The sequence below is a fragment of the Spermophilus citellus genome (genome assembly GCF_964194105.1).
Source record: "Spermophilus citellus genome assembly, chromosome: 6".
Lineage (NCBI taxonomy): Eukaryota > Metazoa > Chordata > Mammalia > Rodentia > Sciuridae > Spermophilus > Spermophilus citellus.
The window spans coordinates 161,699,986-161,772,074 of record NC_138187.1 but is presented as its reverse complement, the minus strand read 5'-3'; the positions used below and the strand labels follow the sequence as shown (position 1 = coordinate 161,772,074).

Below are 72,089 nucleotides of genomic sequence, written 5' to 3'. Positions count from 1 at the left end.
CTATGTGACAAGTTGTGGTCATTACTATAATCCCACAAGCTGCTGCAGAATTTTGGTAGAGGGAGTGTTGCCCCAGTTTGGATATTTAGAAGAATTTCCCGAGTACATGTAATCCTAAACTGGGTCTCACAGGATGGCCTAAACTTAGATGGAGACTGGGGAATGTGAAGGTAACAATAGCCCAAATAAAGATTCAGGGGAGGGGGATGCACCCAGTGAATTCAAGGAAAGCCAACTGTGCTGGTGCATCTAGAACTCAGGGTCGGGGATCAGAGGTTGATGGGTGATGTGCTGCAGATGTCTGGAACCTAATGCAGTGTTGGGGGGGAGCGGTCACAGTTAAGGCCTGCTGTGGTTTGGTCCCCAGAGCAATGCTGCTTAGAGCTGGGGGTTTGGGGAAATGATTGCACAATAAGATTTCTGATTAATCTTTTGAGAGACTCATAATTGGATGGCAGTAGATTGATCCACTGATGAACTCATAATTGGATGGCATTTGGGGGAGGTGGTAGAAACTGTAGGAGGTGGGACTTTGTTGGAGGAAAGTGGCTTCTGGGGGATGCCATGGAAGGGTCTACCAGGTCCCTGGCCCCTTCCTTGTGCTCACTCTCTCTCTGTGTCTCTGTCTCTCTCCTTCCCAGTCTCCATGAGGTGGGAGGCTTTGCTCTGCCTGATGCTCTGCCTTCTCTCAGGCCCAAGGCAATGGAACTGGATGCCCTTGGGCAGCAGCCTCTGAACCATGAGCCAAAATAACTCTTCCCCCTCTAAGTTGTTTCCCAAGTATTTTGTCACAGCTGACCAACACAGTGTGCTAGTCAGGCTTTCCAAGAAATGGAACTAAGATGAGTAGGCACTCGAGAACTGTGCAGGGAGAAATGCCTGTGCAGGGCAGAAGCCATGAAGCAGGAGCCACTCTCAGAATGGCGTGCCAGCATGACACCTGCCGTGGGAGGAGAGGGAGGCAAGGAGGGGCTTCGGAAGCCTGCAGACTGCTGTAGAGTCTGAGACAGTTTTGACCAGGCAGATGGGGAATCCTGGAGTTAAAGTTGTCCACTAGAGGAGTTCCTCACCCACAGGGAGCAGGGGGCTGCACTAGTATCGCAAGTGTCCCTGTCACTGGCCAGGAGCAGTCTGAGGGATGGGCAGCTTCCCCTGGAAAATGGTGGTGGACCCAGAGGCTAGCTCCTGGGGCTGTGGGTCACTCTGCTCCAGTGCAGGCGATCGGACTGGTGGGTTTTCCTGGTGCCATGGTGGGTCAGCCCACCGAGTCACTCCTGAGTGTAGAGATTCGAACAGACCCTGTTAAGGGTGATGTTTGCTTCAGTGTTTGGGAGGAACCCTTTCTTGGTTAAGGAAAATCCCTCTTCTGGATCGCTAAATGTTCCTTTTTAAAAACCATGAATTTTTTTTTCAATATTGAGGTAATTATGTTTTTTCTCTTCTAATCTGATAATACAGTTATTTATGGTCACAGACTTTTTCAATGGTAGTTCCACTGTTATATTTGAGAAACAAATCTAAGCTGAGCTTGGGTTATTTTACATTTAAGATTTTTATACATATATTAATAAGTAAGATTACACTATAATTTTTCTTTGTTGCTGAGTATCTAGTCTGAATCAAGAATATTTTTTGGCTCAGAATATTTGTAGAGTATCCTTTCTGTTTCTTTCTCTAGAAAATGTTAAATTTACCTGGAAGAATCTGTTTTGGTTTGAATACTGCACAATCATCTGAACCTATTGTTTTCTTTGTGGGAAGAGTTTGATCTCCAGATTCTAAATATTTAATGGTTATGAGATTCTTCAGGCTTTCTATTTCTTCAGGAGTAAATCCGATAAGTAAAATCTTTTTGGAAGATTTATTTATTTTAGCAATTTCCAAATATATTTTTTTATTAAATTGTTAATGTTATTTAATTAAAAATTACCTACTATGAGCTGGGATTGTACTCTGGTTGAGTGCCTGCCTTGCATGTGTGAGGCCCTGTGTTCTATCCTTAGCACCACATAAAAAAATAAATGAATAAAATAAAGATATTGTGTTCATCTATAGCTAAAAATACATTAAAAACTACCTACTATATCGTTGGATATATATTTTGTACCATAAATTTTGTATATTTACTCCTTTTTTTCTTATTCAGTCTGGCAGAGGTTTAGCTATGTTTTTATCTTTGTTGATCCTCTCTTGATTCTTGTTTGTATTTGTTAACTTTGCTCTTTATTCTTTTGACTTCTTTATGTTTATTCTATCATTTTTCTCTCTTAGAGTACTTAATTTTTAGCCTTTTTTGTTTTTCTAATAAAAGTTAAGACTTATAAAATTCTCTTTGTTCTTTTGCTACACACCAAATTTTTGATACCAACTATTTTTATGATTAATCAATTATAATACTTTCAATTTTTCTTTGTTATTTTAAAAGTGATTTATTTTATTTTAGAAAAATTATATGTGTTTCTCATTTATAACATGTTGTTTGGAAACACATGCACAGTGTGAAATGGTCAAATCACTCTAAATAATATATATTACTTTACATATCACTTTTGTAGTGATATCTTTGTGCTTTTAAAAATTGAGTCATTTAAATATTTTTAAATTATTAAGTATGGTGAGAATTTTTTTTTTAAAGAGAGAGTTTTAATACTTATTTTTTGTTGTTGTTGTTTGTTTTTGGCGGAAACAACATCTTTGTTTGTATGTGGTGCTGAGGATCGAACCCAGGCTGCACTCATGCCAGGCGAGCGCGTTATCGCTTGACCCACATCCCAAGCCCAGTATGGTGAGAATTTAAATAACTCTTCTTATTATTAACTTATAACAAATACAGAAATCTCTGATCTGTATGAACAGTAATGACGCTTGCTTTACAGTCTATTATATAATCAATTTGTTCGAGTTCCATGTGTAGTAGAATTGGTTAATAGTTGAGTCAAGCAGTCACTACTGTCTAAGTAATCCAGAGAAGAGGATAGGAATTTCTTGAACATATTGTCCTAATACTGTTTTACATATTGTTATATTTAATCCTCACCAAGATTGCATGAAGCAGCTATGATCCTTCACACCTTACAGATGAGGTACCTGAAAGTAAAAAATAAGCTTAAGTCTGGTATTTGCAAAGAATGGAGAAGTAATGTCTTCAACCTTGACAGCTATACCTTCATAATGACCTGGAGGAAGGGCTCCAATTTAGGAATCCCCAGTCCAAACAATAGCACAGGGTGAGCTGATTGCCAGGCTGCAGCCCACCCAGTTTTACTTCACCCAAGGGCCCTCTACATATATAAACACCCCAGTGTACCAGTGTAGAGGGCCAAGCTCTCTCCAGATCCTGAAATGGGCACTCAGGCCCGGAGGTGCATGCACTGGGGCACAGCCTGTCCACAGAAGACCAGAGAAGAGGCCAAGACAGACTCTGAGACAAACCTGGGACAGGTTAAACATCATGATCTACAAGGGAGAGCCCAGGCTATAGAAGACAGCTTTCCATGAACCTCCCACACTGTAGGAAAGGGCCCAGCCGGAGGACCAGAGCAGGGACTTGCAAAGCATGGGCTCCTGAGCAGGGACCACTCTTGCTCAAGTCAAAGGCAGTATTAGAGCAGTTGACTGATGCTCCTAAGACCACACTGCAGCTAGGAGCCAGAACCCAGATAGAATCAATTATCACAGTGATAATTATTATGGTTACAGTGGTACCTATCATACACTAAGTGCTTACTGTTTCCATTTACTCTTGTATATACTTTCTGTGTACAATTAATCCACGTAACTTCCATGTGAGGGATGTTGTAGCATTGCCACTGTTTTAGAGGAGGAAACTGGCATGAAGAGCTTAGGTAATTTGCCCAAGGCACACAGTACAGTGAAGGCACCATGTCACTTAATTTGCTCTTAAATCTCAAAGACATGAGGACACTTGAAGTCACAGTCATCAAGAATTACAGCTGGAAGGAAACAAATATAATCTAGTTCTCCTCTTCCCATGACAGTTCAGGAGACAGAGGTCCTGATTTGCTTGTGGGTGTTATTGCACATGAATCTCCAGTGCATATATCATCTGCTGAAGAATAGAAGCCTGATGTCTTCAAAACTGAGCTCTTAAGAGTACTGCAGAGTGTAGGAATGAGCCACTGCTCATTAGTGGTCTCTAATCTCTGGACCTTAAATTTTCTCACAATAAGGAATCTTTTTCTTTAAGCATAAACATTTATTATTGCTCTAAGCAAGACTAAATCTCTGGAAACAATTAGCCTATGAAGGCAGTATGGTCAGAAGCAGCACTCAGACATGCACACTTTGCTCTGCTCTGCTGTGGAGTCTTCCTGGCTCCCGGGGGCCACCTGCCACAAGACCTGTGCTATACAAAGGGTAGAAGAGTGAACACGGACGGCCAACAGCACAGCCACTCACCTAGTTCCTCTACTTTTCTCAGTAACTGGGTAATGACATCTTTCAACTTTAGTAAGTATTCCTCAGGGTAGATAAGCTAGGAGACCATCACTGTGGGTATGAGCTGTAGAAGGAAACACTGACTTCTCTACAATGTTCCCATAATGCTTTGGAAGTAATAAGCAAAACAGGTCATGTACATCATCTGCCATGCACTCTGCCTGTTTCCTCTAAATCCATGTAAAACCAGTTGTATCCAAAGGTTATGGATTTGCTCCTTGTGAGTACAAAGCCAAAGAGCATGAGCAGAAGACAAAAGCATGGAGAAGGACTTACTACCCCCATGAGTAGGAAGCACCAGAGTTCTCAGCAAAGCAGTGCCCTCCCTGGAGAACAGAAGCAGGGGTTCCATTCCGGGAGCCTGTAGAGACTCACTTTAGGGGCAGGTGTGTTCCTGAGCATGCTTGGTTTAAGGTATGCATTTCTGGAGAGGCTCATCTTGTTACTTGGCTCTACAAAAATTTGGGAAACAAAGGCTGTGAAGGAAAACAGCTTTATTCAAAACCAGCCTTGAGGAAGATAGAGGAGGCCATTCTTTCTCCAAGATCCATCTTGCAGCAGCTGAGGTGTACAGACAGTTTTCATCAGAGGACAGGTGGATGGTGGGACAAAGGGCCGGAAATGTACATGTGCAGATTCAGTTGGGCTGTGCTAATCAGAAACATGTCACAGTTCATTTCATTAGTACCTGGGGCTAGGCGGAGGCTTCCCGTGTCCACTCTCAGCAGGAGGAAACTCCACATGCCAAAAAGCAGTTATCAAGAAGTTCTGTTTAAAGTTGCTTTTAGTTTTAAAGGGGCTCTCTTTCAGTTTGCCCCTGTTTGGGTTATCCCTCCATCCTGCGGCCTTGTGGTGTCATGTCACCTGGCGACAGTTTATTGTTGTATTGGTGTGTAGATCCCATCATAGAACTCCACCGTGTAAGGATCCAGATACTTGTTCCTAAAGGAAACAAAGCCTGAAATATTTAAAAGCTCTGAAAGACAGAGAATAATAAGAACAAAGCAAATCCAGTCAGCATAGTAGATTTGAATTGATAATCTCTTTAATTCTAATATATTTATCTAATCAAAGAAAACCAACTTGTCTCTAGAAGTAGTCTGTCAGAGATTTGTATCAAAGACTGTCTGTTAGCTAGTGACCTGATACACACTAAGGTTAATTTCATTGTGTAGAAAACTACTCCTCACATTTTCATCTTTAGAATTTAGGTACATTACATGGAATTGTAAAAGAAAAAAAATTTAATACAGGCTATAAGAATCAATGTTTATTTACCAATTAAGAATACATACATATATGTATGCATGGGTATGTGTGTATATATTTAAATGTTCTTTGTAAGCCAAGTTGCAATGCAAACAGTATAACTGAGAAACCCCTTTTAAAATAACCAGTCTTGAACATGTTTTATACCCAAACTTTTAACCTTAAATTCTTCTTGAGATAGCAGATGAATAAAGATTGCCCCTTAACTAGAGACATGGCTCATGTTATCTAAAATGACAAGAATAATACAGAAGATTATTATTACATAGAGAGCTTAACAACCTACCAAAAAGATTTAGTTGCCTTGACAGTATGTCAAGATAGTAATCATGATTTACACCATTGTATCCAGACTATGGGGTTTTTAAAGTGTTAGATATTGTATCAATAAAACAGATCCCAGGGATCCAAGATTTCGGGCTAGAGGGAGGAGCCTTGGTCACTCCATGACCTGGGAATACTGCTTCTCTGGGAGTGATAGAGGGACCCCCACAGCTGCTCCCGAGCAGGGCTCCAGTTCTGAGCATTAGAGCAGGACCCCCAACTACTCGCCCACACAGGGCTCCGGGGTGCCTGAGCGGGACCACTGGAATCAGCACCCACACAGGACTCCTGGCCATCCTCCTGCACAGGAATCCCAAACGCTGATCCCATGCAGGACACTCGGCTGCTACCCACACACAGGAACTCTGGCTGCCACTCCTGTGTGGACCCCCATTTACCAACGTGGGACTCCCCAGATCACCTCCATCTTGGGATTCTGCGGCCACTGCCATAGTCCCCTACGTAGGGCAGCCTGCCTGCACTGGAGACATTGCACAGGAACTGAAGACAGCCGACAGCCACAACCCTGCACGCCACAGAGCTCATCTCTGAACACGTCACCCAGTGCCATTGCCTAGCCCCCACAACCCAACCCAACTCCCATTGCTGAAAGCAGCCGTCTCCATCTTGGGTCACCTTTGTTGTCATCTTTAGTTGGGGCAACTCCCAGTTCGGAACACGGGCTGGGCAGTACCTATGATCCCCAATCCCCCCTCTTCCCAGCAGCTGTTAACCCAGCATAGTGACTTCCCAGTACAAAATAGCTCGACAAGACAGGTGTGCAGCCCCCAGAGCACAACCCACAAGACCTCTGGAAACAAAGGTCCCTGTTAGGATGTAGAAAGGGAGAGGGTGAGTGAGATACAGTTTAGAGACCACGAATTGTGAGGCCTACAGGCGATATAAGGAGATAAGACACAAGACCTTTATTTTATTTTTTATGTGGTGCTGAGGATTGAACCCAGCACCAAGTGCTCTGCCACTAAGCTACAACCTCAGCCCCAAACCCAGGGACTCTTTACCACTGAACTGCAATCCCAGACCTTTTTATTTTTTGAGACAGGGTCTCACTAACATGCTAATGCTGGCCTTGAATTTGCAATCCTCCTGCCTCAAACCTCCTGAATCACTGAGATTATAGGTGTGCACCACCACACCTGGCTAATACTCATTATTTTTCAAGACTCCTGTCTATAAGAGAGACATACATCAATCCTTAAAAATCTTTTAATGTAAGATTTTAACAATAAACCCCCAAACTTAAGAGATTCAAGATGTTAGATTAGAGGAAGTTTGACTTTCCAGTCTCTGTGGCTCAGAATCCAAGCAGCAGGTGTACTAGTTCTCAGTGAGGTGGGTGAAAAAGGTAATGCATTGAAATTCAATATTGGACAGAGACTCTTAGAGACCCAGAAATTCAGACACATTGAATAAAGGACATGAAAGAGTACACTGGAGCCAAGCCAGCGGTGGCTGCCCTGCCAGTCACACCAGGGGGAGGGATACCATAAACAGAAAACAACAACAACAGAAATGGGCACAGAAAAACCTGTAGAACAGAAAAGCAGCCTGAACTTAGCTGGTCTGGAGGCTGCACTCCTATTTGAAAAGTGTTCTGTTTCTCAATTGGCAAGTGGAGAGGTGAGGTAGGAGCCATCTTGAGGCCACACTGCAGCTTGCTGCCGGGGAACCAGGAGATCCTAGCAAATACTGCCATGCTGTGCTGGCAGGTGCCAGCCGTGTGGCCAGGGAGTACCTAGCAGAAAGTGAGTGAAGCAGGCCCAGAGACTGGACCCAGGGGATTGAAGTCTGAGACTCGGAGGAGAGTATAACTCACTTTCCCTTTGAGTCCAGCTGCTGAAGAGGGTCTGAACTCATGGGTGTATGTAAACATGGGGACTGAGCCTGGGAAGGCCACACTTGTGGGTGTTGAAATGTGGGAGGCCTGTTGAGGGTTGACTCCCCTGCCCTACGAGTGCAGATCTCGGGAGGCCATTGAGACCCAGATGCCCAGTAGAGATTGGCATCTGCCTGCCTAGGGCTGTGCTGATCTATCTCCTCAGAGCAGAAAAGATAACACCAAAGTCCCAGAGGCCTGAATAAAGCTAAATTCCAGCCACAGGACCTTTCAATTAGAACTCTGCAGCCACCCCACCCTGGGAGTGCACCAATCTGGTCTGTCCAGACAACACTCCAAGTGACAGTACTTCCCATTATGTCCTACCTTATACCAGCCTCAGCTCCAGGCCTGTCCAGCTGGCAGCTTAGGAGTAACTCAAAAAGAGGAAGGGGTTAACAACCCCCACCCCTGGTTCTTAGGGGTACATAGCTCAAGAAAAAAACAGAAAAGACAATTCTGGCACCCATCCTTGCCACAGTCCTGACCACCTCAGTGGAGAAACCATTTCATGTTTGATCAAGATTGTGAGTGTGTGTTGTTGTTGTTGTTGCTGTGTTGACTTGCTTATGGAGTTATATAGCTATATAAGTTTCCTTTTTAATCATTTTTATTTGTTTTGCTGTTGTTGTTGTTGTTTGTTTCATTGTTTTGTCTTTTAGGGTTAGAGGTATTATTTATTTTTTCAGTTAATTGCTTTTCTTATCCCTCTACTGGCCAAATGTTCTTGTTCTTTCTTTTTCTCTCTTTCTACTTACTTTGTTCCTCCTATTTATTTTTTCTCCTCTGTCTTTATAGCCATCACTTGCTACATCTCTTCTGCTTTCTCTCGGTTCACAATTTTGAACATTCTGACCTTTTGTCCTGCCCTGCCATTCATGTTGTTGAGGATGGCATAGTAGACCCCTACTATTCACTCTAGTGCCAGATCTAGTTCAAAACTATTATTGTTTCTGCTGTCAATTTCTAGTCCCACCATTCCTGGTTTTGTTATAATTAGTGTTTAGCTATTATAGGAGGCACTAGGAATTTTATTAATATTGTAAGTTATTTGCTGCTATTATTTGTCCCTTCCCCTTCTATGAGGTGCTAGGAATCTCCTGGGACACTACAAGTTTCAAGGGTAGAGACTTTGCTGCTGAACTTCACCCAAAACCCGGCCAACAGATAGCACCTTATTCCCCACACAAATTAACCATACTCAAATTTCAAGGACACTTGAATACAAAGAATAGGTTAGACAAAACCCCCAAACCATTGACCAGGCCCCAAGTAAGAATGGCTCGGTAGGGCACTCAGGTCCCACTCATGGACATTATTCGTACAGCAAAAACAGAATTAGTATAGCCTATGGAAACCACACCTATGAACAGTCTCAATTCAGGCTGTTACCATTCCTTTGTAGAATGTACAGAGTTGTTAACTGAAGAAGAGCAATCATGACACATGTGCCTTGCATAGCCTGCTGTATACAACACAATTGCCAGATCAAAAAGAAAGATCCCACTCCTGTGAGACCAACCAGGACAGTGGTATCCTCAAGCTCTGACACAATACACACTATATCAAAATACACTAATCATTACCAAAAAAAAAAAAAAAAAACAAGCAAGGAAACTATACTATAAAATCCACTTGGAAATACATTGAAAATTTCACAACACACACACAAAATATACCTTAACACTTTGCCAAAAGAAAGCTGCATCCCAAAAAGGTCTACACCTAAGCATAGAATAGAAACACATTCCGACAAATGCACAAAACCCATCACAGGAATATAAGAAATATGAAAATACAAAGTAACATGAAACCTCCTAAAGTTCTTCATTCACCAGCAGCTGACTCCAAGGTATTTAAGTGGAGGAAATACCTGATAAAGAATTCAAAAGAATTATTATAAAAAATTATCAGTGAATTCCAACAGAACACATAAAAATAACTGATTCAATTAAGGATGCTAGTACAGGTTAAGAATGAGAAATGCAATGAGATAGAAACGTTGAAAAAGCAAACAAATCTTTGAAATGAAAGGTACAATAAGTCAAATAAAATGATCAGTTGAAAGTCTCTCTAATACAGCAGACCACACAGAAGACAAAGTGACTGATTTGGAACATTCAGACAGTATTAAAGAAAAGAAAATAAACAAACATGGCCATAATATATAAGAACACTGGGACAATATTAAGAGACTGAATTAAAGAATCACTGTAACCAAGAGGGTTGAAAATGTAGGCAAATGGAATGGGTTAATTCAGGGAAACAGTAACAGAAAGTTTCCCATACCTTGGGAATGAAATCAACATCCAAACACAGGAGGCATGCAAAACCCTAAATAGACAAGATCAAAAAGCACTCCAGCTGGGCATGATGGTGCATGCCTGTTATCCCATGGCTCTGGAGGCTGAGGCAGGAGGATCACATGTTCAAAGCCAACCTCAGCAACTTAGCAAGGCCTTAAGTAATTCAGTGAGACCCTATCTCAAAATAAAATATAAAAAAGGGGATAGGGATGTGGCTCAGTGGTTAAACTCTCCTGGAATCACTCCCCAGTAACGAAAAAATAAGGACTCATGACACAATATAATTTAAATTCCTAGCATACACAACAAAAACAGAACTTTAAGTCTCAGAAGAAAAATGTCAGGTCACATTTAGAATCTATCCAATCAAAATTACTGCTAATTTCTCAGTACAAGCTCTAAAGTCCAGGATGACTCAGAATGATGTACTCCAACCTCTGAAACAAAATAACTGTGTCAAGTTTGTTATATCCAGCAAACCTATCCTTTAGAATTAAAAAGGAAATAAAAAATCCTTCCAATATAAGCAAAAGTTTAAAGAATCCAGGAATACTACTAAGTCACTACTACAGAAAATACTTAAATAAATATTACACAATGAGAAAATCAAAAACAAACTCCAGATCTTGCAAAGGGACAAATATCATTTGAAGAGTAGTAAGCAAATGAAAACTAAAACCAAATTAAACATTAGAAATAAATCAAAATGGCAGGAATTAATAAACATCTCTATATAATAACCTGACTCTAAATGATCTAAATGCTCAAATTAAAAGACACAGGCTGGTAGAATGAACCAGAAAACAAGAACCAACCAACTTAAGTTGTTTGTAAGAGACTCACCTTAGGCAAAGGTTGAAAATGAAGGGATGGAAATTGATATATTGTGCAAACACAATTTAAAAAAAAAACAAGCAGTAGTGGCAACTCATAGATAGCTTGAACTCAAAGATGACTTCAAGCCAAAATTAATCAGAAGAGACATAGAAGGTCACTTTATAATGGTAAAGGGAACAATCCAACAAGAAGATATAACAATAGTACATATTCATTCTTCAAATGTTGGTGTGCCTAATTACATAAAACAGACACTACTTAACCTAAAGACTCAGATAGACCCAAGTACAATAATATTAGGTGATTTCAACATACCTTTCACCAATAGATAGTCATCCAAACATAAACTCAGTTAAGATTCTTTTCACCTAAAAAGTATTACAAATCAAATGGACTTAACAGACATCTACAGAATATTTCATCAAATAACAGCTGAATTAACTTTCTTCTCAGCTACTCCTGGAATAATCTCCAAAACAGATCATATTTTTAGCCATAAAGCAACTCTTACTAAATAAAAAAATCAAAATAATCCCTTGCATTTTATCAGATCATAATGGAATAAAATTAAAAATCAACAACAACAAAACTACAGAAAGTATATGAACATGTGAATTTGAACAATTCATTTTTTAAATTATGGATAGAGGAAATCAGGGGAAAAATTTTAAAACTCTTAGAATCAAACAGAATAGTGACACAACATAATAGATGTGCTCGGATACTATGAAGGTGATTCTAAGAATAAATTTACAACTATGAGTATTTACATTAAAAAATCAGGAAGATCCCAAATTTAAAAAATAAATTTAAAAAACCATCTACTGATGCATCACAAGTCCCTAGAAAAACAAGGGAAAAAAATCCAAAACCAGTAAAAAGGAAGGAAATACTTACAATTAGAGCTAAAATTAATAAGAGAAAGAATATAAAAATAATACAAAGAATCTATGAAATAAAAAAGGATTTTTTTAAAAGAAAAAAAAAACAAGATTGATAAAGCTTTAGCCAAACTAACCAAAAGAAAAAGAGAAAGACCCAAATTAATAAAATTAAAGATAAAAAAGGAAATATTACCACAGACATCACAGAAATTTTAGAGCATCATTAGGGACCATTTTGAGAAATTATACCCAACAAATAGAAGAAATGGATAAAATTCTAGACTCATATGATCTACCAAAATTGAATCAAGAGGACATAGAAAAATTAAACACGTTGATAACTAGCAATGAAATACACAGTAATAAAATAAAATTCCAAAAATAAGAACCCAGGACAGGATTTATTCTCAGCTGAATTCTACCAGACCTATAAAGAAGCACTAAGGCCAATGCTTCTCAAATTATTCCACAAAATGGAAAGGAATGGAATACTTCCAATTCATTCCATGAAGCTAGTGTCATACTCATACCCAAACTAGATAATAACATATCAAGGAAAGAAAACTACAAACCAATATCCCTGATTAATTTAGATGCAAAAATCCTTAATAAAATATTAGTAAATAATATTCAACAACATATTAAGATTTTACTTCATGTAAAAGTTGGTTTTACCCCAGAGATGTGAGGATGTTTTAATCTATGTAAATCAATAAATGTAATTTATCACATAAATAGAATTAAGGACCAAAAAATCTTAGTCATCTCAATATATGCAAAGAAAGCCTTTGACAAATTTCAGCATCCATTCACAGTAAAAATACTGAAGAAAAACTAGGAATAGATGAACCTAGCTCTGCATCATAAAAGCTATATATGAAAAACCCAAAACCAACATCATAGTAACTGGGAAAAAAACGAAAGCATTCCCTTTAAAATCTGGACCAAGACAAGGATGCCCACTATCACCACTCCAATTTATATATCACTAGAAATTCTAGCCAGAGCAGTTAGGCAAGAGAAGGAAATAAAAAGGATAAAAATAGGAAAGGAAAATGTCAAACATCACTGTTTGCAGATGATATGATCCTATACTTAGAAGGGTCCAAAAAGCTCCACCAAAATACTGCAAAATAAATAAATTCATCAAAATAGGTTACAAAATCAACATACAAAAATAAATAGCTTTCCTATATACCTATATGATATCTTCTGAGAAAGAAACCAGGAAAACAATCCCATTCACAATAGCCTCAAAACAATAAAATAAAATATCTACAAATAAGTCTAACCAAGGGGCTGAAAGACTTCTACAATGAAAACCATGGAACATTGAGGAAAGAAATTGAAGAAGACACAAGAAGTTGGAAAGACTTCGCATGTTTATGGATAGGCAGGATTAACATTGCTAAATGGACATATTACCAAAAGCAATATACAGATTCAATGCAATCCCCATCAACCTAGCAATAACAGTCTTCACAGAACTAGCAAACACCACCCTCAATTCATTTGGAAGAATAAAAGACCCAGAATAGCTAAATCAGTTCTAAGCAAACACACACATACACACACACACACACACACCACACACACACACACACACACACACACACACACACACACACACGAGCTTTATTCAGTCATTAAGAAAAATGAAATTATGTCATTTGCAGGAGAATGGGTAGAACTTAAGAACATTATGTTAAGCAAAATAATTCAACTCAGAAAGTCAAGGTTTGTAGGGTTTCTCTCACATGTGGAACTAGAGAGGAAAAAGGGAAAGAAGCTGGGGTGGGCTATAATGAAAACTGAAAGGAGTCCAGTAAAGTGGAAGAGAAGCCCCAGGGAAGAGAGGAGGAAAAGCTACAGGGCAGACCTGGGGATTCTACTGAACGATTTATATCGGTATATTGTGCACATTTACAAATATGTAACAAAGAGTCCCACCGTTATGTATAATTATAATGCACAAAAATAAAAACATTAAAAGACATTACTATCCTATGTTTTTAGGTAGAAAATAAAAGACATTCAAAAGTAATACAAATCCTGAAGAAGTAAACAGATATGAAATCAAATTAGAAACACAGAGCTACATTCACTGCCAAAAGACATAGTCCTTTTTTCTAGTGAAAAAGATTCTACAACATTTAACTGCAGCAAACTAGGCTCTGGATATCATCAGAGCACAAGAGACATTTAATCACTTTGAGGGGCATTTTATAAAAGAAAGAAGTGAAAAACTTCACTGATTAGAAAAGTAAAACACAGGTAGTTTGTACAGAAACCATAAATGGAAAGTTTCTGAGTTGTTCTACAAGCAACACCACATAAACTCATTTTCTACTCTACATTAAAAAAGGGACTAATGTTTGTTTCCAGAGAATTTTTTAGAAGGAACATTAAAATCAAATGAAAACAGGCTTGCAATTAGTTTTCATTGGAAGCTAATTAACATTCATTTCATTTTTAAAGCAATGACAAACAGAGTCTTTACATTAACATGAATCTTTTTTAATAAGGGCATTTTTGAAAGTAAAACAAAATAAGCAATTTAAGTACATAGAATCAAAAAGTGTATTAAGCAAAGTAAACAAAATAGGAGCTCATACTAAAGTTATCCTGGGTATCTCAGGGAGAGAGATTTCGAGGACCCTGGGCTGTTTGCTCTGGTATGTTTTAATTAAGTTTTGCTTTTTTTTTTTTTTTTTTTTGAGGCTTTTCTGATGAGTGAAGAAAGAGTCATGCTAATGAAATGTCAAAAGTGTTGGTCAGTTAAATATGCTGCTTTTAGGAAGTCCTTCCTAATGTTTCACTATGAGCTGGAGATTCCTTCTTTGCATCTAAGAAAGCCCTATACACCAAGGGGTATGTGTGCCAGCTCAAGGTACTGGGGAGACCAGGCCATAACTACTTGCTCCTCCTGGACAAGTGGCCAGAATGGGGAGTGGGGTATGTTCCTCTGAAGATTTATGCAGATAAGTCTGTTGCTGCAGCCATCACATTTTGGTCTTTTTCAAGTCAGTTGTCAAGTAACAAACAAAACAGCTGCCTGAATCAGAGTGTGCTCTTAGATGTACAGACATGCAGTGTTACAGTGGATACTAACTCCTTTTTAATCATGGAGAAAAACAAGAAATGAAACCAAAATCAAACCACATGGTTCTCCTCAAAAAGACAAAACAGCTGGGAATCTGGCTGTCAGCATTTTATACACACTCCCAGGTGTAGCCCCCAAATGGCTACCCAGTGGAGGGTGAAGGGCTTATTTCAGGCCCTAATAGTGCAGATCAAATTCTCAGGGGCACCCTACAGTGGCTCTCCAGGCTGGAACCCATCTGTTTTCTGAAACCTTCCTCTTTCACCAACAAAACTGTACAGGCCTTTGATGCTGCAGTGGTAAAGAAGGGAGTAACTGGGATGGAAGATGTCCAGGCAACTCCTGGGATTCCCCGGAAATTCCCACTGCACTTTCCTCTAGCCATGAGCAGTCCATCCCCTTCTTCCTAAGTGTCATTAGTCTCCTCTGGAGACTGCTGGGCCCAGGGGTGGGGACTCTTTCTCCCTGATGCTTAACAAAAACTATTACTGGGAGCAAAGTTTCCACCACTGGACTCCACTAAAATTCATCACAAATTTTGGTGAAGAAAAATAGGCATATTCAAAGTCGGCCTTGAGATAGGGAGGGTCTGTCTCCAACCTCAGTCTCTGGGGGGCTCAGGTGTGTGAGCATCTTGCATAAGAGAAGGGGAGTACAGGGGGACAGGAGGCAGGAAAGGGCCATACATAGATGCAGTGGGTCTGCCAATGAGAAACTTGACACAATGCATTTCCTGGGCACCTGCGGGGTTCCCTGGTGGCTTCTCAGTTTCCATTCTCAGCAGGAGGAAACTCCAGATGCAGAAAAGCAATTATCAGGAAGCTCCCTTTAATTTTAAAGTTACTTTGAATCATAAAGGGCTCTATTTCAAGCTCAAGGTCATAAAGCACATAGTAAAAGGTTAAAATGACAGACACATTAAGGTAGTGGATGCCAGTGTTTCTGGGCATGTGTATTCGACATGAACCAAGTTTACCCAGGATCCCAAATGGGAAGAGTTAGAGTGATCTCATGGTCGTGAGGATCATGGCTAGATCTTCAAATTTTTCCACAAAAGTTTAGGTGAAACAAAGGAAAAGACACTATGAAGGTGCATTAATGTATGAGCTTGCCCTGAAGATGCCCTGGCTTATAGCCAGCACAGTCACACAAGTGAGCCCAGCGGACAGCACTGGGCTCCTCAGCACTGACCCAGGACTGCCAATCTGCATGTGGGTGTTTTTTTAATATTTAAAAAAAATATTTAGTTGTCGATGGATCTTTATTTTATTCATTTATTTATATACAGTGCTGAGAATCGAACCGAGTGTCTTACATGTGTGAGGCAAGCACTCCACCACTGAGCCACGACCCCAGCCCAGCATGAGGGTTTGATCAAAGTAGCACTGACAAAACTAAACTGAGTTTGCTTTCTTTTGAGAGGTCAGAATTGATTCAAACCCACACTTGTAAAAGCATTTAGACCAGGAGCTTTTCCCACTCCAGTCTCTAACTTATCTTTGTGAGTTCATGGGCATTTTGATCATATCCTTGACTCATACTTTTGTTAAGAATAAAAGAGGGGAAGGAGTTGTTGCTCAGTGGTACAGCGCTTGCCTAGCATGTGGGAGGCATATAAATAAATAAAAATAAAGGTTCATGCACAACTAAAAAAAATTAACAATAAAAGAGGTAAGTTCACACTGAAGAAAAACAGCAAAGGAGGGGCTTTCCTAAAACATCTTCATGACCCACATTTAACCAGAGTCTGTTTTGTTTTTCATTTCTGAATGTCTGAGTCAACCCTTCAGTGCTTTTTACCTATGTCTACATTTCTTTCTTTCTCTCTTCTTTCCTTCTCAGGCCTCACAGAAGCTAAGTTTTCTGACACAGACAACTCACTTCCACACTTGTACTCCTTAGTTCCTCCCACACTGTGGGCTCTCACCTCTCCCTTGAAGGCTTCTCAGGAAAAGGCAGCTTTCTCCTGAAGCCTTTGGAGGCCGACTAAGACCAGTTTCAGAGAATCATGTTGTTAAATGACCACACTGTTATCATCACCTTGGTGACGACTACTGCTAATCCATCAGCACTGGACACACCACTAGCAGAACTGCACTGGGACAAGCTTCGTGCCCAGATGCAGAGGAAGCCCAGTCCAGCCACACTCTGTTCAGGGCCCCCAGGGAGGCTGCGTGTGTCAGGAGATGTTGGGAGCCCAGGAGATCAGCAGGACCACGGACAAAGGAGGTGGAGTTTCGCGACCACTCCTGTTTCCCTGTCCCTCCATGGGTTGTGGGCTGCTTGGTGATGGCAGATTTTCTTCCTGTCTGTTCCATGGCACTTGTGGACAATGGCCAAGTCAAGAGGGAGAAGAGAGGCAGCCAAGAGGCACGTCAGCTGTCAGAGAGCAGGAACTGGGGGAAACATGGAAGCCTGAGGATAACTTTCTAAACCACACACATCTTACTCCCCAAAGCAGTCTCCACTGGGGTCCTTGGCCCTGATGTCCCAGTGAACCGCACTCAGAGTGAGGGCTGCCAGCGCAGGCAGTGAGTCTGTGCAGGTCGTGCACTGCACAACTTCAGGGTGCCCCGGGAGCCACCTGAATGTGGAGGACACATCCTTGCAGCTGCGCAAGATGGAGAGCCTCTGGCACTAGCCTTTGCTGTAATGCAGAACCTGAAATGACTCTGGAAGGGAAAGTGCAATCCTTACCCAAAGCTGCTTCTCTTAAGAGGCACAAAGTCATAGGAAGGCTGGTCTGGCCATGGGGCAAGGAGGTATTTCTGACTAGGTTCTGATGGGGCCTGTTCTCTCCTGAGAATCCAGCCCTGATCAGGAGAAGTCTCATCGCATGCCATGGAGAGAGGTTGGCTGCAACTTGCCCTAATGGTGCACTTTCTGATGCTCTCTCTTTGGACACACATCTACTGAGGGTCAAGCAACCAACTGGACTTTCTGGAGATCTGGCACAATCTCTGCCTTTAAGGAGCATCCAATTTTATTGGAAAGAAATCAGAACATATTACGATTTAAAAAACAGACTGGGTTAGAAGTTTAGATTATACTTAAGTCCAAAATTGCCCGGTACAGACTGACCTTGTAGAGGGACACCAGGGAAGGGAGACTGCCTCTGGCTGGCCAAGGTGAGAGCTAGTGAAGAAGGAGGGCGAGGGCGGGTGCTGCCAGGAGTCTAAGGGCTGAAGCAGGAGGTGGTAGGAGACCTGGGGCAGGGGAAGGGACATTCAGCAGGAGTCAGGGAGTCCCTCTCCTGCAGAGCTGAGGAGATGCCACCTGCAGCCAACATTTCAGTGAAGCTTCTTGTGTGTTAACAATGGAGCTCAGAAAGAAGCTGGGACTCAGACATGTGGATGGGTCTCACAGGAAGAGACAGAGGCACCCACAACTTCCAAACAGCTCTGGCCATCACCGTGTCCCCTCCTTTGTCTGGTGCTGAGATGCTGCGTGTGGAAGTTGGCCAGCTGAGAAGGGAGATGGTCGAGGAGGCGGGCAGGCTGCAGGTGGCTGGATAGGATGGCCTCCCTTACTCAGGTGAGCTACAGTGCAGTGGAGAGCCCCTTGAGCAGAGCCCCTTTGATTTACTGCAGTTGGAAAGCATCAAACATCAATTGTATGAATTTGCCTTAGGAGTATCTCCCACAGATACATGGAGGACAGAGGAGACAAAGTTTGATCTGCAAGAAAACTGAGACTGTAGTTACACATGTGTCAACTTTTACTGTATTTAAGTGGGTGTGGACATGCAAGACACTGAATTGAAACTGGAAACAAAGAATCAGGATTGAGCAAGTCAGGTATCATTCCAGAGCCGTCCTTTACTCCATGGACTTGAGAGTCCCCACAGAGAAGGCAGCAAAAGACTGAGCTGCGGGGCACAGTGACACATGGCTGTAATCCCAGTGACTGAGGAGGCTGAGGCAGAAGGACAGCAAATTCAAGGTCAGCCTCAGCACCTTAGTGAGATGCTGGGATGTAGCCTGGGTAAAGCACCAGCACCAATCCAAAAGAAAAAAGCGCGCACACACACACACACACACACACACACACACACACACACACACAAAAGAACAGTGATGAGTATGGGGCAAAATGGGAGCAGAAAAAGTTTCTAATCACAAAGAAATACTTCCAGGTGCACCAGAGGGAAAACTGCATCTTTCATGTAGGAGACACCACAATGCCAAAATAGAAGGAAGCCCCTGGTCTATGTCCCCATTCACTTACCCCACAACCCTCCTTCAGAGCCCGACTTTAAATACATAAACACATGCTCCACTCCCCTCCTCATCCCCATGACTCCTCAGCCCTTTGCCCTCTGACTTCATCTTGTGTCTGCACTGGGAACGCTCTCCCAGGGATGCCATGTTAGAGCCCCTGGAACCTTGCTCTTCTCCCAGCCACATGGAGACTATTTCCACTTCCTTCTTCCCTAGATTTGTGGCCCCCGAGTCTCCCTCCCCTTGCTTGGGCCCGTCTCCTTCTCCTCCTTCCTTAGCTGACTTAGATACTGAGGCTCCTCTGGCTTCCACCCTCTCCCAGGTCCTCTCCCTTTCCCACGCTCCCACTGTCCCTGGGTTCCTATGCACCATCCTGTGATGGCCGTCACCTCCTGAAATGAGAGAACCCCCAAATCCATTCTCCTGCCCTTTGTACTGGAGAGACCCAACACACTGTGGATGACCCTCAGACACCTGAAGCTCAGCATGTACAAACCAGAGCTTGAGATCTTCACGTCCCAAATTGCTCCTTCTCTTATGTTCATGTCTCAGCGGTAAACACCACCCTCAGTAGTTCCCAGGTCGGACTCAGGCAGCCCCTTTGACTCTTCTGGCTCTCTCTTTCTGTGTCTCTCTGCCAATTACGCACCACATTCGGTTGATCCTACCTCTTGTCACCTCATGAACCCAGCCTCACTGTGGTTTCTCTAATGGGGCACCCTGAGCTTTAACCTCATAACTCCAAATGTCTCCAGACTGGTGTTTTTGCCTCAGACTCACCCACCTCTGGGTCTGCACTCCGGGCAGGGTGATCCCCACAAGATGTGAGATGCACACACTGCATAAGTGTCTCTGGTGACATCCCACAGAGCTCAGCATGAGGCCCTGCTCCTAGTGTGCCTTATATACAGCTTCCGGATCTGGCCTTGGAGCCATGTTTCCCCGGCTTCTCTGCTGCACTCTGAGCTACAGCCCCCTGAAAGCTAAGATTTTCTCAGTGATGACTGGTGGCTGGTAGGGTGGTTGAGCAAGCACCAGCTTCTTCAGGAATCATCTGGCTTCATTTGCAGCATTTTTGTTTGTTTGTTTGTTTGTTTGTGGTGCTGGGGATTGAACCCAGGGCCTTGTGCATAGGAGGCAAGCACTCTACCAACTGAGCTGCATCCCCAGCCCTCACAAGCAGCATTTTAATAGCTGCTGCATTTTCCAGCTGGGCACTGAGTACCTCACCAAGTCTCATCTCCACAGTTGTTTTTTCCTACCCTCACCTCTCTAAAATTCCAAAGCAAGCCACTAAACTAGTAAATCTGAAATCTCTGGCCATCATCAGTGCTGCCAGATGGGCAATGCATTTCCATGTGTCCTCAACTCTTCTCAACATTCTGCAATATTTCTCAATTAAAGCACTAGAGTTTCAATACCAAAGTGAGAAAAAAAAGATTTAATATATTAAATTTGGGGTCTGGGGTTGTACTTTCTTCCTAAGGCGTGATGTATACTAGTTGCTTAATAAATGCTTGTGGGATGGAGTGTTTCTCAGTGACCATGTGAAGTCTCCATGTGTGTTCACACAGAACAGAAAAAAACAACACAATGCTTCTAACACTTAAAGAAACATCAGGGACAATCAGGAAAAGCTCCCTTTACACAATAATTCTTCCTAATAGAGAGTTATTTACACATTCATATATTTTGCTTTATAAGCACCAAAAAAAAAGACACCCAAATTTTAAGAAGCTAGCAATTTATTACTTTACCTAAAAACTTCATTTAGATGAGACTCCCATGGTGTTAACCATGGAATTAATGTGACTAGCCATAACAATAAAAAATATTTTAAGAAGCATTTTCTACTTAGAGAAAGGATCAACAAATATGGAAATTACTCACTGATAAAACTTACCGTATCTGAGATTTCGTGCCTAAAAATAGAAAAGAGAAATGGCATCAACAAAAAGTAGACAATTTCAATTTGTAAAGTAAGGGGAAAGGAAGATTCCCACCCCCAAAACTATGTTTTGAAATATATTATGCAATTGTTAGGTGGACCCCCACGTGTCTAGAGGCACCCAAGGCCCCTTTAGCTTGGTGTGCAGTTTCGATCTACCACGGTAGGTTCCCAGGCACAGCAGGCTATGGATGCAGAGGCCTCATGGCTCAATCCCTCACTGTGCTGCTCACAAACACAGACGTCTGGGCTGAACTGCCTGCTGGGGACACCCACTATACCCAGCCACCTGTCAGCTCACATCTCAGGGCAGCTGCTCATCATCTGCTGCCTTTCCCCGGATTTTTGAACCTAACAATCTAAAAGATTCTCAGAAGCATCCTGTATATGAATACAATTATTATTTTTCACTTCTAATTCTAAACACATCAACTGAGGCTCTGTGAATTTAGACTGAAAACCAAGCCATCATGTCTAGTATTGCCTCTGTAGCAATATATTCTCCATACATTAAAGAAACAACTTACAATTAAAACTTTGGAAGAGAAAGCCACTTATATGAAAGTCAGAGATCCTGGTAGAAGATTCACAAATGGAGACATCTACATGTTGCATTAACTCTGACTTCCCACAGAGTCAGGGATCTCTGGGGCTCTGGCTCTTGGTGGCATAACTGTAACTAGCCTAAGTGCCCGTTATATGTTTCCTGTTTGCCCCACACTGATTCCCACAGCAGGGGCATGCAGTTTTCAAGTTATCAGATTGAGATCTTGTACAGAAATGACTCCCAGGTAAAAAACGTAAAAAACAATCCTACTGCCTTTCTCACCTACTCATACAAGAGTCTTAGCCAGCTCACCTCTCATGAAAAACACATGACCTTGATTCTATTCTTTGAATTTCGGGCTAAAAGCTAAGAATTTGGAGACAAGCATCCTCCTTATAAAGGTGACTTTCAGCCCCAAAGTCCTTAAAGTTCCACATCCAGGGCAGGGCACATCCCAGGGCAGGGCACAGGTGTAATTAACACTCTATTCTCCAGCCCCTGGCTCTGCCCTCATCACCCAAGGCAGGAAGAAAGAAAGGACAGTTGAGGTCAGGCTTGGACATCTCCATGGAAGGAATGGTCACTGGTGACAGGCAGCTGTCACTCTTCTTTCCCCAAGTACTGAGGGAATGTGATGGTGGAATCCAGTCCCCTGGAATTCACAGCAGCAGGGAGGACACTGTGACTGCTCAGTGCTCTCAGGTTTTAGCTACTGAGGTTCTTCCTCCCAGGTTGTGCCCCCTCCATGTCTTTCAAGTTGGTGAGAAAATGAATCTGGCATCTCCTTAACTGTGGATGAAAGATTGGATCAGAGTGCAGGACCAGGGACTGGAGGAGAAGATTCCTTGAATTGCCACTGTGCATGGCATCCCACATCCAGGGACAGAACACATGCTGCCTTATTGGAAGGAAGGGAAACTTAAATGTGAACCCATTGATGCCACAGAGAGTTAGCACAGAGGAGTTGGTCTGCACTTGCTTTGAGGCTGTCCATGGCCACTGAACTTGAAACAGGTATATCTTAAAAGCTGCCCAGTGCCTGTGAGTTGTAGCTGTGAATGGTTCTGCCAAAGGAGTTGGCCACATGTGGCAGTGCACACCAAGGCCTGCTGCAGACTCTTGCCCACCTTCAGGGGTGGGCCCTGCAGGGGGCAACGGGGAGTGACACTGTGTGCCTCTCTGCTGGTGTTCCACTCTGAGTCCAGGAAGCAGACAGTAGCTGCTCAGGGCAGTCCTGCTCTGCCTTCTCTCCAGCCCAGGCTGGAGGTCGGTGCGCATGGAGTTATTGGTTACAGCTGTGGCCTTCCTTGGTGATAGACAGCAGGGAGAGGATAGGGGGTTTCCCCAGGGACAGTCCAGAAACAGACAGGACTGGGACTCTTCAAGAAGTCAGGCTTTTGAGAGCAGCACCTGAAAACCTTAGTGGATGTTAGGTTCACTTCCCAGTGAAACTGTAAAACTGAAATCAGAGGCATGTAGGTGCTTAGAGGACAGAGATTATGCCTCCTTTTCTCACAATTAAATAAGAGTAAACATCTCAGTTAGTTGTTATCCCCCTAGCAAGATGTCTACAAGATAACAGGCATTTTCAAAATTTGCCTAATGCAAAGCAAGTCAGCCAGCCTGCTTTAATGGAGGTGTGTCCTGGGTTGATTGTCTATAGAACTTTAAGCTTGGCATCCTGCTTCAAGTGAATCTAATACACTCAATTTCCTGTGAGGCTCTTTCTTTCTTTCTTTTTAACTTTATACTTCTTTTATTTTCATATGAAGTTAAATTCACTTACCTTTTCTTAATCGCCTAGTGACACAAATGATAAATGCCAACCCAGAGAATGCAGTGACTATGGCTGCCACTGAAATGAGGAGTGAGTTATGGAGAACAAGAATTTTCTTGATCTTTGAGAAACTGTCTGGTTCTGAAACAGAAAGCAGGAAGGCACATATGAGACCACAGCATCATTTCCCTGGTGCAGCTCCTGATTCTTGACATTTTCCTTCCTAGCTTCCCATTACAGCCCCTTGATGACCATGACAGATGGGATGCATGGAAAGGCCCCCCCAGGAGTCTACCACAGAAACAGATTGGCCCAGCCTTTAGCCTAGTGCCTAGAGATTCTCTGTCGCCTGATGGGTGTTTGGTAGAATTCCTGGGAATGTCTACAAAATCTTGGCAAGAAAAGGTTATCATTGTATTGAGCTTTGTTCAATGGTTGGACCTCAGACACAGAGAAGATCTACAAAGTCAGATACAGCTTCAGGAAAAAGAGAAGCCAATGATTGACCTGGGAAACTTGTCAAAGGAAACGACTAGTGTTTTTACTTTAAAGCACACGTGTAATCGTAAGCACTAGAGGTTATTCACCAAGACCTGCACTGATCCATCAAGTGATGTAGGCCTACCACCTCCCTCCACTTCCTTCCCCAACAAGGAAAAGGACTCAGTTACACATCCTTTGTGAATATAAACTCAGTCCATTTGCAGTTTCATTTTTATTGAGAAAGTTCCAATGTGAGAAACCTGCCTTGGATACCTCCTGATGAAGGAAGCTACCTCCCATGTTGGCACAGGGTCCAACTGGGGCCCTTGATCCTCTAGCTGCTTTGCTGAGCACTCACACAATGCCTCCACCCGACTCTCAAATACAGGATGCTGAGAGGCTGAAGTTCCCAGAGGTACCAAACAGGCACCTGTTGGCTTGAGGAAGATGAGGGAATGGATGCTAGCCAGGCTGCAAAGCAAACGTACCCGACAACCTGAGGCTCAGAGGCCTTCTTGCCACTCTCTGCTGCCTGCCCCACTGCACTCCAGACACACAGAGGTTGGCTTCTCTAGTGACTTCTACAGACCCCAACCCAGGAGGCCCTCTGTAGCCTGTGCAGATGGCATGTGGGGCAGACCTTATGGCCATCCTCTCATATGCTAATTTAATGTGCCTTTGATCCAGCAAGTGTTGCTGGCACCTGTCAGGTGGAGGAGAGAGGAAGGTGAAGAAGACAGTCCTTCTCTTGCTCAGACTTGGGAGACATCAGCTGAGGGGCAAGTGAGAAGAATCCATGATTTGGGGAATTAGGTGGCCACGGATGACCTCTGAGGAGGCATTTCAAGGGACTAACAGAGAAGAGAAGTCAGATAGCAGAGGAAAAGAACAATGGAGAAGAGCTAAGTCACAGAGACAGCGGGTTAGATTTTAAAAGTTCAGACAGGAAGTGCTGAGAATGAAAAACAGAAATGGCTGTCACTAGAGGAGGAGACAAGGACAGCCAAGCATTTTATAGTAGTTAATGCATACAAACTTGTATTGTACAAAATGAAGCGTCAAGTTTAGTAGATGTGTCCCACCGTCTGTGTGTCCATCAGCCCCATCTTCAAGTCTTCTGTGTATTGGGCGAACTTACGTTGACATATTGGTTGAGGGCTGGACCAGATTCCAGAGGATCCACAAACAGTTCTCTTCTCCCCAATTAGCTCGGTTCCCTCTGAGCAGCTGAAGGTGCACGTGGAGGTAAAACTGAAGTTGGCCAGAGGGTGAGTGCAGTCCATGGACCCCAAGTCAGGTGCTGTCAGAGGCTCACACTGAATCACTTCAATGGAAAAGACAGAACAGAAGAACTCAAGATAGTACTTCGGAGCAGAGAACTCTCCCTTGATCAAAGATTTTTAGCCAAAGCTGTCTGACCTAAGATGGGACCATCCACAGGCATATAGCAGTCCTCATTTCTAGATGTTACTTCTGGTGATGCTTCCAGACTTTATCTTCTTGGAATGATGATGAGTGGTAGGTTGGGGGTGAAGCCCCAGCAGCCCTGATGAAGCAGCAGGGCACACACCTTGCCTAACAGCACCCTGGAGTATTCTCACAAATGTGCAGAATCTCCACCTTCTCTCCTGTTGTAGAGCTCACCCAGGAAGCTTTGAAAAACATCCCAACTCTACAATCCCAATTCTGTAAAATTTGGTAGATTAGACAATTTAGTTCTAGGATTTTGATAAAGGATTTTAATGTTTCTTTTGAGAATTGAACTACTTAAACTAGTGATTCAGAAGGATAAATGTAGAAAATGTCATCAGAACTTCCCATGTGCAGACAACCACCAATATTCTTCCATGTGGGGATAATCTTGGCAGTTAAAAAGGAAAAAAAATCTACGGGTATTTCAAATGTGAAGAGATGAAGAGATTGCTTTGTGGGTTTATTTGTACTGGAGATTAAACTCAGGTCACTTAGCCTCTGAGCCACATTCCAAGGCCTATTTTGTATTTTACTTAGAGACAGAGTCTGAGTGGGTTGCTTAGTGCCTCACTTTTGCTGAGGCTGGCTTTGAACTTGCCATCCTCCTACCTCAGCCTCCCGAGCCACTGGGATCACAGGCCTGTGCCTCTGTGGCCAGCTTGCTTTGTGTGTTTTTACAGCAGTGTTACTTCCCTGGTAGTTCACGTGAGAGGAAAAGCAAAAAAATATGTTAAGACACACCAAATAAACCAATCTAGAAAGACTTCCAACCCTGTGAAGAAAATTGGTTGGTATTGAGTAGGACACCATATAAAAAACAAGTGTTAATAAGAGGTGAGGAACAAAACTGAACTCTTCAGCAAGACTGATTGCTTACACCATGGCAATTAGAAAAATAAAATGAAAACGTAACCACATTATATTGCTGTAACCCAATTGCGCACTGATGGTTGGATTTAGAGGCAAACAACCCTTTTGGGGGGGGGTTATTTTTTGATTTTAGTTAGAATGATGCCTTAGAAAAGCATTACATTACAATCTATGCCTTATTAAATTATGATCCAAAAGTAAATAAAGACTTCTTCATGACTCTGCTCCATTTTCTAAAACCAGAAGCACAGGATGACCAATGCAAGGCCTCTAGTCTAAAGTCACTCACCTTGACAGGTGGGTTCTGGAGATGACCAGTTTCCAAGTGGGCCACATCTTGTTTTGCCATCTCCAAGTAGCTTTGTTCCCTCAGAGCATTTGAAGGCACACTGCGATCCGAAGCTGAAGGTTCCCAGAGGGTGAGTGCAGTCCATGCTGCCCAGCTCTGGGGCCTCCAAAGCCTCACACTGGACCACTTCAGTAAGGAAAGAGACAGTTTTGGGAAGGGTTAAGGGGGCCTGCTGCCTGGGTTTGAATCCCAGCTCAGCCAGTTGACAATGACGTGTCTTCAAGCAAGGTCACTTAAAGTCTGAAACTTCAATTTCTGCATCTATAAAAGGTCAACAATGATAACTATATTACTCTCATGAAGTTGGTGTGGGAAATACATGCCATTCAATTACTATAAATCAAGGACTCAGAGTACAGCACGCTTCATAGAAGATCTAATTAAATATAGGTAGTTTGTCATCATTGGCAGTAATTGGATTTTTAAAACTAAAATTGCATTAAAGGTGACTTACCAGCTTAGTTGGGAAATAATTCTAACCTCAGCCAGAGTATTTTTGACTGTTGGGAGCAGGAGGGTCAGAGAAAGAGCTGGTCTCCAAACTGAGTCTTCAATGCAGGAAAAAGATGAAAGTTCAGGAATCATCTTGGCCTCCATTCTGTCTTTATTCTACTTATCTCAGTTACAGAAGCTTAGCTCTTTGGATTTTGACCAACTTCTCAAAAAAGAGCATCAATTTCCCTGCTCTGATTGATAGTACAGAAGATGAAGTGAAAAGTTGGAAATCAGTGGGCTCATTTCAGGCCTTACCATCACATTTGGACAACTATTACATTCCAACTCTCATTTCTCACTCCTTTTCAATAAAAAATGAACCATAATTCTGACCTTACTCTTGAGAATTTAATGAAGATTGGTCTTAAGAAATTAGGAGAATTTTTCTATTTTCCACACTTAGTACAAGACCAAATGAAGGGAAATTGAACTTTCCAATTCAACTCAGGTGAAAAGAAAGTGCCTAATATATTCCAGTTATATCTGAGTCCCACATAGACAACCATGAAGAAAACACTATTGATCTTGGAAAGTCAAGATGGTAGATTAGAGGAAGGCTGCATTCCCATTACTCCATGGCTCAGGATGCAAGTACAGGAGTACCGCCTCTCAGCAAAATAGGGATTTAACTCCAGTTCCAAAACTGGACAGTCATAGTGTCTTAGAGACTCAGAAATTTGGATTAATTAAACAAAGAACATGAAGGAGCACATTAGAGCCAAGTCAGCTGCAGCAGTGGGCTGGTTCATGCAGAGGAGAGGGATAACAGAGAGGAACACAGGCACAGATTTGGATTCAAAAAGCCTGTAGATGAGAAAAGCAGCCTGAACTTCGCTGCTCCAGAGGCTATGCTGCAAACTGATGTTAGGAAAGTGCTCTGTGCTTCTCAACTAGCAGGCAAAGAACTGAATCGAGAGCCACCTTGAGGTGGCCATGCTGCAGTTGCTGCTGCAGGACTGGGAGGTCATAGCACGCATTGCCATACTGTCCCCCAAGTGCCTACCTCATGACCTAGGTTGTGCCTAGCAGAACATGAGTGAAACAGGCCCAGAGAAGATTGTACCCAGGGGGCTTCAGGCCAGAAAAACAAAGCAGAGCCCAATTCACTTTTCCTTTGGGTCTGGCAACTCGTGTGTTTTTTGAAGCAGGTCAGAAATCCGAAATGGAGGGTGTGAATACACTCAGGGGCTAAGCCTGGGAAGGCTGTGTTTGTGGGCATATGAGAACAAAATTCTCTCTTTCTATCTCCCTTTACTTTGGTTTCTTATTTTTTTTTCCTCCTCATTCTGATATGCATCACCTGCTGTATCTCTTCTGCATTCTCTCTATTAGTTTTTGAATATGTAAACTCTCTTCTACCATCCTATCACACTTCCTTTTCTCTAAATGAACTACACTTTCCCCATCTTTTATAACTACTGCTTATATAACTCCTGCCCCCACCATTCATGTTGATGCAATTATCATTGCTGTGGATAACACACCTGACATGTTCTGCTTTCTTTAATGCTAGATCTAGTTTGGGTTCTTAATTATTTTTGCTGTTGGTAATTGCTGACACTATCATTCCTGTTTTTTTGTGGTCATTAATGTATATGTCATAGTAGAAACTGAGCATTTATTTTAATGCTATAGATTGATTGCATCAGTTGTTGCTACTGTTTGTTTCCCCTATTCTATGAGGTGCTGGGAGACTACAAGTTCACAGAGTGGAGACTCTGTTGCTGAACTAAAACTCAGCCAAAAGACAGCACACCTCTGTGCACAATTTAATGACATCCAAACTTTAGCTATACTTTAGTACAAAGAATAGAAAATACAAAAACACAAACTAATAACCAGACCCCAAGTAGGAATTGCTAGAAGTGGACCCTCAGGTCCTACTCACAGACACCTATCCCTACAGTAAAAACAGAAAGAATTAATGCGAAGTCTGTGGATACCACACCTATTACCCTATCCCAATCTAGATCACTCTACAACACTTTGGCAAGTGAAGGACATGCCTAAAAAATCCTAAAATTATGGGGCTTTGGATATAGCTCAGTTGATAGAATTATTGCCTCACATGCACAAGGCCCTGGGTTCGATCCCCAACACCACACACACACACACACACACACACACACACACACACACCCCAAAGTAAGGGTATAAGAGGAATTTGTCCCAACAGATGCATAAAACCCAACACAGACATACAAGAAATATGTAAAAACAAGGTGAACACCATATAAAGGTCATACATAGTACCAGCAACTGACCCCAAATATAATGAAATGAATGAAATATCAATTAAAGAATGATTATAAAAATGATCACTGAATTCCAAGAGAACACAGGAAAAAACTGAATGAATTAAGGAAATTAGTACAGCATATGAATGAGAAATTCAATAAAGAGACAGAGATATAGAAAAGGAACCAAACAGAAACCATGGAAATGAAAGACATAATAAATCAAATAAGATGTTCAACTGAAAGTCTCTCTGATAGAGTCAACCATTGTGAAGACAGAATCTCAGACTGGGAGACAAAGTGGCCAGAAATGAACATTCAGACACACTAAAGAAAGCAAAATAAGTAACTATGATCAGAATGAATAAGAACTCTGGGACAATATTGAGACCAAACTTAAGAATCACTGGAATTGAGGAGGGTTTTGAGATACAGGCTAATAGAATGGATAACCTCTTCAGGGAAATAACAACCGAAAATTTTCCAAACCTTGAGAGTGAGATGGATATTCAGATAAAGGACACATTCAGACCCCAAATAGGCAAGATCAAAGAATAACTTCTCCACAACACATTATAATTAAAATGCCTAATGTACAGAACAAGGATAGAATTTTTAAAGCCTCAAGAGAGAACCTAAGGTTACATTTAGAAGCAAGCCAATCAAAATTACTTCTGATTTCTCAGTACAAACTTTAAAAGTCAGGAAGTATTGAAATGTGTTCCAAGTTCTGAAAGAAAATAAAGATCAAACAAGATTGCTATATCCATACTTCAAAATCAAGATGAAATAAGAACTCTACAAGATAAGCAGAAACTAAAATGATTTATGACTACTAAGCTGGCAATACAGAACCTACTTAAAGAAATACTACAAACAGAAGAAATAAAAAACAAACCCCAGAGCTCAAAGATCAACAGATATCATTTGAAGAGTAGCTAAGCAAATGAGAAACAGGACCAAATTAAACATTAGAAATAAATCAAAATGGCAGAAATTAATAAACATCTCTCTGCAATAACATTGAATGTAAAAGGTCTCAACTCTTCAATTGAAAGACATAGGCAGACAGAACAGATAAAAACAAGATCCTCTAGGCTATTTTCAAGAGACTCACCTTACATGCAAAGACAGCCACAGGCTGAAAGTGAAAAAATGGAAATTTATATACCATGTAAATGGAGCCTGAAAACTAACAGGAATAGCTACTCTCGTATTGTAATAAAGCAGAATTCAAGTCAAAATTAATCAGAAGAGACAAATAAAGTCACTTCATACTGGTAAAGGGAACGATCAACAAGAAAATATAACCATAATAAATATTTATGCCCCAAACATGGGTGCAACTAATTACATAAGAGAGACACTACACAAATTGAAGCCTCAGATGGACACAATACTATAATACTGGTGATTTCAGCACACCTCCCTCAACATTAGATAGGTCAAAACTCAGTTAAGATACTTTGTACCTGAAAAATACAATAAGTCAAGTGAACGTAACAGACATCTATAGAATACATCCAATAAGAGCAAATACAATTTCTTCTCAGTGGTTCATGGAACCATCTCCAAACTAGACCATATTTTAGGCCACAAAGCAACTTTTAGTAAATACAAATAAAAATTGATATAATTTTTTTACTGCTGGTCAGATCATAATGGAATGAAATTTGAATTCGACACCAAAAATCCCTACAGAAATTATATAAACACATGGAGATTGAACAATACATTCTTGAATGATGAATGAGTGATAGAAGAAATCAGGGGACATTTAAAAATTCTAAGATTCGAATGAGAATATGATACAACATACCAGAACTTTTGGAATACTCTGAAGCCGGTTCTAAGAGGAAGGTTTATAGCTATGATTGCCTATGAAGAAAACTAGAAAGATCTAAAATAAATAACCTGATAATGTAACTCAAGGCCCTTTACAAATGAAGAACAAACCAATCATGAAATGAGTAGAAGAAAGAAAATAATTAAGAGTTTAAATCAATGAAATTGAGAATTTAAAAAAAACACAAAGGATCAACAAAACAAAAAGTTGGCTCTTTGAGAAGATAAAAAAGTTTGATAAACCCTTAACAAACTAACCAAAAGAAAAAGAAAAAAATACCTAAATTAATAAAATCAGAGATGAAAAAGAATAAATCACCAAAGACATCATAGAAATCCAGTGGATTATTAGAGACTACTTTGGAAACTTATACTCCAACAAATTGTAAAACCTAGAATAAAGGATACATTTCTAGACACATACAATCTGTCAAAATTGAATCAAAAGGACATAGAAAATTTAAACAGACCAGTAACTAGTATAATATTTTTTTAAAACTTCCATAAAAGAAAAATCCATAATCAGATGAATTCTTCTACCAGACCTTTAAAGAAGAATTAAGGCCAATGCTCCTCAAATTATTCCATGAAATGGAAAGGAATGGGACACTTCCAAATTCATTCTATGAAACCAATATAACATTCATACCCAAACTAGATAAGAACACTAGATAAGGAAAGAGAATTACAAACCAATATCCTTGATTAACTTAGATGCAAAAGTCCTTAATAAAATATTAGCAAATAATATTGAACAAGATATTCAGAAGATTTTACATCATGATCAAGTTGGTTTTACCCCAGAGATGTAAGGATGGTTTAACATATGCAAATCAATAAATGTAATTCATCACATAAATAGAATTCAGGACCAAAAAATCTTAACCATCTCAACATATACAGAGAAAGCCTTTGACAAATTTCAGCACAGATTCACGATTTAAAAAAAAAAAAAAACACTGTTAGAAATAGAAGGAACCTCACTCAACATCATAAAAGATATATATGAAAAACCCAAAACCAACATCATAGTAACTGGGAAAAAAACGAAAGCATTCCCTTTAAAATCTGGACCAAGAGACAAGGATGCCCACTATCACCACTCCAATTTATATATACTAGAAATTCTAGCCAGAGCAGTTAGGTAAGAGAAGGAAATAAGAGGGATAAAAATAGGAAAGGAAAATGTCAAACATAGCTGTTTGCAGATGATATGATCCTATACTTAGAAGATCCAAAAAGGTCCACCAAAAGACTCCTTAATAAACAAATTCTGCAAAATCAACCTACAAAAATCAATAGTTTTCCTATATACCAACAATGAAACTGCTGAGAAAGAAATCAGGAAAACAATTTTATTCACAATAAATAGACTCAAAACAATAAAATACCTAGGAATAAATCTAACCAAGGCGGCAAAAGACCTCTACAATGAAAACTATAGAAACTTGAAGGAAAAAATTGAAGACACAGAAGATGGAAAGTCCTCCTATGTTTATGGATAGGCAGGATTAACATTGCTAAATGGCCATATTACCAAAAGCAATATACAGATTCAATGCAATCCCCATAAAAACACCGATGACAGTCTTCACAAGACTTGAAAAAATTCACTTGGAAGAATAAAAGACCCAAAATAGCCAAAGCAATTCTAAACCAAAAAAAGCAAAACTGTATGGTACTGTCATAAAAATAGACACATAGTAAAGGACTATTCACCTCATGATTTTGCCTTTCAACAAAAAAATTATAAAGCATGTCAAAGGCAAGAGAAAATGAGTCTGAAACTTAAAAGTGATTATCAGAACCAAATTCAGTATGGTTCACATGTTTGAAGTAAAGGACTTGGAATTGAAAATAACTATAATTATTAATAAGCTATTTGACTCCAAAGGACAAGGTAGAAAACATTCAACACAGGATGAATAATGCTGACAGTGATATGCCAACTATAAGAGAAAATTCACAGGAAATATTGCAAATTAAAAACACATTTAGTGAGCATAGTACACCTGACAGAAGAAACAGAAAACTTGATGATATGACAATAGAAATCACCCAAACTGAAACAAATGGTGCTGGGAAACTGGTTATCCATATAAACAAGAATTAAACTACATCTTTTTCTCTCACCTTGCAAAAATATCAACTCAAAATGAATCAAAGACCTATAGGAATTAGACTAGAAACTTTACTACTCCTAGAAGAAAATGTAGAGGCAACACTCAGGCATATAGGAACAGGCAACGGCTTTCTCAGTAAGACACCTTAAAGCTCAGAAAATAATGCCAATCTTAATAAATGGGATTGAATCAAATTTTAAAACTTTCTGCACAGCAAATGAAACAATTAAGAATGTGAAGAGAGAACCTACAGAATGGGGAAAATCTTTGCTAGGTACTCTTTTGATTGAGTATTAATATCCAGAATAAAGAACTCATAAAACTTAACACCAGAAAAACAAATAACCCAATTATTAAATGGGTAATTGAACTAAACAGACAATTCTCAAAAGAGGAAATACAAATGATCGAGAAATTTATGACAAAATGTTCAACATCATTAGCAGGGAAATACAAATCAAAACTACACTGACATTTCATCTTATGACATCATCATCAAGAATCTTAAAACAAAACAAAAAAAAAAAGGAATCTTAAATCACAGTCATCAAGAATACAAACACAGCTGGGATGTGGCACACACCTCTAATCCTAGTGGCTCAGGAGGATGAGGCATGAGAATCACAAGTTTGAAGCCAACCTCAGCAACTTAGCCCCTAAGCCATTTACTGAGACCCTGTCTCAAAACAAAAAATTAAGGGATATGGCTTATTGGTTAAGTTCCCTTGGGTTCAATCCCAGTAAATAATAATGATGATGATGATGATGATGATGATGATAATGATGATGATGATGTGGGGGAAAAGGAACACTTTTACACTGTTGCTGGGATTCTTAAATAGTACAACCATTATGGAAATCAGTAGGAAGCTTCTTCAAAAGACTAGACATGGAAACCATATGACCCAGCTATTCCACTGCTCAGTACTTGTCCTAATAATGTCCGCATACGATAGTGTGATACAAGCATACCCATGTTTGCAGCAGCATAATTCACAAAAACAAACTGTAGACCCAACCTAGGTTTCCACTTATTGATAAGTGGATAAAGAAAATATGGTATATATATATACACACACATACACACACACATACATACATACATATATACACACAATGATATTTCATAAAACATAAAGAAAAATGAAATAATGTCATTTGCTGGAAAATGGATAGAACTTCAGAACATTATGATAAATGAAATAAGCCAAACTCAGAAGGTCAAGTGTCACATGGTTTCTCTCATATGTGGAAGCTAAGAGGAAAAGGGAAAAGAAAATGGTGGGGGATCTCTTGAAAATCAAAGGGAGATCAGTAAAAGAAGGGGACAAGGAGGAAGGAAGACTGGAGGGAGGGGAAAGTAAAACAACAACAACAACACCCACTGCTGATCTCAAGAAGTCCTCAGAACCAGGGTGGATGGATCACCAAACTCAAAACCTAGGCAATAAATGAGAAGGAGACACGTGCAGCAACTGGAACATGGAATCACAAGATTGTTCTGCATTTTCCCAGACTGTACCCCAGAACTACAATGGCAAAGCCACTAATCAGAAGTCACTGACCTTGACAGGTTGGTTCTGGAGATGACCAGTTTCCAAGTGGGCCACATCTTGTTTTACCATCTCCAAGTAGCTTTGTTCCCACAGAGCATTTGAAGATACACTGTGAGCTGAAGCCGAAGGTGCCCAGAGGGTGAGTGCAGTCCATGATGCCCAGATCTGGGACCTCCAAAGCCTCACACTGGACCACTTCAGTAAGGAAAGAGACAGTGTTGGAAAGGGTTAAGAGGACCTGCTGCAGGATCTGAATTCCAGCTCAACCATGTACTTTCAAGCAAGGTCATTTAAGCCCTGCAACGTCAGTTTAATCATTTATAAAAGGTCAAAGATGATAAGTGCATTAACCTCATAGAGCTATTCCAGGAGCTACATATCATTCAATTTCTGTAAGTCAAGTGCTTAGAACAGAGTAATGCTCTTAAGAAGTCCTAAGTGTTGGGTTTCTTCTTCATATTGTTATCTGTGGCATTATCTGGACAGATGATTCAAAGTCAGATTGGTAAGTGGGAACGAAGAGCTTGGAAGGGGAATAACTATTATGTGAGCTCAGTATACCGGAGAGTTGGCAGTGAGAGGTTCAGAACAAGAATGGCCAGGATAATAGATGTTTTAGGAGAGAAGGAAAAGGCATTAGAATAATCCTGGTGTCCATTCCGTTCTTACTATCCTTAATTCAGATGCAGAGGAGAGCTCTTTGGATTTTGACAATACTTTCCAGAAACTGTATCAATTCCCAGGCTTTCAGTGTTAGTCCCAGATCAAATTCAGACTTGGAAACCAATGGCTACATGTTTCATGCCCTTTCATGCCATTTGGGCAAGGATTGCACTTCTGATGTCCTTCCTTTTTGATCAAAGGTGGGCCATCCATCTGACCTTCCCCTTAAGATTCAATGAAGATGAGACTCAAATTACTAGAGTTCCTTATTTTCCAATAAAGTCCAAGACGAAATGAAGGAAAACTATCATCCAATTTAATTCAGGTGTGTAGAGAGTGTCTGATCTATTCCAGGAATAGTAGAGCCCCACAGGCATGAATAAGACACCACTGATCTTCAGAAGGCTTCAGTGCCAGGGCAGATGGATAACTGAACTCAACAAGTGCAGGTTAATAAAACATGTGCTGCAACAGGAACACGGGACAGCAAGGCTCTTCAGGGCTTTTTCAGGCTGTAACCCAGGACTACCATGGCAAACCCTCCAGTCAGAAGTCACTCACCTTGACAGGTTGGTTCTGGAGATGACCAGTTTCCAAGTGGGCCACATCTTGTTTTACCATCTCCAAGTAGCTTTGTTCCCACAGAGCATTTGAAGATACACTGTGAGCTGAAGCTGAAGGTTCCCAGAGGGTGAGTGCAGTCCATGCTGCCCAGATCTGGGGCCTCCAAAGCCTCACACTGGACCACTTCAGTAAGGAAAGAGACAGTGTTGGGAAGGGTTAAGAGGACCTGCTGCCTGGGTTTGAATCCCAGCTCACTTGACAACCCTGTGTCTTCAAGCAAGATCACTTAAAGCCTGCAACCTCAGTTTCTTCATGCATAAATGGTTAATGATGATAAGTGTATTAACTTCATGGAGTTGGTAGGAGCTACATGTTATTTGATAACTATAAGTCAAAACCCTAGAACAGATCCTGGCTCTTCAGAAGTCCTACCTAAATATTCACTAATCTTCACATTGTATCATTGGAATTATCTGGGGAGAGAATTTTAAACCCAGACCAGTTCAAGTGGGAGTGAAGGCCTTGGCTGGGGAACAACTATCACACCAGAGCCTGAATACACTGGAGTATTGGGAGTCAGAAATTCAGAGCAAACAGGGATCTGCATAAGCAGACTTCTTGGAAGGGGCGTGGTAAAACTCCAGGAATCCTCCTGCCCTCTGTTCTGCTGTTTTTCCCTTTAGGTTCATTGCAGAAGTTTAGCTCACTGACTTTTGACTACCTTCTCCACTATTGATTTTCCTGCTCTGACTGGTGGTTCAAAGATCAGACTCAGAATTGGAAACCACAGCCTGTACATTTCATGCCATTTCATGACCTTTCATTCCTTCTGACCTCGTCCTGAGACTTCAGTGAAGATTGGTCTCAAGCTACAAGGAGAATTTTTCTATATTCCACAGTCAGTACAAGTCCAAACTAAGGAAAGTAAATCATTCAATCTGATCAGGTGCACAAGAAAGTGCCAGGGGAAATAGGTAACTGTAGATGACCTCAAGAAATGTGTGGGCGATGAGAATGAAATACATGGAGCAACACGGAGTAGCATGGACACAGATAGCAGGACTTCTGCGTTTCTCATGAACCAGGACTACCATGGCAAAGCCTCCAGTCAGAAGTCACTGACCTTGACAGGTTGGTTCTGGAGATGACCAGTTTCCAAGTGGGCCACATCTTGTTTTACCATCCCCAAGTAGCTTTGTTCCCTCGGAGCATTTGAAGGTACACTGTGAGCCAAAGCCAAAGACTCTCAAAGGGTGAGTGCAGACCATGCTGCCCAGCTCTGGGGCCTCCAAAGCCGCACACTGGACCACTTCAGTAAGGAAAGAGACAGTGTTGGGAAGAGTTAAGAGGGCCTGGTGCTGAGATTTGAACCCAGCTCGGCCAGGTAATAACCATGTGCCTCAGGCAAGGTCGCTTAAGCCTTGCAACTTCAGTGTCTTCATCTACAAAAGGACAAAGATGATGACTGTATTAATCCCTGGTGGGAGAGCTGCATGCCACTGAATTACTGCATGAAACGCCTAGAACATACATGGCTTGCCCTAACTAGATCTTAACTATTCTTCACATAGGCGCTATTGGCATTATCTGGAGAGAGAACCTAAACCTGATGGGTATAAGTGGGAAGACCAGAGTGGCTGGGAGTAACTATTAGATCTCTGCCCCTGAGGTACTTTAGTGTGTTGGGATTTGGAGTTTCTGAGAAAGAGTACACCTCCATATTCTGTTCTCTTGGAAGGGGAGAACATAAAGTTTAGAAATCATTCTGTCCTTGAGCCTGCATTATTCTCCTAAGCTAAGAGGAAATTCAGTTCTTTGAATTTTTTTACAATCCTCCTCAGAAAATGTGTCTATATCTCTGCTCTGATTGTTAGCACAGAAGACCAAAAGAAGACTTGGAAATCAAAAGCTACATATTTGGAACGTTCTATGCCATTCCGGCAAGAATTACAACATATTGTCTTATTCCTTATGAATCAAATACAAGCTTTCATTTGGATATTGCTCTTCAAATTTCAATGAAGAATAGATTCAAGGAATTAGGAGAATTTTTCTATATTCTATAAAGAGTACAAGTCCAAATGAAGGAAAATTGTTACCTGATTCAGTTCAGGTGCACAAGAAAAGTGCCTGATTGCAGGCAGAGCCTGAGTGCAGCAGATGCAGTCACAGATATGGCACCAGTAGACCCCATGAGGCTCCCAGTGCTGGGACACATGGGTAACTACAGAAAGGGACTCAAGAGTGTGGGAGAAGGGAAAAGGAACACGAGGAGCAATGGAAACAGATCAGGGCTTTGGGGGGGCTTTTTCAGACTGTAAACCCAGAACTACAATGGCAAAGCCACTAATCAGAAGTCACTGACCTTGACAGGTTGGTTCTGGAGATGACCAGTTTCCAAGTGGGCCACATCTTGTTTTACCATCCCCAAGTAGCTTTGTTCCCACAGAGCATTTGAAGGTACACTGTGAGCTGAAGCTGAAGGTTCCCAGAGGGTGAGTGCAGTCCATGCTGCCCAGATCTGGGGCCTCCAAAGCCTCACACTGGACCACTTCAGTAAGGAAAGAGACAGTGTTGGGAAAGGTTAAGAGGACCTGCTGCCTGGGTTTGAATCCCAGCTCACTTGACAACCCTGTGTCTTCAAGCAAGATCACTTAAAGCCTGCAACCTCAGTTTCTTCATGCATAAATGGTTAATGATGATAAGTGTATTAACTTCATGGAGTTGGTAGGAGCTACATGTTATTTGATAACTATAAGTCAAAACCCTAGAACAGATCCTGGCTCTTCAGAAGTCCTACCTAAATATTCACTAATCTTCACATTGTATCATTGGAATTATCTGGGGAGAGAATTTTAAACCCAGACCAGTTCAAGTGGGAGTGAAGGCCTTGGCTGGGGAACAACTATCACACCAGAGCCTGAATACACTGGAGTATTGGGAGTCAGAAATTCAGAGCAAACAGGGATCTGCATAAGCAGACTTCTTGGAAGGGGCGTGGTAAAACTCCAGGAATCCTCCTGCCCTCTGTTCTGCTGTTTTTCCCTTTAGGTCCACTGCAGAAGTTTAGCTCACTGACTTTTGACTACCTTCTCCAGAAACAGAAGATCAGACTCAGACTTGGAAACCACAACCTGTACATTTCATGCCCTTTCATGGCCCGTGAAAAATGTGTGTCTCATGTCTTATTCCTTATGATCAACATAGAGCTCTCCTTCTGACCTCGTCCTGAGACTTCAGTGAAAATTGGTTTCAAGCAATGAGGAGAATTTTTCTATTTTCCACATTCAGTACAAGTCTGAATCAAAGGAAATTAAATGGTCCAATTCAATTCAGGTGCACACAAAAGTGCCTAATGTATTCCAGGCACAACCTGACTCCCAGAGATGCAACCAGGAATAAGGCAGTTGTTGATCTTAAAGAAGTTTTCAGTGTGACTCTCAACAAGCATGGAAACAATGAGAATAAATACATGGAGAAGATGGAGCATAGATGAGCAAGACTCTTCTGCATTTTCTCAGACTGTAAACCCAGGGCTATTATGATATAGTATTTAGTTGGAAGTTACTCACCTTGACAGGTTGGTTCTGTAGAGGACCAGTTTCCAGATGGCCCACAACTTATTTTATCCAGACCAAGTAAGCTTGTTCCCTCAAAACATGCAAAGTCACACTGTGAGCTGAAGCTGAAGTCTCCCAAAGGGTGATTACAGATCATGGTACCCATCACTGGCGCCTCCAATGCTTCACACTGGACCACTTCAATAAGGAAAGATACAGTGTTGGGAAGGGTGAAGGGCCTAGTGTCTGGACGTGAATCCAAGGTCTCCACTTGATAACCATGTGCCTAGTTTGCTATCCAAGAAAATATTTCTGGAAGGAATGATTCCTGGACTATGTCTCGAAGATGAACAATAGTGTCAGCCACATGTTAAACATGATAACAAACCCTTGAGAAAATTCAATGATAAAAAACACACTTGGCAAATGGGAAAACACAAGTATTTTGATGTTACTTGAAGGAAAGAGGTGACAGAGAATGATGTCTGATGTGATTAGGAAGAAATATAGGAACTCAGATTAAATACTCTTCACTTTTTTTGTTAATATAATGAGGACCAAGATCAAGTTTATGTTAGGTCTTGAGGGGCTTTGATTTCATCTGTAGGACAAGTGTTAAGCACAAATATTAGGGTGGATGGTCACACATATAGGCTATATTTAATTATTTTTTAATTGTTAGCAGGCATGAGCAATATATTTGAGGGAAGCAAATTTAAAGGTATGGATCACATCTAGAAGAATATGTCAATCATTTAGAAGAAAGACAATGTGGGCAGTGACAGAGTTGACAACAGGACACAAATTGGAGAAAATCATAATTTCTGAATATTGATAACGGATTACCTTGCATACATGTTGGGGGAGGTGAGACTGTCACAGCAGTGCCTGTGAGCATAGTAGCTCTACAGGCAGATAAAGAGTGCATAAAGGAAAGCTGGCTGGGACAATTGACTTGATATTCTTTTAGATATCACCAAATAAATCCTTCACATATTTGGAGTTGAGGGCTCAAGACAGATTTTTTCAGTCCAAAGAGAAATCTGTGGGTCCACAAAAGTAAGAAAGTTTGACAAGTCATAAAAAGCCATAGGAAAAGATGGAAGTTGAAGTTAATAGTGTTAAAGAGCTGGGATTCCTGCCTATGTAGGAACCCAGACGAGTGATGTTATGTTGAAACAGAAACAGAAAAGAAAGGCATGATGGAAAGCAAGACCAAAAAAAAAAAAGAAAAAAAACCTAAATGTTTGAAAGCAGAGGAATGGGAATACATTTATATAAGGTTTAAAAAATAAAGTTCCAGAACAGGAGTAAAATTTTAGGTAGCAGTCCTGGCTCAGAGATTAAGAAAAATGAGTTGGATCTATTCCAGTCAGTTGACATCTGAATCCACTTTGGCTTTAAGTCATATTCTTTACAAATATTGCTTTTTTCAATAATTTTCTATTCTATGCATCAGACACCTAAAACTTATTCTGAAACTACCAACATCAGTCAAAGTATCGCGTGTCTCCTTCAGTAGTAGGTGACAGGGTCAAGGCCTGGCTTTAACCTGGGTGTTCCCTCCTTTCCATTTCCACCTCCTTGCCTCTGAGTGACTGACAAAGACCAGGAAGAGCCTCTCCATCGCCCACCATGTGCTTCCGGGTTAACTGTCCACTTGCCGGGGAAGACTAAGGAGCCGCTCACTGCAGATAAGGCTGGGCTCCTTCACCAGCAGCTCCAGGCCCTGGGCTCACTGCAGCTTGTCTCCCTCACACTCAATTGTGAACAGATAAGATTTCCCTTAACTAACCAAAAATCCTTTAAGGGAAGGTTTTATGACAGATCTTCCATTTGTTCTCCTGAAATACTTAGCCCAAGTGAACATGGAGAATTTGCTGTTACACATCTCTGACATATGCTATGTATCATCATGAACTTTTCTCCTGGCTTTCCCTGTCATCACTTTATAAAAAAGTGAGATTGCCTTCTGTGTAACTCTCTCCTAAGAGTAAACTGTACAGTTTCTTTCAGACTAAAGAACTCTAATTAAGTCATTAAGCTCATCAGTTTGTGAGCTCCCTGAGAGCAGGAATCGATCTCCCCTGACTCCTTACATTAGCGTTCAATACACACCTGTTTCTTGTAGAAATCAGAAACACCTGTGAAGTGAATTGAACCTTACACTGACATGTGGAATCTTTGCAGACAGATAACACCTTGCAAAACTATAACTTCTGATCACAACTTCCCATTTCTCAGAATGGCTAGTATCATTTCATCCCAACCAACTCCCATCATAAGCTACAGTGAGTCTTGTTACTTGCAAAGGAGTGAAGGGGCTTACCAAACTGACACTGGGGCCCATAGTGTCCAGCATCACAGTTACAGGTGTAATTGTTGATGGTTTCCACGCATTCTCCGTGGCCACTGCATGACCCGGGTGTGCAAGAAGCTTTAAGAGGGTCAGAGAAACAGTGTCTCAATTGATTGCCTTTTAGGATTAATAGATATTTCTTTAGTCATAGGTAACTGCTTATCTGCGCTATTTTAATAAGCAGGAAAGGTTTATTTATATGTTCAAAGCACTTTTGCATAAAAATCACATGCTAAAAATTCAGTTTATAAAATATGCTAGGCATACAGCCCAGGACACATGTGTGCTTTTAAAGTCAACTTGCTGAGAGTTACATGCTGACACCTGGGGAGATGTTGCTTAGGCTGCTTACACTGAAACTCTTGAAATGGCTGGCTTTCAGTGCAATGATGGGTAAATGAAGGCTGGGCCTCACCCACCTCTGCACTGTGCTTGGAGTCCTTCCTTATGGGAAGCACCAAGATAAAAAGTCCAAATTTCTAAAGGAGCAGAGATTCCAGTTTACGAGGAACCAAATGAACCATGTTTCAGTGATAAAATCCTAAAATCCGGCTTGGAAAAATCCTGGCTGGGCTGGAACTGTTGTAATACCCACCCAACAAGCCTGTGTAGTGTTGTGCCAGGAGGTCACGGAGGCAGCTTTCAGCCCAGGCTCCTGCTTTACAAGGAGGACACAGGCCAGGTGAGCCCAGCTCTCAGCCAGCCCTGCTCTTGGTGTCCACTTCCTGCCCTCCATCAGTGGCCCTAGCTGTCTAACTCCTCCTCCCTGCCTCCCATATAATGTACTTAGCACCTGGATGGGACGGGAATTAGGGGTATGGGTGTGGGGTGTAGGAACCGGCTTCACACACCAGAAATGCTCAGCAGTGACCTGGTCCATGCCTAGTTGGGGGACAGGAAGCAGATCAGAGTGAGCTAGCTCCTGCTCCCCTTCCCAGCACTCCCATGGGGTAGGTCTGATTATTCTAGCTCAGGTCTTCCTCGTGGCCTGGTCCCCCACCTGTGTAGCAGAGGGCTGCCTTTGGTTTGTGGCAGGCTTCATCGTTCCACTTGCCCCCATATCTCATCCTCTTAATGTAGATCTCCACACAGTCTTCCTTGGCCCTATTGTTGGGCTCTCCAGGTCCCCAGTTCTCTGCTTCTTTTGTGAGAGGCTTGTTGGTTCCCACCCATGTCCATATGTTTCCTATCTTCCGGATTCCTATCCAGTAGTAAAAACGGTTGAAGGGCACCATCTTCTCCAGGTACTCAATTTCTCTCTTATTTTGTATGGCAACTAAATCCGTGTACCTTTCTTTGCAGAACTTTCTAGCACTTTCCCAGTTCATGGGTTGTTCAGAATAGTGGTAGGTCCAACAGTCAGTTCCATGATGTGCCAGGAATTCTGAAAGACAGAGCAGGAAGCATGTCTACTCAAGTGTTTCAGCTGAGAAGAGCCCAGCTCTTGTCTCCAGGCTGAGCTGCCACTCAGAGAGGAGGAGCTGAGGGCCCAGGAGGGTAAGTGACCACTCAGTATCAAGCCCTAGTTGTTAGCAGATGGGATGCAGAACCAAGATCTCTGCTTGAACATGGGATATCTTCCTTGTGGCATTGTTTTTTATGGTTACAATGGCTTTCTAGGTCTATTTTGTAAAATGTTTTTTTTTTCCTCAAAATTCCTTTATGAGAAATTTAACTAGCATTTTAGAAATTCAAATTTCATTTTCTTATTGATTGTCAATCATTTAAAACGAATTGAAGTATAATATCATAAAACTCCAATACTTATAGTCTACTATTTTATCCTGGGATGATTTCCTAAAGGCCGACATGGGGAAAGGTCCCAGCTGTGGCTGGAGCATCTTGAGACTCACAGAAAACTTCCAACATCACTGAGAGGAGGACCAAAAAGGTGACCAAGTCCCCTGCCCTGAAGGAGTTCACACTGGAACGGCAGAAATTGCTTTATTCGCTAACCTTATTCATTCTCAATTGAAAGCTTTTGTGGGATTGTCGGGATTTGGAGTCTGCAGCACAGGCTGTGGCAGGCAAGATTGGGGTTGTGGGTTCTTGGGGAAGTACCAAGGGCTTGAGGAAGAAGAGAGAGGTCACAGAGGGATGGAATTGGTAGAGGTCCACCTAATAATTTTCCCTGCATCTATGCACACTCAGTGGATGTTTGAGAAAATGAACATAAATTAAAAGGCTTAGAAATGTGTGGCTGTCACAACATACCCCAGCAGAGCACTGTCCAGATCCACAACTTGGTGATCCACAAGCCCCTCTGTGCACTCTGACATTTCCTTGGAAATATCTGCAATAAAATACAGGACAATTTAGATTGGAGACAGGTTTAAAGCACCTGGGAGGGGTGGGGTACCTGCAACTTTCTGAAAGTTCCAGATAAAACACACAAATGCACAAACCCTGTCCCCCATCAGAGGTTTCCCAGACAAGGGAGAAAAAGTCACATCAAATCAACCCAAACCTCCTGCAGTTTTGTTCCATTTTGATTTCATGTTTCAGTCTCAAATTGCTGATCATCATTGCTCTGATGCTTTTCTATATCCCAGTAATTTTTGTGCCTGCTTGTCTATGGAGCTTTCAGGTCAAATTACTGAATATTTGTATATTTGTTAAGTCTTCCTTGGTGCTTAATGACCTTTGGTGTTTAGATCGACTGCTGTCTTCTCACACTTGATCATGATCAGTCAATGCTTCAAATACCTAAGAGAATTACATAACCAGACTCCAGAGAAGCAAAGCAGTTCATTTTCTTTTTTAAATAAGAAATAAATTTTTGAGAACTGAATGACAGCATCCCAGGTTCTCTGCAGCCCTGAGGGCCATGTTTTCTGCAGAGGACACCTCTCTGGCAGCACCATGTTTCACTGCCCAAGCACCACTTTCCTCTCACCAGAGACTCTCAGGGGAGGACATCGGCCACCTGACACCCTAGGATCACATTCTGAGACTGAGAGCATTTTGGGTTTCTGCATGTTAAAAACCAAAAATGAAATGGCTTGTTTCTTGTCCCATGCCCCCTGCCCCTCCAGCCCCAGGAGAGTTTCTCTGCGTGTCTAGAATCTCTGGGCCAAAGGCTCACCATGGCTTTGCTGGCTCCTTCTCTGGATCCACAGCCTTCAGCCTCTGCACTCAGCACCTGGGCTCTCTGGGTCCTTGTGGAGGGAGCCTGCTTGCTCCAGGGGAGGGCTCTGAGTGTCACCAGCAGGGCTCTCTCCACCCAGTCTCATATCCTCCTCCCTCCTCCCTCCCCTTCCTCCTCTTCTTCTCTCACCTCTTCCCCCACCCCTTTCCTTAGCTGGCCTCTGCCCCTCTCCCTGGGAACAGTGAGGTGTTGTGGTTGGATTCTCCTTCCTCTCCCACTTTCATCTTCCTCCCTCTTTCCCTTGTCCTGTGCTTCCTTCCTTCCCTTCTGCTGCCCCCCTTTATTGTTCTCATGCTGTTGTCTTCTTCCTCCTCCTCCTCCTCTTCTTCCTCCTCCTCCTCCTATTCTCTCCCTCCTCCTCCTCCTCCTCCTCCTCCTCCTCCTCCCTCCTCCTCTATCTCCTTATTAAAGCTAGACTAACTCCTAGCTACCTGTTGTAGGTGGCCCTGGTAATACCACAGTTCAAACTTCTATTTCAGACCATTTTTTTTAATTTACATATGACAGCAGAGTGCATTACAATTCATATTACACCTATGGAGCACAGTTGTTCACATCTCTGGTTGTACATAAAGTATATTCACACCAATTCATGTCTTCATACATGTGCTTTGTATAATGATGTCCATCTCATTCCACCATCATTTCTAACCCCATGCCCTCTTCATTCCTCTCCCACCCCTCTGCCCTATCTAGAGTTTGTCTATTCCTCTCTTGTTCGGACTCCCTACCCCACTATGAATCAGCCCCTTTATATCAGAGAGAACATTTGGCATTGGTTTTTAGGGATTGGCTAACTTCACTTTATTTCAAACTTATTATTTAAATTTCATAATTTATATAATAAATAAATTAATGTATTAATTAATTTGTTTGTTTGTTTGTTTCAAACAAATAAAAGGTGTCTGTCACACTTCAATAAGAGCTACCTGGCTCACTTGACAAAATCCAGTTCCTTCTCCTCCTTTCCTTGCTCGCCTCCTAGTGGAGAAGCTTGTGAATGGACCCCCTGAAGAGAATCCCTGAAGTCCAGGGGTTTAGGCTTTCTGCCCTGGGAAGGATTGGGGTCCACACATTTCTAAACTATAAAACGCATTTTATCTGTTGGATTTTATGAAGTATAAAACTTATTTCACTTCTGAACCAGAAAGTGTATTTTGTTTGATTTTATTATTTGTTTGTTATTCTATTTGGTAGACATTTCTATTTTTTTAAAGCCACACATAAATGCAGACTTCTCTGAAGAAAGCCAATTTGTGTCTTCTGGCACCCAGACAAGTTGGTTCAAGCCTCAGAGTTGCATAAATTCCCAGAGATTTCCTTCAGTTCAGGTCTTGTCAGGCAGAACGACCTAGACCCCAACCAAATCTCGCAGGGGAAAGGTGTCTTAGAGAGGGAGGTGATTATTTAGTGAACATTGTCAAATGCATAAGCAGTTGATTTACTTTCTGTACATTTTAAAATCTCTCTGTATATCGAGTTAGATTTCTAGCTACTTGGACCACATCAACCTAGCCCCTCACTGAGTCCATCCAGAGCTGTGGCTTTTGAATCTCAGCAAAGTTATTTTTCATGTGTTCATTTGAATCATGTGGATTGATCTTGTGTTTGTCAAACACATTTTTCCTGAGAACACAGTGAGAGACGTGGGGTAGAGTTAGAGCGTGTACGTGACGCCATGGGATGTTATTCTGCCTCTCAAGGAATGCGGTCATGGCACTGGTGTAACAGGAACCAGAGCTGAAACCACACTAAGTGAGAGAAGCCAGGCAGGGAGGCTGCACGCTGGACAAGTCCATTCTGTGGGATACCTGGAACAGGAGGAGCCACAGAGCAGGAGCTGGCCTGCAGGCCCATGGTGCTGAGGGAGCAGGTGACAGGGCTGTTCATGGAAGTGCTTTGGAACTAGGACAGGGGCTGGTGGCACAGTGCTGTGGAGGTGCTGGACTGTCCCCCTCATCACGGCTGCGTTTCATCACACAAACTTCAGCTCAATGTAGAAATCGAGCCAAGTGTGCACTGAGCTTAAAGAGAGGAGCTGGGGCAGCAGAGTCACAGGCACCTGTCAGCAGCCACTTGAAGGGCAGCAAGAGAAGGGGCTTACTGGACTGTGCCACCAGGTGGGGCTGGTGGCATGACAACCCACCACTCCCTGAGGGAGGAGCCACTGCTGGAAGGCCAGTGACCACCTGAGGGTGGAGGGAAGAGCCTCTGGGGGCCACTGAGAGCAGCATCCTAGGACCACAGAAGAACCATCGCCCCAGCTCTCCCAGCCTGCCCCTCAGAGGGCCTCGGCTCGCTGGCTCCTCGCCCAGCAAGGAGCTCCCACGGCAGTCCCCTCAGGTTGCCCTCCAGGCCTCCGTGGGACCCCTCCACAGATGCCTCCCCTCCACAGCCCTATCCAAACACCTCCACACGGCTCAGAGCGCCTCTCCCTGCACCTGGGGCCAAGCCACCTCCTGGACGGTTCACCATACCCCTGTCTCCACACAGCCTCGAGGTCCTTCCCACATGCTCCCCTGCTGCCCCTGGAACTCCTGCTTCGCAGTCGGCAAGCTCACCCATATGCTGCAGTTCTCCCAAACCTCCTTCTACCTTCCTCCATAGCAACCGCTGCCTCCTGGGGACATGTCTCCCCTGCAGATCTCTCAGGACAGTGACATTTTCTCCACACTCTGCAGGTGGGCCTCCTGCTTTCTGATGGGGCCCTTTTACACATCTTTGTTCCCCACCACACTGGAAAGAAAAGGAAGCGGCAATCAAATAACCCAGGATCTCTGAAGCTCACCGCACCAGGATGCGCCATCTTGTCACTGTCCTCATGGTGGTGACCCCAACTCCTCATGCACTGGTGGCTTTGGCACCTGGCTCCTGGTCCTCCTGTCCCTGGAAGCACCTCCCACAGCCATTTGTGACTGCACCATGCACTGAACACCTGTCCCACAGCAGGATCCTCACTCTCTAAGTCAAGGTCAGCCACTCCTCCCTGAGCACAGCCTCCACCTTGACACCTCAGGAGATTTCAGCATCTCTAAAGTCACATGATCAAGACGTCCTCCCATCACCTCTGTCCCCTGTTCCTGCTGGCTTGTTGCTCAATATCTCACTGTGATGCCTTTATTCCTACCCCATTGACCCCCAACCTGTTAACTCACCCCCCACTCCTTTTTATTTCACAGTGGGACTCATTTTTAGTTTTTATATTTTAATCATACATATTAATTTACACATTAATGTGGTTCAGTGTGATATTTCCGTACATGCCATACAGTGTTCATTGATCAAATTCAACCTCCCTTTGTCCACATCCTTCACACTCTTCTCAATCTCTGATAATCATTTTCTTCTTTCAGGTCAAATTTTTTAGCCTCCAAAGGAGAGGGAAACACATACCTGGCTTATTTCACTTTCCACAATATCCTCCAGTTCCATGCATTTTGCTGCAAATGACAAGAACCTATTCTTCTTTATGGCTAAACAACACTTCATTGTGATTAGACACCACATTTTTCCCTACTCATGGGCTGAATGTCACCACAGCATACTCAGGTATGCAGGGGTCTCTTTGCTGTGCTCATTTCATTTCCTCTGACCAAGGTAAATGACCTTTTGCTGTATCATGGAATTTAATTTGATTATTTTCTTGAGAAGTCTACATCTATGTTCATCAGGAAGATTGGTCTATTGTTTTCTATTTTGGCTATGTCTTCACTGGTTTGGGTGACAGGGTAAAGCTAGACTTATAGGATGTGTTTGAAGGGGTTTCTTCCCTTTCAATTTTATGGAACTTTCTGAGAAGAATTGACCTAAGCTCTTTTGTAAAGTTTGGTAAAATTCAGCAGTGAAGTCATCTGGTTTGGGTTCTTCTTTGTTGAGAGATTCAATCTAATTACTTGTTACTGGTTTGTTAATTTTTTTAATAACCTCATGGTCCAATTTTGGCAGGTCATAAGTGTCTATAAATGTGTCCATTTCTTCTAGGTTTCCCAACATATTAGTATATAATTTTTCAAAATAATTCCTAATGATCCTTTCTTGGTATAAGTTGTCATATCTCCCTTTCATTTAATTAGTTATTCTAATTTGTTATGCATAACGACACAATGCAATTTATTTCATATTACACATATAGAGCACAAGTTTTCAAGTCATTGATTGTATGCAAAGTATTTCCCCACCATTCGTGTCTTATACATGTACTTAGGGTAGTGATGTCTCACTCATTCCACCATCATTCCTACCCCCTGGCCCTCTCCTTTCCCCTCCCTCCCCTTTGCCCTATCTAAAGTTCCTCGACTACTCCCAAGTTCCCTGCCGCATCCCCATCACCATTTTGAGTCAGCATCTTCATATCAAAGAAAACATTCGGCGTTTGTTTTTTTTTTTTTTGGAATTGGCTAATTTCACTTAGCAGTATATTCTCCAACTTCATCCATTTACCTGCAAATGCCATGATTTTATTCTCTTTTAATGCTGAGTAATGTTCCACTATGTATATATACCGTTTCCCTATGCATTCATCTACTGAAGGACATCTAGATTGGTTCCACAATTTAGCTATTGTGAATTGTGCTGCTATAAACATTGATGTGGCTGTGTCCCTGTAGTATGCTGATTTAAGTCCTTTGGGTATAAACTGAAGAGTGGGATAGCTAGGTGAAATGGTGGTTCCATTCCCAGTTTTCCAAGGAATCTCCACACTGTTTTCCAGATTGGCTGCACCAATTTGCAGTCCCACCAGCAATGTATGAGTGTGCCTTTTCCCCCCACATCCTCATCAACACTTACTGTTGTTTGTATTCTTGATGGCTGTCATTCTGACTGGAGTGAGATGGTATCTTAGAGTAATTTTGATTGGCATTTCTCTAATTGCTAGAGATGTTGAACATTTTTTCATATATTTGTTGATGGATTGTATATCCTCTTCTGAGAAGTGTCTGTTCAGTACCTTGGCTCATTTATTGATTGGTGTTTGTTGTTGTTGTTATTTGTTTGTTTTTGGTGTTAAGGTTTTTGAGTGCTTTATATATCCTAGAGATTAGTGCTCTATCTGATGTGCTTGTGGTAAAGATTTGCTCCCATTCTGTAGGCTCTCTATTCACCTCACTGATTGTTTTGCTGAGAAGAAGTTTTTTAGTTTGAATCCAACTCATTTATTGATTCTTGGTTTTAATGCTTGTTCTACAGGAGTTTTATTAAGAAATTTGGGGTCTAATCCGACATGATGGAGATTTGGGCCTACTTTTTCTTCCATTAGGAGCAAGGTCTCTGGTTTAATTCCTAGGTCCTTGATCCACTTTGAGATGAATATTGTTCATGGTGAGAGAAAGAAGTTTAATTTCATTTTGTTGTCATGTCTCCATTTTAAAAATCTAATTTCATTTATTTGTGTCTTTTTTCTTTTTCTTGGATAGCTTAGCTAAAGGTTTGTTGAGTATTTTTTTATTTTTAAAAAACCTACCATTTAATGCCAAATGTTTTCTCTGATATAAGGTGACTCATAATGGGGTAGGGAGGGGGAGCAAGGGAGGAGTAGAAGAACTCTCCTTAGGGCAGAGGGTGGAAGGGAAGGGAGGTGGCAGGGGGTAGCAATGATGGTGGAATGTGATGATCATCATTATCCAAAGTACATGTATGAAGGCACAAATTGGTGTGAACATACTTTTATACAACCAGAGGTATGAAAAATTATGCTCTATATGTGTAATATGAATTGTAATGCATTCTGCTGTCATTTATTTAAAAAAGAAAAGAAAAAAAGAAAAACCCTACCATTTGGTTCACTGATGTTTTGTATTCTTTTTAGTCTCTATTTTGTTTATTTCTGTGCTGATATGTGAATTTCGAGTTTGGTCTGTCCTTGCTTTTCTAAGCCTGTGAGATACTTCCTGGGGTACATGGCCTCCTTTCTGCCTTGCACATGCACTCTTTCCTGTGCATGCTCCTTTCCTTAGCTCTGCATGCCCTGCACTCCTTGCTGTGAAAGCCGCTCCCACTTTTGCTGCATTGAACACATTTTGGTGTTTTGTGTTTCCATATCATTTATTTTGATAAATGTTTTAACTTCCTTCCAACTTCCTTGAAAACTCACTGTTCAAAAGTACTGTCCAGTCTCTATGCATTTGTATAATTTCTAAAATTTAGTTTCTTATTGACTTGTAGATTTGTTCCATTGTGATCAGAAAAAATATAGGATGTGATGTCAGTTTTGGGGGCGTTCAAGACTTATGTGTCCCGCTACATGGCCTTTGCTAGAGAAAGTTACTTATGAAAAGAATAATAAAGAATGTTTCTTTTAAAAGCTCAGTGAGATCCAACAGGATTAAGCATTTTCTGGAGATGATGTTCATTAGGTCCATTTGGTCTAGAGTGCAGCTTAACTCTGAGTTTCTTTCTGATTCTTTGTCTGGATGATCTGTCCACTGGTGCAATGAAGAACCTCAGCATTGCTCTATTGGAGGACATCTCTCCCCACATCTGTTACTGTTGTTATAAAACTAGGAGTTCTGATATGAGGTGCATGTAGATGGACAACCATGACATCTTGTTGAACTGATCCCATGGTCATTGCACGGTGACTTACTTACCTCTTACAGTTTTTGCCTTCAGGTAACTAGTTTTCTATGTGCTTGGAATATCACTTCCTTCATTTCACTTATAGTCTGTGTGTCTTTATGGGTAAAGTGGGTTCTTGTAGGCCACGTGTTGTTTGGTTTTAATTTTCAATCAATTCAGCCAGTCCCTATCCTCTAACTGGAGAACTTGGTCCGCTTACATTCAAGGCTGTCACTGATGCGTAAGGATTTGTGTCCTTTAAACATCTTTTTTTCCTCTTCCATCTTGTGATTTGATGATACACTCTATTAATAATGCTATTTTCTATTTCTCCTTTTTGTCCCCTCTTCTTGTGGGACTTACACTGTCACATGCTTTCACAATGGTAGCTATCTTTCTTTCACTTCTTCCGTACAGCTGGTCTGGGTTCCTGCATTCCCTCCCTTTTTTCTTGTCGCAAGACTTATTTCCCTCACTTTCTGAAGCATAGCCTTCTGGACATTCTAACCTTGATTGGCGATTATTTTCTTTCAGGATTTCACACATGCCATTCCATTTCCCACTCACGTGTAGGATTTATACTGAGAAATCTGCTTTAATCTCATTGGTGATACTCTTTTTGGCACTTTTCTCTTGCTGATTTTATAAAACTTTTGTTGTCTTCTATTTTTAAGAGCTTTGGGATGCTGTGGTCAAGATGTATTCTGGCCACGTCTGTTTGGGGTCCTGTAAGCCTCCAGTACTTGGACATCCATGTCTTCACCAAGATCAAAGGATTTTCTGCTAGTATTTCATTGAACAGGTTTTACACAAGCCTCACTTTTTTCTCCTTGCTTTGGGTATTCCAGAAATGCAGATGCCTGTTCATTGAATGGTGTCCCAAAGAGTTTGAATGATCTCACCATTATTTTTTTTAAATCTGGGATATTAGGACAAATTGTTCTTCAAGTTCAGTTTAGCAGTTTAGTTTCTGCTAAAACTAGTCTGTTTTCAGGCTTTTAACTGTATTTGATTTATTAAGCTCTTCATTTCTAGGATTTCTGCTTAGTTCTTTTCAAAATCTCTGCTGAATTTCTTATCTGTGTCCTGCATTGTCTTCCTAATTTCATTTAAATTGTGTATCTGTATTCTCTTGGCTCTCAATGAACTTTTTTACACTCATTCTTTTACATTCTTTTTGTTGTTGTTGTTTTAACTAGTTCTACATGACAGTAGAATGCATTTTGATGCATCATAAGTGGAGTATAACTTCTCATTCTCCTGGTTGTACATGATGTAGAATTACACCAGTTGTGTAGATATATATGCACCTAGGGTAACGATGTCCAATTCATTCTACCATCCTTCCTACCCTCATGCTCCCTTTTCTCCCTTCACTCCCCTCTGTCTAATTCAAAGTACCTCTATTCTTCACTAGCCCCCTCCCTTTATTGTGAATTAGCATCCACATAGGGGAGAAAACATTCCGCCTTTGATTGTTTGGGGTTGGTTTATTTTGCTCAGCATAATATTCTCCAGCTCCATCCATTTACTGGCAAATACCATAATTTCATTCTTCTTTAAGTCTGAGTAATATTCCATTTTATATATATAACACATTTTCTTTATCCATTCATCTATTGAAAGGCACCTAGGTTGGTTCCATAGTTTAGCTATTGTGAATTAAGCTTCTATAAACATTGATGTGACTGTGTCACATTTAGGTAGAAACTGAGGAGTGGGAGAACTGGGTCAAATGGTGATTTCATTCCAAGTTTCTAAGGAATCTCCATACTGCTTTCCAAATTGGTTGCACCCATTTCAGTTCCACCAGCCATGTATAAGTGTACCTTTTTCCCCACATCCTCACCAACATTTATTTTTACTTGTATTCTTGATAATTGCCATTCTGACTGGAGTGAGGAAAAAATTTCAGTGTAGTTTTAATTTACATTTCTCTAATTGTTACAGATGTTGAACATTTGTTTATATTTTGTTGACCAATTGTATTTCTTCTTCTGTAAAATATCTGTTCAGTTCCTTAGCTCACTTATTGATTGGATTATTTGGGTTTTAGGTGTTAAGTTTTTTTAGTTCTTTAGATATCCTGGAGATTAATGCCCTATCTGAGGTGCAGGTGGTAAAGATTTTCTCCCACTCTATAGGCTCTCTCTTCATGTTCATGATTGTTTCCTTTGTTGTGAAGAAGCTTTTTAGTTTGATTCCATATCATTTATTGCTTCTTGATTTTACTTCTTGCATTTTAGGAGTCTTGTTAAGGAAGTCAGTTCCTAAGCCAACATGGTGGAGATTTGGGCCTACTTTTTCTTCTATTAGGTGCAGGGTCTCTGTTCTAGTGCCTAAGTCCTTGATCCACTTTGAGTTGAGTTTCATGCAGGGTGAGAGATAGGGGTTTAATTTCATTATGCAGCATATGGATTTCCAGTTTTCTCAGCGCCCTGATTAATAGAACATATTTCTGTTTTTCTTTTTCTCTTAAATAATACTTCTAAGCTAACATGAAATATAAAATTCAAGGGAAAACAGTTCTTTCCTATGATACTCTTATAGTCAGCCATAAATGTTTTAGCCAGAGGGACCAGGTCAAGAATTAAACCCTATATTCTTGGAGATTTCAGATATTCTGATTCTTTGATAACAGTGAGATCCTTCAGGTGTTTTTCAACTCAGTATACAGCAGGCCTGTGGAGTAACACTGCTCCAGATGAGAGAACATATATATTTGGGGTGGAATAAAGAAAATACTCTTGGTCTAATCTTAAAAGATAATGAAGTCTGAAGTCTAAATGAGCATGAACTGATTAGCATAAGCAATGTAGAATTGAGACTGGCAGCAGGCAAAGACTTCAGAAAAGGGGCTTTATTTCTCTGGCCATAATGAATTTTTTAGGATATGATTCTTTTTTTCATATACCATAAAGTTCTGAAGCAAGGGCCTCTGTGTAAACCACCTCACACACTAGGATGGTGACAATCAAAGAGATAGACAATAGCAAGTGCTATTCAGAGTGTGGAGAAATTGTAACTCCTATACATCACTGGAGGGACTATAAAATGATGCAGGCCCTTTGGGAAAGGGTTTGGTGTTTCCTCAAAAATGAAACATAGTTACCATATGACCCAATTCCATTTCTAGGAATATGCCCCAAAAATGGATAATATGAAGCCTACCTAAACACATGCTCCTGCACATTCACAACTATATTAGTCACAGAGCCAGAAAGAAAAGACCACCCAAGGCACATGGGTTGACAAGTGGAGAAGCAAAGTGTGCCGTGTGCTTGCAATGGAACGTGATTCCACCAGGACACAGAGGAGGTGCCGATGCATGCTGCAGCAGGGGGCCCTGGGGACATCACCAAGTGGAAGAAGCCAGACAGACGGTCACCTGTGAGTCTGCTGATGTGAAGTTCCCAGAATAGGCAAATCCATAGGTGCATAAAACAGGTTAGTAGTTGTCAGGGACAGGAGGAAGAGAAGAATGGGGAGAAACTGCTAATGGGGACAGGTTTCTTTGGGGGGTGATAGAATATTCTGGAGTTAGATTGTGCTGCTGGTTGCTTGATCTTGCAAAATTTAAAAAGGCATATTTCATTTGTACATTTTATTTCAATGCATTTTTTTTTCTTTTTTGATACCAGGGATTGACCCCGGGGGCACTCAGCCACTGAGCCACACACCCAGCCCTTTTATGTCTTTATTTGTATTTTGAGATAGGATATTGCTACATGGCTGAGGCTGGCTTTGAACTTGTGATCCTCTTCCTCCTCCTCCTGCCTTGGCTTCTTGAGCCTCTAGGATTATAGGCATGCACCTCTGCACCCAGCTGCAATTAAAGTTTTAAGAAAGAGCCTATACAGAGATAAATATGCACATATTTATTGTCAGACTTTAACTGCTATGTCAAGTATAATAAACCTGCAAAACCTTAAATAAATACACACATTAAAACTGTAAACTACTCTAAGTCATAATTTAAAATACTATTTGAAGCCCAAACAAACACCACATTTATATTTCATGCAGTTATTTCTAATGCAGAATATGTAAATATTTACAACATTTGAGCAATTTCAGAAAAAAATAATAACTCTTTCCATATGTAATCTGATCACGATAGTCCCCCTTCCCTGAGTCCTTCTGCCCCTTAAGAAACCTCTACTTTCTCATCTTTATCACACCTCCTGTTTACTGCTGGCTCCACCACTGCCAACATTCAGGCAGCACTTACTTGAAATGTTCCTCTTCAACATGCCAAGTTAAAAGAAATGTGGGAAAGCTTTGATGTGGGCAGCTTTGGCACTTACTGACCAGGAATGTCTCCTTGTCAGTGATACCTGGAAGTTCCTTAGGAATTTTAAACTCTCCTTAGAAACATAACACTCTCTTCCAGGAATTCTAATATACAGAATAAAACAACTAAAAATAATCATTACACTTTTCACTCTAAAAATCCACTTGGTGCTTTACATGGTGAATTCCTATGAATTTAAAATCTTACATAATACAAAAGAATTGAATTTACATCAGACATTTGGCTAACCCCTTTGTAGGAGGGCAAAGCACATCAATATGTCTACATGTATTTTTACAAAGAAAGTCACAAAATTGTATCTTCATTTGTTTGTGTTGATGCTTTTTTTTATTAGCTACACATGACTTTACAATGATCTTGACAATTCATGCATTTATGATGCTTTTATCAAATCAGAAAATTTGGCCTCATGGAAGTTTCATCATGGAAAGCAATAATTTGTGTAAAAACTATGGTAACAAGACTCAAACCCTGTGTTCAGCTTTCACTCTCCTGAGAGCATCATGTCCCACACAATTGCAATAAAACCTCAGAACATCATACTTGTTTGCATGTTTGTTTTACATAAATCTACAGCAAATGCAAATTTAAATTTGTTAATAAACAAGGAGGTGGCAACCTAGATCAGGAATATTTACCCTATCATAGTCAACAACACCTACCAATGTCAAAAGTCCCTTGTAAACCTTGTTCTAAATTAAGAATTGAGGAGGAGCATACTATATTCAAGGCAAATAGGAAGACTACTACCTCTAAGAACACTTTAAAAGCCCTGAGTCCCACAGGGACATGATCAGGACCATGCTTGGTGATCCTGGCACTGAGTACTAAGTAGGATTTGCACCTCGCACCACCAACAGACTCCTGTGCAGTTGTCTCTGGGCATTAAAAATCTTGTCATGTATCCCCCACCCCCAAGTTGGAAGCCAAATATCACTGGACAATTGGTTTCCTGTAAACTATTGATAATTATAATGTACTCCTCTAAATGCAATTCTGTAACTAGCAGTTGCAACACAGTGAGGGACAAGAGAAACAGAGCCAGAAAACATTGTTTCTCCACTGAGATTCAGAGCTTCCAACGGAGAGTTAGGAAAGGAATTCTGAGTCCAGACTCTTGATTTCTTCAGCTTGCTTTGAAGAAGACCCTCTCCTCTAATAGCCTAGCCAGCAATTTCTTTGTCCTGAGAATAGGAAGAGAAGATTGAGTCTTTTTGATGGAAGACTGCACTTGGCTCTGAACTGAATCCACTGAAGACATGGTCCCAGCTGTCAAGGCACAAGGACAATGGGCCAGGAAGGCCAGGGGGCAGGACACCTCTGCTGTCTTCAGTGGTTCAGTCTAGTTCCCGGGATGCAGTGTTCCTGCAAGTGCAAGCAAACATGCACGTCACCAGAAAACTTCAGCATAATGCATACTGTAAGTGACAACAAAATGCACATCCCAGCACAGGCTACTTGTGCATTCTGGCTGGGGCCACCCAAATAGCAACATCAAGTGCTGTTCCGTTAGAACAGGGAAACTATTCTTTACGGCACAGTAATGGTGGCTACAGGTGATCATGTATCTGTTAAACCCTGCAGAAAGCACAACAAGTGAACACCAAAGTAACCTGGGGACTTTAACTAATAATAATGCATCTCTACTGATCCATCAATTGCATCATATGAATCATGCTAGTTCAAGATGCTGGTAACTCTAAGATTTTTCAATTTTTCCATAAACCTAAAGTTGCACAAAAATAATATTTCTTTAAGTATTTCAGGAGACTTTACTTGACCCTTCCAAATCCTCACAAAGCAGAGCAGATGTTTAAGAACACAAATTCTAGAACCAGACTGCCTGTGCTTGAATCCTGCTACACCACTTAGGAGCTTTGAGACTTCAGGCAAGTCACTTAGCTTCTCTCTGCCTCCTCTGCTCCATCTAAGTCAGGAGAAATAGAATAATCATCCTATCTCATGGAGTTCCTAGCTTAGAACAGTTCCTAGGGCACAGTAAGTGCCACATAAGGGTCAGTTGTCACCATCATTGTTATCTTTCATAAAGGAAATGGCTCAAGAAAGCCAGATCTCTGTTTCTTCTCTCTCCTGCAAAGAAACAAAACACCTTTCCAGTAAGTGCCATGGAGATGGAGAGGTCCTGAGGACAATGCAGGCTGGAAGGGGCCCAAGGATGAGCAGAATGCCTAGGGAGGCGCTCCCTCATGACATGCCACTTGCAAGTCTTACCAGACTCCTTTGAGCTTAGATGGAGTCCAGAGGCACCTGGCGGTTTCCATGGGATTCAAGGCTTTGGCAGCTGCTGTGGGACAGGTGAGAACAGTAATAAGCCACTGTTTCCACATGAAGAGAGGAAAATGTTCAGAAGGTTCACAGAAGGCTTTTTACAAGAATGCAACTTACCTCGCAGGGACAAATTTCCTTGCTGCAAGAGAAAGAAAACCATTCCTTTAGACCAAATGGCCTTTAAGGACATTGCCAATCCAGACACGATATAACCTGGTGACTAAGGCAAATGCAGAGTGCACAACAATAAAAGGACAAACCCAAGTCAGGAATTTTTTTTTTACATAGACTTTCTTATTTCTTAAATGTCTGAAGTAGTTTTAACATTTTTCTGCGAGTGAGACGGTACATGGCTACGGTCGCGGCAACTCAGGAGGCTGAGGCAGGAGGATTGCAAGTTCAAAGCCAGCCTCAGCAATTTAGCAAGGCCCTGTCTTAGAATAAAACATACAAAGGGCTGGGGATGTGATTAAGATCATATGGTTAAGATCCCCTGGGTTCAATAACTGGGATTTAAAAAATAAATAAATAACGTGTTTTTCGATACTCTTTAAGCCAAACAAACCATGAGTGTGAATAGATGTGTTCACATATTCCTTAGGCAATATTCCAAAATAAGACTGTATTCCAAATAGTTTTTTAAGGAAGCATTTATCCAACTTTCCAGGAGCACAAATCATGTCAGTCCCATTGCACAACTTCAGAGACAACACAGAATTCAAAGCAAGTAGCACCTCTTGGAGTTGAGCAATGTTAACACAGCTAACATTTATATTTCCTAAAATACTTCAAATTTCATGTTGCTTTATGAACTCTTCCTAAGACTTTTGCTTAATTATAAAGCAGTATATTAGTGTTTGTGCAATTACTAGATTCTAGTAACTGTCTAAATTTATAAGAGAAACCATAACTCATCAATGAGAAAACATATTTGGAGCACATTCATAAGCTCCCGCACCTTTCTTCCGAAAGTATTTCAGAAGCCAGAGGAGAACTGACGTCAGTGCCACGAGGGAGGTTCCTGCAGCAGAAAGTCCAGCTGCCAAGGGAGTGCTGGACTCGGGGGGAGCTGCAGCAACAGAGGAGAGGATGGGCATGAGGAGCTGGCTTGAAAGTCTTTCTGTCCGTCCACTTCTCCTTTTCTATTACCTTGTTCCCAGGAGCAGAAGCCCCATCTGGTTCAAGTCATGAGGCAGAGGTGGCTAACCGGCCTTTTAGACCTGTCCAGCTCCCCTTGGCTGTCCCAGCTCTGCCAGGCAGAACTCTACCCTGCCAGCTCTTTCACACCCCTCACCCTGCCCTGCTGGACACTGTGCTGTACTTGCTCAGCCGCCCCCCGCCCCCCACACACACACTTTCTGTTTCACCCTCTTCCTTTCCCCTCCAGGTCTTCTTTGCCACTGTTAGAATTCTACCCATTCCGTCCACATGCCACATCTACCATTTTCTTCCTATCTCCATAAACTTAAATATGTGCAAATGCTTAACCACTCTGATATGGGCCCAGTGCACCTTTAATTGCTCTAGTAAGACAGCTCCCTCGCTTCTCTCTGGTCTCCCAGACAACCAGCATCAACCAATGCATTACCTTCACAGGTAGGCAACGTCCCAGACCAGTGTCCTGTGGCATCACACGTCAGAGCTGCAGAGCCATTGAGCATCCAGCCCTCAGGACATGCAAACTCACACACAATGCCAGACACAGGCTCCCCACTGCAGCTCATGTTGACCTTTCCTGGAGCTGCGAGGCTTGAACACTGTACCACTGCAAATGACAGGCACATGGGGGGGGGGGGTTAGGAAACATCTGCTGCAAACTTGTAAAGTGGCCCAAGTCACCACAAGCCTAACTTATAAACACTACATACAACTCAGCATGTGGGAAATTAGAATCAAGCCCCCTGAGACCACTGAGGCTCACAATCTTATGAGGCATGTGACCTGCACCCTCAAGTCTGAACTCACCCTACCTTGGCAGGAAGGGACCTCGTGTGTCCACTGCCCCTGAGATGTGCACTCCAGTTGAGCTGATCCATGTAAGTCAAAGCCATCCTCACAGTGGAAGGTGCAAGAGGACCTGTAGGTGAACTCTCCAGTAGGGGAAGGAGAGCACTTCACGGAGCCATTCAGGGGCACAGGGAGAGCATCGCACTGCACAGCTGGAAGGCAAGAGTGAGCCCTGTGGAGCCCCGTGTGCCACGTGGCTGCAGGGGTCTCCAGGCAGCACCCCATGAACATGTACATTCATTTTTCCCCCTGGGCTCCCCAATAGCTTCTGTCTTAAAGCCAAGTAGAAACAAAGACAGTATCTTTGCATGTAGGCTCTCACTGTCCCAGTCCCCTGTGAGGCCACACTGGAGCTTTTGGATTCCTCTGCAAAGAAAATCCTGGCTCCCAGGAGAACCTACATCTGGATCTATTTTGGAGTCTCCAGAAGCACTAGGAAGACAAACCACCTGGCCTCACTCTGGGCTAGATAAAGCTCCACCCTGCAGAGCTGAGGCTCAAAACGGTGGTCAGAAAATACCACTGAGAGACTGCAGGCCATTTGGTATTTGACCACCCAGTTCATTTAGGACTAAGCAACACCCAAAAAGTAGAGACTCCTCATTATTCCCTGACCAAATGGGAAGATGACTGTTTCCTTTGAGTTCCAGGCCCTCACCTATAAGGGCATCTACTAAACAACAGCCGTTAACCGGGAATTGAGCACTGTTCTTCTGACATGCAAAAGAAGTTAAGTCAAAGGAAAGATTTTATGCGTCCAGAGGGCAATTACAGATACTGGGTGCGTGCAGATGGCTAAAAAGAAAGGAAGAGAAGAAGGCACCAGGAATATGTGCCAGCTTGTAGCTGGCTTTGGGGTTGCAGCTCTTTGCCCCTGGAAACCATTCCATGCTGTATTTGCTATGAGGAAGCTGGTGCCTGATAAGAAATCTGCGTGTCTCCAATATCCTGGAGTTAAGTTTCAGTGCTCATGTGTGTGCAAAGCCATCTCCCACCTGACCCACACAGGGGGCTTCCCCATCACTGCTAGATACTAGCAGTTGTAGAAGAAAGGAGGAATGAGAAGAGTTTCAGCTTCAGGTCATGTTCTCATTCTGCTTTCTAAATTTTCTAATGTGATTTTCTTTAGACTAAGAATTCTGCCTATTCCATGCCTCTGTCTACAAAGTATATTAACATAGCATTTTTAAAAACCAGCAAAGCATTTTCTCATGCTACTATATATGGTCCTTTCCCTGGTTCTTTCACATGAGTCTCAGGTATGAATGTCACTCATCAAATCTGACATCTGTGGTTAAAATGAACATGTGCTTTCATTTTCCCTGCACAAGCTTGAAGATCACTGCTCTTTTAGAATGGAAAGTGTAAGGAGAGAATCCCTGGCTCATCTGTACACACTGGTGTTTGCTGTGTCCACTGCCTTTGTGCTGTGCATTCAACCTGGGCTGGTCCCAGCAGCCTGAAGCCCCCTTTGCAGCTAAATTTGCAAGAGGACTTGAAGGTGAGCTCTCCAGCTGTGGAGTAGCTACAGTGCACAGAGCCATGCTGAGGCCGGTGGATGGCTTCGCATGTCACAGCTGAAACACATGTTCCCATTTATATCAGCAGGCTGGCTTGCCCACTTCAAGTATAGGTTGAGAAAGAGAATGCTTACTTCATCCAATATGGACACTCTACCTTTACACAGCGGCTTCTCGTCATCCCAGTTCCCAGAGGAGGTACACGTGAGGTTCTGAGCTCCCACTCGTTCGAATCCTGCCTTACAGCCAAATGTACATGTGGTGTTCCAGGGGGAGCGTCCAGGGCCCAGGCCACAATCCATGGTTCCATTGGCTGGATTTGTCAAAGCAGCACACTCCACCACTGGGGAGTTGAAAGAGCTCCATGAATTTCACAGAAGCCTATTTTTACCTCCTATTAACTTGGAATTCATAACAGTGAGGAAGCCACATTCGAAGGGCAGATCCCAAAGTCAATGCTTGGGAACATAATCACCCACAATGAAGCTGTTGTCTGTTTTTATCAATGTTTCCATCTTTTCCTATCTATTTCTACTTTGTGCAAAATGGTCTCCATTTATAAAAAGGCAAAAATGAATAAAAAATAGATTACTGGTCAGGATTTTTGACTAGTTGTGATAATAACAATGCTGACATACAAATTGAGTGGGATCAGAAGGACGGAATTTTTTTGTCTCTTCTCCAGAAAAATAAGATTGAGACAGAAAAAGGAGATGCTGAGCCTGCTGGTGGTCCTTGTCTTAAGCTAGTCCCAGGGCAGGGTGAGGCAGACAGGGAAGGGAGAAGAGAAGGGAGGTCATTAGGATTCTGCAGGGCGGTTCTGCATTTCCCTGATAGTCTCCTTTGTAAGTCACCAGAACCTCAGAACTTCCCACTTCAAACACAGAATATAAACCTCCCTCAAACCAAGTAAATAAGATTTACTAAAGATGGCGGGGGCCGGGGGGTGGGGGTGGGGTGGGGAACTCCCTGGGGTTTGCAAGGAGTAGGAAGGAAACCTGGGTTAGAGAAGGGTGAGCTGGTGTCACCCTGTGCATTCTGAGGGAGATTTACCTCTGCAGGTGGGAAGAGGAGCGCTCCATTCCCCAGAGGATGTACACCGGGTGGTCTCCACGCTGCTTGGCAGGTAGCCACTGTCACAGCTGACGGAGCAGGAGGAACTGTAGCTGAAGGTCCCAAAGGGTGAAGTGCAAACCAGCCTCCCGTGCTCAGGGTCTTTCTGTGCTTTACAGGTCACAGCTGGAAAAGGGACCCAAGTCAGTTCTGCCAGCTTTCACTTGGGACGGGGGTTGGGGGGATGGGGAAGACAGGCTATGACTGTGGTCCAGGGAAAGGAGGACGTGCAGGCCCGACTCCAGACCAGCCGGGGCAGGGGAGGGTGCCTTGCCTCAAGTGAAGAGAAGGCGAGGACACACTTACCGTGCTCGCACTCGAGTCCACTGAAGCCGGGGTGGCACCTGCAGGTGTAGTTGTTGATGGTCTCTATACACTCCCCGTGGCCGCTGCAGGAGGCTTGGGTGCAGGCAGCTGCAGGAAACACAGCTGTGAGGACAGGTCTGTGGTGCTTGTGGGAAATTCCTCACAATTTAGGATCAACTGCATGTAATGACGTCACCTAAGTTATGGGGTGCCTCACAAAATGCCAAACCTGAGCTCCAGGTTCGTCTCACATACTTGATGTTAATGTTGGAGGTGTCGGGAGGGGGTGCAACAACACCATGCACAGAGACTCCCTCAGCACACGCCACGAGACACTTCCCCTGCCACAAGCAAACCAGCACTTGAGCTGCCATGGTGCATCTATGTGGCATTCTGTAGGGGTGTGGCCTCCCCGCGTGCACTCACACTACACATGTGCACACGTTCTTGCCTACATCTGTGCCAAGGAGTAAAGGGGGGCCTTGGCAGGAACACCCAGTTTTCAAATCACATGTTTGAGAGCAAAGAGGCCACGGTGGAGACCAGTGGCTGCCACTGTGAGTCTTCAGGTTGTGGCTGCCTGTGGCTCCCTACCTGTATAGCACAGCGCGAGTTTCTTTTTACTGCAACTCTCATCGTTCCACTTGCCGGAACTTTCTGGTCTCTTGATGTAGATCTCCACGCAGTCCTCGTTTTTCTGCTTATTATTGGGTTCTCCTGGAGCCCAGTTCTTGGCTTCTTTAGTCAGGGGCTTCTGGGTCCCCACCCAGATCCACACACCATTGACTTTTCTGATGCCGATCCAGTAATAACTTGGAGAATAGCTCAACGTGGCGTTCAGGTACTCGATCTCCTCTTTGTTTTGAATTGCGACCAGGTGTGTGTACCTTTGCTGACAATAAGCACTAGCCTCATCATAAGTCATGTTTATCCTGGACACATTGTAAGTCCAGGCCGCGCTGTCTTTAATGAGGAGCACTAGGGGTGGAACAAGAGAGAATGGCAGCGTTTAGTCCTGCTGGACTTAACTCTAGCTCTCTGGGTCTTTACTATCTTATTTATGCCAGTCTCTGGATTTGGGGTGACAAAATTTTTCACCTTTTCAAAAGTAAGAAGAGGAAATAAATATTAAAGAAACCAGAGTTTCCTGTGCATCATTTCTTTGGCCAACCACCCCCAGGGCTTTGCTGTCCCCACCTTCGTAACAAATTTGTTATTCTGCTGGTGACTCTGCAGTATTGAGCCCTTAGTATGAGCCACCAGGTGCTGGGAGAGGCACTTTTCAACCGAATATAACATATTTTGGAATTTTATATTTGGAATATAAAATCACACAGTGCAGTCAGATTGTTGCCTACTTCAAGTTTGTCAAGATGTCCCCACATGTACCTAAACTACTGTACCATTGAATTGTCACAGTGCCTACGTAGGCCATTTTTGATCAACGTTTTACACATATGGAAATATGACACTAAGAAGTGAATTTCCCTAGTGCCAGGCGGGAAGAGGCCAGGGATGCTGCTAAGCACCCTCTGCACAGGACAGCCCCACACGAGGAACAATATCCTGGTCTACAATGTCAGTAGGGAGGTGATGAGAAACCCTGGTCCAGTGTTACCAAAAGTGAGAGTGGAGAGAATCTGACTTACAAAAAGTGAGAGTGGAGAGAATCTGTGAAGCAATCATGGCCTCAGGACTTCTCACCGATAGATTAGACTTGAAGTTCTTTCCTGGGGAGAAAAATTAATTACAGAAGGAAACGTTAGGCAGCCAATTACTCAAGTCATTCGAGCCTGGTGTTTAGGTACCAGCATAAGATTTGAGATAAAGGATTCCAGTGCCACAGCTTATTTGAGAGATGCTACTGGAATGAATGAATAAATTTTAAGATCTTCCTCATTTAGGTGAAAGAGAAAAGACAGGCTTTAACCACACTACAATTAAAGCTTGCACAGATCTCTTACCAGAGGCTGTTTACACATCAGTTTATTCTGAGGAATCTGTTTCATGGCCCAAGGCTGCTCTTGCAAAGGAGTCTGCACTTACAGTTCTGCGCGGTGTTCCTTGGCTCACACTGCTCAGGTGTGTTGGGATGCTTCTGTCTCCTGATCCTCTGGCACTTGCGATGTGAAATCAGCCAAGCCAAGCCCTGTTGAGCTTCGCCTCTGCTGGGCCCTTTATAGCAGGGCTCACATCCTGTGAGCAACAGGAGACTGTCCAAATCCAGTCAGGAGGAAATCACCAAGGCATCCAGAAGTTTCCTGGTAATATTTACAATGCTAAAAATTACAGTGATGTCAGAAGTGCTACCCCTCAAAGTTAATTCTCCTTTGTATTGCATTTCTGTCGAAAGATGCAAGACTTTTAATTCCAAACCATAAAGTCTAGGTCTTTAAAATGTTTAAGACTTTGTTTATTGTAATGTTGTTCACATAATTGTGGCACTGATCAGTTTCATAAACAGATAGGGAGAAAGTGTACCAAGGGTGCAGGCCAAGCAGGCCTGGCTCTGCCTGCAGGGAGCCCTGCACCCTCAGCTGCACCTCTCTTGGGAACCTGACTCAAAAGCAAGTTCCCTCCAAGGCCAAAGGGCAACATGATTGTTGGAAATTTGTACTGAGAAAGCTTCCAGGAGAAATTCAGTACCAGAGGAAGGACGGGAGAAAGGGGTGAAGAGACTGGCGATTGGCGAGGAAGGTAATTAGCACACAGATGTTTCAACCAGGGGTAAATCCACTCACCCTAACAATCATCCTGCACTCTGCCAGGTTCCTATGTCCCTGTCCCTGGGTGGGTGCTGGGAGCTGCGGGGCTTTCCTCAGGCACCCAGGGTCACTGAACAGGCCACAGACTGACCTCCCCTGGAGAGCCCCAGGACTGCAGGGGCCAGGGGAGGGAAACAGGGGGACTCTGAGCCGCCCTGTTGGTGCTGTCAGGACCTCCGCAGGGCTCTGATCTGGGCAGGGGTGGGAGGGCTAATGGGGAGAGACTTGAGTAGCTGGAGCTGTTGACCGTTAACCGCCTTCTACACAATGCAAAATTCCCCCCAGAAACAGGCCAGTGAGAGGGCCTCCGTTCCACTGTGTCTCCCAAGCTCTGAGGATGTGGCTGAGTGTCCCTGGGACAACCTCCCTCTGGGGATCCCTCCCCCACCCCTCCATGGGGGAGAGGAAAGGAAAAAAAGAACAAGTGCAGACACAGGCGCAGCCCAGATTGCGCCTCCTTGCCTGCACTGTCCCCTCCCAGGCGCCAAGGGTTCCCACTGGATCTCCCCTTTTCCTGGAAGTCCCTTGTCCCGCCCCCACGCCCTTCAATTGGACATGGAGATGTTAACCACCGCTGCTTCTGTGCCTGGGCCCAGACATTCTCATCTTCATGGCAAAGGGGCACCCCTGAAGGAGGGAGGGGGCCAGCCTGAGGATTGGGGTCCCAAGCAAATGCTAGAATCTTAACCGTGGCTATCTGTGGATAGGGATCTGTTGGAAAGTAGCTCTGTCCATAACCACAAGTGAAAGAGCCTCCATGGAGATGTCGATCTGTGTCAGGGTCCTCACTGCCAGTGTCACTGGGAGACTAGGCAGCCTGTCTCCTGGGTCTTCCCGCTCTCCTTCCTCTGGGGAAGTGTATGTCACCTCAAAGTACTTATTTTTTACAGCCTTGCTAAACCACCACCACCAAAATATATATATATATACACTTTGATAATATGTAAGTTACCTTGGCAGAGACTTAGGTAAAGGGGGAATCCTAATCAAGTCCCAATCTTATTTGTAGAATACAAGCAGAACATAAAAAATCCTTGCACACAGAAAACTGTGAAATAAAATTAATCAGTGTACAACTACATTACACAGTGGCAGCTCTTATCTGATAAAAACATAAGTACATTTGATGCAGACTTGGTGTAGGTCCCTGCAAATTCATTTCTCAGGAAAGCTGAGTCACTCACTGGGGGTTTGTAGACAGATGAACATCTGGGTGGATGTTCTCCACACCCAATGAAGAAGTGGGGTTCTCAGATTAGAGTATGAAGAAGAATCACTTGAGCGTCTCATTTATCATATACAACTTCAGATCAATAATTAGAGACACTGACTTAATCATTCCAGGTGGGACCCAGGAATTCGTGCTTCAAACGAATATTTGAGGTGGTTTTGACGGAGCAATCTGACTTCACCACACTTTGAGATGTATAGACCCAGAGTATCTAATTTGGAGGAAATATCTGATAAAGTCCATTTGGGGTGCTCAAATATACATAAGTACCAGCATTTTGACCAGAGGTTCACTAAAGTTAATCATGGATCCTACTCTTGGGAAATGAATTTTGACAGTGCTGGGTAAATACAAGGGATATTTAGGATGAGTTGTTGTTTTCAGTTTTCATTCATGGAAACAAAGAAAAGGAAGAGCCCCTGACAAATTGACACAAGTGTGTATATGTATATTTATTAATTTATTTTATTTTCTCCTCTGTTCGAAGAGGGCTCAGTAATTCCATTAATTCTCCTTGAGCTTCCTGGATGATTCTGAGACTTAGAATTTGGATTGTATTTTGTGTTTCCCGTTTGGCAGCACTTTATCTGGAAGCTTCTGCTCTCTGTGTAAGGATTTAAGGACTAACTAATGGGAATACCTTCAAAATGAGCCAACTCTGGTGAATTCCCAGAGCGGAAGAAAAAGTACGGGTGGGCAGGTTAATTAACAAGACTTTTCCTGAATGTGGCCGGACCGCTGACCATTGTTAACAGGAGAGAAAAAAATACCCCTGATTTCAGAAAAGCCCCCTGGCTTGTTGTCCTTGGCCCCTCGTGCTGCTTATTTTGTAAGTCAGAAGTTTCCTTAAGGAGTATTATTAGCTTGTTCTCAGGACTCATATCAGAATTGTCCACCTGGTCACTTTTTAAAGCATCACTTTGAATTTATTCTTTCACAATCAAAATGAAAAAAATCCAAATAGATCTACAAGGACACCAAATAATGATGAAAAGAGGTACTTTTACCCCCAAAGTAAAAATAGGTGATTTCAAAGAAGCGAAGTAGAAGAACATCCTGAATTTTCTAGATCTCCCTAATTGATGATTGAAATAAATTTAAAAATATTAAAAAGAAATTGAAATAACCTTTGTAAGTGGAAACATACTTTAATTAAAATGTTTGCTAACAAAAAACTGATCATTGATAGCTTAATTAGGTAAGTATTTGAAAATAGCAAGATTAACTTGATAATAATGAATATTAAATACAGTGATTTAGCACAAGAGATTTCAATTGCACTAATTAGCTCTGTAACGTGGAACAAGATTCTTTTGCCTCATCAGGTCTCAAATTCCCCATCTGGGAACCAAGGGTGCTGGACCTCAGCCCTGCTGGCTGTGAAGCTACCACATAACAATGTTATGCTTTAAGAGACCCGCGGCTTTGCTGCCCACCATTTTAAGACAAAGTTGTTGTTGTTGTTGTTATTATTATTAATATTATTATTATTATTAGTGGTGCTTGGGATTGAACCCAGGGCTTTGTGCATGGGAAGCAACCACTCTACCAACTGAGCTATATCCCCAACCCCAAGTTTTCATTATTTTTCTTAGCTGTGAAGTTTTTAGAAAACAGTTCATGTCATGCTCCACACATAGTGCCTCTGAAGACAAGCACTTTACGTACATTGCTTCATAAAATTTTACAAAGTGAAAGGCAGACATGAGTCCCATTTTGCAGAGAGGGAAACTTGGTTATTCACCTAGACAGGGTGAATACTCACCTGAACTTTTAAGTTATTAAATAGCAGAGCTGAAATTCAAAGCCACATCTGTGTGACTCTGAAGTCTGTATCCTCTTGGTCACTTCATACCTGTTTAATGCAAACCTCAGCAGGGAAGTGACCCTTAGTATTCATATGAGAAAATGTTGTAGAACTGTTATGGTTTAGAGATGAGGTGTCCCCCCAAGTGCACAGGTGTGAGACTGCAAGGTTTCCAGATGACATGATTAGATCATGGGAGGTGTGACCAGATAGGGGGTGGTTACAAGGTAGAGGTAACTGTAGGCAGGTGGGGTGTGGCTGGAGGATGGGAGTCACTGGGATCCTGCCTTTGGGGTTCCTGTTTTGTCCTGGTGAGTGAGGGGGCATGCAGTCCTCTCTCTGCTTCCTTGAAGTCATGTCCTGAGCCGCTTTCCTCTGCCAAGTTCTTTTCCCTTGATGTTTGGCCTCACCTTGGGGCCCACAACAATGGAGTCAGCTATCTATGGATGGAGACTTCTGAAACCAGGAACCAAAATAATCTTTTCTTCCTTTACATTTTTCTTGTCAAGCCTTATGGTCATAGTGACAAAAAGAAAACTCCCTCACCGCAGCTCTGAAGCTTAGTGTCCTCGGCTGTGAGTTTTTGAAGCAGATCCTAAGACACGGAAGTGCTTCCAGTTGTGTATTTGGGAGGTGACCCCAAGAAGCAGTGCAGGGGAGTAAGGGGATGAGACCAGGAAGGGAAGGAATTCAACAGGTTGGGCAACCAGGGGTCAGTCTCTCAGGGAACTCTAGGGGACAGTGCAGAAAATCTCAGAATGCCCCAGCAGGGGCAAGAGAGCAGTCCTGGGGCAGGGTTGCCCCTGCAGGGGTGGTTAATTCCAGATGGACTCCTGTGGCCAGAGGAAGTGCTCCACAAGGAAGAGCAGGGCTTGAGTTCAGAGGTGACAGCATCTGCATGTACGCTGTGTGGGTCATGGTGGGCTGCTTGTTTTCCATCATCCCCTGAACGACTTACTACACGGTCAATGGCTGCAAACCACACACAGTTACTATTTCAGAGATTCTGGAGCAGGACGTGGAAGTTGGCTGACCCATGGCAAATTAAAAAAAAAAAAAATTGCGTAGCCTGTGGGTGGCAGAACTGGGACCACACCCACTCCTCTGTGCCACCCCGTGTGCTCCTGCCTGTCGCTCTGCCTCTGCTTTAAGAGACCTGCGGCTTTGCTGCCCTACCCTGACTCCGCAGCCTCCCAGTGTCTGCAGCGGGCTCCAGCAGCCCAGCAAGTGCCCACATAGGCAGAAGGCCCGTCCAGCACCCGGCCTTTCCACGCCTGCTGTCCAGAGTCGCCTTTGCCCTAGTTAAGACTGAAGGGTGCGGGTGATTTGGGAATCAAGACGCCGGCTTCTCAGGAGCATTTGCTTCTTCCCCAGCCCCTGACCCAGCCTGGCTTTTCATAAATGATCGAAGCCATGTGCTCACGGCAGGAGGGAAAGGAGTCACGTGAGATGGGACCCCTGCTCCTGTGTCCTCGTCACAGGCGTCAGGCTCCGTGGCATCCTGGGAGGAAAGTGTGGTGCTCCTTCTCCCTACCACAGAGGGAAAGCTGTCCCTGCCACCCAAGGTGGACTTAGGAGTGCAGAGTGAGGGGGCGTGCAGCCAGAGCCTTGTCCATGGGTCAGCCTGTGGTGGTCAGCCCACAGACAGCAGCCCCAGGGCACACAGCTACACTCAAGTGGTGCCCAGACTCAGAGACAGAGCTAAGGGCAGTCATGTGCCCAGGCAGAAGATCTGCTCAACGAGGAAGTCCTGCTTAGAGCATGCAGAGCCTCCTTAAGGACCTCACGGGAATACAGGGGCCAACAGAGTAGAGGAAATGGAGCCTGGGGGAGTACCGGGGAGTGAATCTACCAAGTTATGCTTTGTCCATGTACAACCAGGCCACATTGAGGAGAGCTTTTATATAATTTTGAAACAGGATTTAAAATACTAATAATAAAATAGAAGGAGCATCAATAGTGTAGAGCAAGAGGATCATGGGAGGAAGAGAGAGAGAAGGTCCTGGGGAATGAGACTGATCAAATTATGCGTGTGCATGTATACACATGGCATAATGATTCCCACCATTATGTATAATTATAATGTACCTATAAAACAAATGAATGAAAATGATACTCTTTAAAACACCTAAGAGTTTTATGAGAAGTATAAATTGAGGCTGACCACCAACTCTAGGAGGTTATAACTTTCTATCAAAACTGGCCTGTGCCAGCAGAAAAGCAAGAAATGGACTTATTTTCTGATGAGGCTGAGAGATAGATGAGGGGACATTGTGCCTGGCCTGCAAACCTGGCCTGCTCCAGCACCCTGGCTCTGCCTGCCTCACCTACAAGCAGTCGGCTTCTATCTGTGGCAGCAGTCAGGCTGGCCAGGTGCACCCTTTCTGTCTGGTTTGTCAACGTCACAGTTTGAAAAGCTACTGTTACCATGGAGCAGAGCACCAAGGTGATGAAATGATGAATCTGACGATGAGCTACAGGCAAGCATGATCCAGAGGGGACCAGGGAAGATTTGGCTAATGTTCAAAGCAGAATTTCCCTGCCCTGGGGGTCAGCTTACTTGGCCTGTGATGTTCAAAGGCTCCTTTGCATGTTGAACAATGTTGATTTTGGAAAGCAAACTGAGTTCAAAACTCCACATATCCTTCCCTGGGGAGTGTTACGGGAATACATAGGGCAATGTCCCCAAGCCAGCAAGGCTTCATCTCTGCTTCTTACAGATAGGAAGAGAGGAAGAGATGAACAATGCCTTTTCAAGAAGTTCAGCTTTATTGCCACATCTCGTGAAAAGATGCCTCCAGTCAGCCTGGCTAGGGTGGCTGTCATGGGAGTCTTGCTCTGTGATCCTAATAACTGGAACGTGTCCCTTCCTTAGAGAGCCTTGTC

At 42.5% G+C, this 72,089-nt stretch overlaps 2 protein-coding genes across 3 annotated transcripts; both read right to left on the bottom strand.

Annotated features, from left to right (window-relative positions):
• Positions 1 to 23,571: 23,571 nt before the first annotated feature.
• Positions 23,572 to 48,101, bottom strand: LOC308651331 (L-selectin-like; the record flags this gene model as incomplete). Its single annotated transcript, XM_081298244.1, has 7 exons — positions 23,572 to 23,711; positions 25,192 to 25,377; positions 26,686 to 26,871; positions 42,118 to 42,225; positions 43,148 to 43,531; positions 44,362 to 44,440; positions 48,084 to 48,101. 7 exons carry the CDS (start codon positions 48,099 to 48,101, stop codon positions 23,572 to 23,574), a joined length of 1,101 nt encoding a protein of 366 aa, XP_081154370.1.
• An 8,394-nt stretch (positions 48,102 to 56,495) lies between these two features.
• LOC308652108 (E-selectin-like) lies at positions 56,496 to 65,527 on the bottom strand. 2 transcript variants are annotated; one of them, XM_081299810.1, is made up of 12 exons: positions 65,447 to 65,527; positions 65,050 to 65,130; positions 63,995 to 64,378; positions 63,401 to 63,508; positions 63,035 to 63,220; positions 62,139 to 62,324; positions 60,425 to 60,613; positions 60,043 to 60,219; positions 59,413 to 59,523; positions 58,572 to 58,593; positions 58,398 to 58,470; positions 56,496 to 57,530 (listed from the first exon to the last, which is right to left on the bottom strand). In XM_081299810.1, the coding sequence occupies exons 2-11, from the start codon at positions 65,084 to 65,086 to the stop codon at positions 58,413 to 58,415; spliced, it is 1,458 nt and encodes a 485-aa protein (XP_081155936.1). In that variant the 5' UTR covers positions 65,087 to 65,130; positions 65,447 to 65,527; the 3' UTR covers positions 56,496 to 57,530; positions 58,398 to 58,412. The 2 variants fall into 2 exon arrangements, with proteins under 2 accessions (XP_081155936.1, XP_081155937.1); XM_081299811.1 differs by lacking the exon at positions 62,139 to 62,324.
• Positions 65,528 to 72,089: the final 6,562 nt, after the last annotated feature.

Excerpts from the sequence above, each read along its gene's own strand:
- LOC308652108 (XM_081299810.1), bottom strand. The coding sequence starts at position 65,086 with ATGATTGCTTCACAGATTCTCTCCACTCTCACTTTTT. Across the intron at positions 60,220-60,424 it reads CGAGGTCCCTTCCTGCCAAG|TGGTACAGTGTTCAAGCCTC; the intron begins GTAGGGTGAGTT and ends TGTCATTTGCAG. Across the intron at positions 58,594-59,412 it reads GAAATACTTTCGGAAGAAAG|CAAGGAAATTTGTCCCTGCG; the intron begins GTGCGGGAGCTT and ends TTTCTCTTGCAG.